Source organism: Sorex araneus, chromosome 3 (assembly GCF_027595985.1).
Source record: "Sorex araneus isolate mSorAra2 chromosome 3, mSorAra2.pri, whole genome shotgun sequence".
NCBI classification, from domain to species: domain Eukaryota; kingdom Metazoa; phylum Chordata; class Mammalia; order Eulipotyphla; family Soricidae; genus Sorex; species Sorex araneus.
The window spans coordinates 81,983,071-82,055,159 of record NC_073304.1 but is presented as its reverse complement, the minus strand read 5'-3'; positions in this window follow the sequence as shown (position 1 = coordinate 82,055,159).

Genomic DNA, 72,089 nt, shown 5'->3' with positions numbered 1-72,089 from the left:
AAGAAATCCTATTGACTGTCGTATGGAATAGAACAAGGAAGAGTTTAAACCTCTTAAACTTTTTCTCCAGAGAAAAGACAAACCCTTCCAAACCTCCTTCACACGTGAGAGAACTCTTGCCTGTCCTTCAGTTTCACCCCGTCACCCAATTTCTCAAATTCAAATTGCATGATTTTCTAAAAATATATCCTGCATTAAACACTGTAAAGTACAATAGCTATTTTTTCACACAGAAATGTCTGATTTTTTAAAAAGTTGTTTGTTTCAGCTTATAAACGTTCTTAAAAGGATCTTCTGGAGTTATTTTTAAAAGCTCATGGTATGTTGGATAATAAATATTGTTGCTTTGTCACTGGAACATTAGAAACAACATATCTGACAGGTTAATAGGAGTAAGAATTCCATTTAAATTTTTAATTAATTTTATTTTAGATAAATGTGATTTTTTAAATCTCAGTTCTAATGACAGAATCAAGCAAATTTCTGTGCCATTATAGATTCCATTTAGTTAATTATCTTGTGGGTTATTTGGAAAATAAAATCAAGAAAAAATTTTAAAAAAGATTAAATTTAGAGACAGTCCTTATAAATCTTCTCTAATGTAATATAGCATTATCAGTGCCCTATTCTCTACAGAATTACTTTTTCCAAAACAAATAATAAAGCTGAGCAGTCCTACTTTTTACAACTCTAGTGACTATCTAAACAAAATGAACAGATTTATAGGGCTATTTTTAGTGTGTGTCACTTGCATTACAGTTTACATTTGCTTTCGAACGTTGTTTGACATTCTTGGTAGAAAAATACAGGGAGAACACTCATTAAGAGTTTTAATAAAGAACAATTTCCATAGGGTAGTTTACTACAAAACCATAAGAATATATAAGAATACTCCTTTGGTCTTTGCTTTATGTCATCCTGCTTCATTTTTAGTTGCCTAAAAAGCAAAGCCCGGATCCAAAATGCAGAATTAAGATTCATTTATTAAAATGTTTAAGTGGCACTATAGTTTACTAATAACAAGAAAACTAAAAACGCATTTTTGAGTATAGGTATTTTCACAAAGCAAAAGGTAAGTGCTCCTATCTCTAAATGACTATTATTTTTCCATAAATTTATAGTAACATTAAAGTTAAAATTAAATTGCTGGTGAAGTATAGTACAATGTTGTGATTTTCTGCAAACCATTCTTCCATGAATAAAAATGCATGGAAAACCTTATGTAATGTTACGAAATATGTCATCACACGTAGATTTATGGGAAATACCATGTTATATTTCAAAATATAGATGCGAGGATTAAATATTTTCATTTTGTCTAAAGCAAGTTTCTCTTGCACTTTGTTCCATGTGAGAAAGGCCAGCAACTTTCATAGTGAAAGGGAACCCATTTCACTTGCATATACAAATAAGGAATGAAGAATTGTCCTCTTTTTGTTTATTCAAAGAAGATATTATATCAAGAGGAAAATATTAGAAAGATAAAACCAGATTCTGACTCAATCACTTTGTAATGTCCTTTCTTTTTTGTAAAGGGGAACACTTTGACAAGGTTAGATTGTGCAGGAAACCTACATATTGACACCCTGCTCACTGCCTTGTGTTGCTTTCTTATTAATCGTGTTCATGTAAAACTCCCTAGTAAGGAAATTCCTTAGCTGTAGACATCATTCAGCCAAGCCTTATAAATAGAGCTCAGATTCAAAGGTAAGAAAACAGACAAGAATTTTACAACAGCTACCCCTGATAAGATATGTTTTCAAAGCAGAAACATGTCTATAGTGTTGTGGCATGGAAATGTCCGATTAAACACTTGAGAAAACATGCTTTCCCCACACAGCAGCTTCTTTATTTGCATGGAATAATTCTTAAAACAACAATGAGAAAGTAACTTGGCACAACTGTTGGGAGTTTATTCAAGACTTGTGTACCACATTTAAACCTGGAAAAGACATTTCTCTATAAAATTAGGACTTCATAGTTTTCTCTCTAATGATCTTGAGTAGCATTGAAAAGTGAAAATGACACACTTGGACTCAGTAATATCTTTTGTAACTGCTGGAAGAAAAAAAAAAGTACAGATGAAGGCACTTCGGGAAGTTTTAAGCTGTTTGCTATAAGAGTCATCTAAGCAGGTTTTATAGCTGGAGGAGGGTTTTTAACTAGTTAAAGATGTCACTACACCTACTGTAATACCCCCTTATAAAAAATGCTTCAGATTACAAAATTATCACAGTTGTTGTTTTCAAGTGTGAAGTTTTTAACCACTGAATTTCTTTGGTTCTGTGGTGGGAAGGAATTGCATTTTTATAATAAATTTATCAATTACTAATCAATTTGGTGGTGTCTAATTTGGGTTCTCATACAGCATAGGGCCGGTTTCAATTTCTTTTAGCACTGGTTTATGTTAGCCTATTTAACATGTGAATTAAGCCCAAATATCTTTCAAAATTCAGTGCGGTACTTATTCCTGCCAAAATAATAAAAAGTAATTTACTGTTGTAATCTCGATTTATGGTTTAGAGAGTAAAAATATGATCTCCATAGGAATCCCTGTTGCCCCTTAAATTTCAGTTTGCTTTACAATGAATTTGTGTGCTGGTGAATGTGGGTACAAGTAACACTTAATATGTCGATTTAAAAGTAAGTTGCTTTTGATTTCACAATAATGTTTAAACAGGAAAAGAAAAAAAACCCCAAACCTCTTTAAAAAGCTTATTTGGCTCATTGTAACTTTAAGTAACTGAAAAAAAAAAGGATAAACCAAGTCATATGTTAAATATATTGCAAGTGGGGACAGATGAGGCATTTTTCAAAATTAAACTGCTGTGACAAGCAGTTGTAAAGCAGTCTGCTTTCAGTTTTTTTTTTTTTAGGGGGAGGGAGTGAGATGGTGGTCGAGATTAGGAATATTATAATTGAAAATGCAGAGCCACAGCAACTGAAATATTTTAAGATAACAAGATTTCTCTTCTCTCTTTCCATCTATATAAACACTATAAAAATAATTTTGGCAAGTTTTACTCTCCACGTTTGGGTAATTATTTTCAAAATTTGCAATATCATATCATAAGTGTTTTTGTTTGTTAAGCATTCTCTGAATTGTAGTTACTTGTATTAATAACAGTATAAAACCAAAATCCCTGTAAATACGATTTTTCTTCAATCTCATTATTGAAATGGAATATGAACATTAGCCAGAGTGGCAGTGTTTTGAAAAATAGTCTAAAAAATAGATGCCAGACAAATCAAGAAAAGACTATTATGATTACTTTATAATGATTAGGATTTCTTAGCTAAGAATAATTGTTATGAAGTAAATAGATGGTTGTAACTTAAAAAATTAGTCTACTATACCTCTTTAATGTGCTAAAAAGATTCAGTAAACCTAGAATTGTGAAAATCGTGATTAAAGAACTGCTCATGATCATAATAAAATCATATGACTAACTCTGAATTTAGAAGCTGATGATGCAGGAATAGACAATACTGTGAGTGACATTGAATCTCTTTTATCATTTGGAAAACATTTTTCTAAATCTTCTCACTCTACAAAGGTGCCTCACGTTTCAAGTAAAGTTTAGTTCATCCAAATTTTTTCAAGTACTTTCACTTTGCTTTTTAAGACAGATACTAAGGATATTTTCTCAGGCATTAATTCTTTTTACTTTCTTGAGGTTAGTAATTTATCATTTAGAGGTCCTGCAGGTTAGAGTGCATATAAAAATCAGTTTTGATTCCCAAGAACCATTTTTAGTGAATACAAGAGTAATCTCAATAATTTTATTATGGCGTTCATATCATGTAGGTATACTTTTAAATTAAGCACTGTTCCATAAATAAGCAAATAATAGAAGTTCACGGAGAAGCAGTTGATCTAAATCACGACAGTTACTCATTTATCTTTGTCCTAACTAGACAATAGGAAATGACACTCTGCCGTTGTTTTCGATGCATTAAGATTTCCTTCTTAAACAAATGCAATTGAGGGGGTTTGTTTTTCGACAGCCCAGCACACACTGCCAGTGGACAGAGTTTTGTCTTGTCTTCATCTAGAGGAGGATTAATCTTTGTGATGGTGCAAACAAAATGTATGTCTGGGGTCAAAGTGCAGACTGCCTTTTGGGATCTGCATTACATTAATGTCATTTTTGGGTTCCTGACGTTAATCAAAACCAACACCATAAAGCGTCACTTAGCTAATTTGTGTATTATTGTCAATGTTACCATTAATTATGCGTTTGTGAGGAAAAAGAGGATTAATGAGATGTCACAGGTAATTTACAATGATCAGGCTCCCCAGGACATTAAGAAAACACTAGCTGAGCAAGATTACCATGCAATCATAATAGTATGCAAGAACCAAAAGTCTTTTTGTTGAGAGACCACACTAATATTGTCCATCATTATCAAAATCCCTCTTTACTAAAGTAATTCCTAACTTTTAAATACCTTGCTCTAATGAAATATTTGCTTTGGCCTAAAATGTCAGGCACTGATGGATTCGTCCTGAGTCTTGTGTTGAAGTGTGTTTCTCTCCTAGTTCTGAGTGTACATTGTTTCCCTTGAAAGGTAGGTGAGTCACAGTGATGAACTCTACTGTGCTCCATGAACCTGGATTCACATGGAATATCTCCACGACACCATCTTAGGTGGTTTGAGTAGCTGCATTTAAACAAGGTTGATAAAAATATCTTTTCAATCACTTCCTTTTCTCCAATCTAGTCTTTATTCAGAGCCATGAAATAAATGGCTTTTGCTTTCTGTCATCACATTTCTGGAGTATGCCTAGTGGGGAAAGATCAATTGACTTAATATAAGAATTACTATCAGTACACCACACATGGAGGCAGAAGCACTGAAAAGTAAGCCTATGGCTTAGCAGTGCTTCTCTGGGGTCAGAGCAATAGTACAGTGGGTATGGCACTTGCCTTGCATTCGACCATCCCATGTTTGATCCCTGGCACGTATGGTCCCTGAAACCCTGAGCACTGCTGAGTGTGGCCCCCAAACAAACAAACAAACAACCCCCCCCCAAAAAAAAAAACAGTGTTTCTCTACTGGGAGTCATTTACCACTGCTGTGCAACCCAGGATATTCCTCAAGGGCACAGGTGAAAAATAATCACACAGTAGGGGGGAGTGTTACAATATAAGACTAGGAAGTACACTGGTAGGATAGGGCTGCCACTAGAAGGAAACAAGTTTGGAAGGAGATTATGGTTGGGAAAAGCTTGCAAAACACTGATCCAAAAGACAAGAAATAAGAGGAAGCTGAGCTCTGGTGTCCCTATACTGTATTAGGCCATATATTATCTGCTGAGATAACAGTCTAGAGCTCTCCATGGGAAATCACATAGGAGAGTGATTGGAGAACCAAGCTCACTAGGAATTCATCACCTTGAGATGTTCTGAGAACCACAGTTGAGAGAGGAATGTAGTTAGGATTTCAAAAGTAAATTTATAGAATTAGGGGGCAGAAAGATGGGACGTGCTGAGACTAACTTTGATCTATTTACTAACTGTTTGTTGATCCATTTATCAGGTGTTGGTTGATCCCTCATCATGCATTTGGCACCATGATAGGGATAGGAACGCACTGGGGTGGAGGCAGGGGAGGGGTGCAGATAAAATCAGACAAGATTCCAGAGAGTCAAGACATTGGTAGCTCAATCAGGTTTTATCTTGATTGAAATGACCACAGTATAGTGGAAAAGAGGCTAGATTGGAGGAAGTTCAGAGTAACATGGAAAACTAGATCAAATCAGTTGTTTGGGTGACCATTTGGTTTTGAAGAGCCTCCCAAGAAGTGTTCAGGAGATCTGGGTAGCACTCCTGTTGATCCTCAGACAACTGGTTCAGACAGCATAAATGTGAGGGCTCTAGGGGTGCTGGGTCAAACCAACACCATGCTGGTGATCCTTAGTTTCACTGAGCCCATACCTGTTGATGCTTGGGGTACTATGTGGAGCTGAGATTGAACCAGGTTTGGGAGCCTCTGCTGTATCCTGCGCTTACAATTATATTTGGATTTGAATTTTCATCTATGAATTTAGTTTTGCCTTAGTCTCTCTCTCTCTGTTTATTTATTTAATTATTTGTTTATTATTTTTACCTACTTTCCCATCTTGTTGGTTTTGAATTAAATCTCTGGTGCTCAATCCCAATCACAATCGTGCTCCAGAAAATCAAGTACCTCAAAATCAGCTTAACCAAGGAAGTAAAAGACCTCAACAAAGAAAACTATAAAACGCTACTCCATGAAATAAAAGAGGACATGAGGAAATGGAAACATATACCCTGCTCATGGATAGGGAGAATCAATGTTGTCAAAATGGCAATACTCCCCAAAGCATTATACAGATTTCAACGCGATTCCTTTAAGGATACCCATGCATTCTTCAAAGAAACGGATCAAGCAATCCTAAAATTCATATGGAACAACAAATACCCACAGATAGCTAAAACAATTCTTGGGAAAAAGACGATGGGAGGATCACCCTCCCCAACCTCAAACTTTATTACAAAGCAGTAACAATTAAAACAGCATGGTACTGGAACAAAGGCAGAGCCGCAGACCAATGGAACAGGGTGGAATATCCCTACACACAACCCCAAACGTATGATCATCTAATCTTTGATAAGGGAGCAAGAGATGTGAAGTGGAGCAAGGAAAGCCTCTTTAACAAATGGTGCTGGCACAACTGGACAACCACATGCAAAAGAATGGGCTTAGACCTTGACCTGACACCATGCACAAAAGTCAGATCAAAATGGATTAAAGACCTCAACATCAGACCACAAACCATAAGGTTCATTGAAGACAAGGTCGGCAAAACCCTCCACGATATTGAAGATAAAGGTATCTTCAAAGATGACACGTAACTAAGCAATCTAGTAGAAACATAGATCAACAAATAGGACTACATTAAACTAAAAAGCTTCTGCACCGCAAAAGATACAGTGACCAGAATACGAAGACTATCTACAAAGAATGGGAAAGGATATTTACACAATACCCATCAGAAAAGGGGTTGATATCAATGGTATATAAAGCACTGGTTGAACTCTACAAGAAGAAAACACCCAACCCCATCAGAAAATGGGGCAAAGAAATGAACAGAAACTTTCCCAAGGAAGAGATACGAATGGCCAAAAGGCACATGAAAAAGTGCTCTACATCACTAATCATCAGAGAGATGCAGATCAAAACAACCATGAGATACCACCTCACACCACAGAGACTAGCACACATCCAAAAGAACAAAAGCAACTGCTGTTGGGGAGGATGTGGGGAGAAAGGGACCCTTCTACACTGCTGGTGGGAATGCCGACTGGTTCAGCCCTTTTGGAAAACAATATGGACGATTCTCAAAAAATTAGATATTGAGCTCCCATTTGACCTAGCAATACCACTGCTGGGAATATATCCTAGAGAAGCAAAAAAGTATAGTCGAAATGACATCTGCACTTAAATGTTCATTGCAGCACTGTTTACAATAGCCAGAATCTGGAAAAAACCTGAGTGCCCTAGAACAGATGACTGGTTAAAGAAACTTTGGTACCTCTATACAATGGAATACTATGCAGCTGTTAGAAAAAAGGAGGTAATGAATTTTGCAGATAAGTGGATCGGAATAGAAAGTATCATGCTAAGTGATAAGTCAGAAAGAGAAAGACAGACATAGAAAGATTGCACTCATCCGTGGAATATAGAATAACAGAGTAGGAGACTAACACCTAAGAATAGAAGAATAGTAGAAATAAATACCAAGAGGTTGACTCCATGGCTTGGAAGCTGGCCTCACATTCTGGGGAGAGGGCAACTCAGAGAAGGGATCACCAAGTATAATGCGGTCGGAGGCCATGCGGGGGAAGGGTGATGCGGGCTGAATGTGGTCTAGAGACTGAACACAGTGGCCACTCAACACCTCTATTGCGAACCACAACACCTAATGAGAGAGAGAGAACAAAAGGAAATGCCCTGCCACAGTGGCAGGGTGGGGTCGGGGGAGATGGGATTGGGGAGGGTTAAAGGGATGCTGGGTTTACTGGTGGTGGAGAATGGGCACTGGTGATGGGATGGGTTCACGAACTTTGTATGAGGGAAACGTGGGCACAAAAATGTATAAATCTGTAACTATACCCTCACGGTGATTCACTAATTAAAAATAAATAAATTTAAAAAAAATAAAAATAAATAAATCCCTGGTGCTCATGGGTTACTTCCAACTCAGTACTTGGGGGACCATTATAGGCTTGGGGAATGAATCCAGAGCTCCCACATAAAAAGTATACAATTCAGCCTGGTGTGTCTTAGTCCTTTTAGTATTTTTTTATGTGAGAATAGTATGATACATATATGAGTTGCATTTTTGCTTTCATACATGTATGTGCAATTAGGTAGAAATCTCAACTCTCAGAGATCATGAAAAAGTTACTTAACCTTTCTATGTGTCATTATCTTCAATTGTGAAATAGGGTTAAAATACAGCAAATGTAATTATGAGGATTCTCACTATCACTGTCATCCTGTTGCTCATCGATTTGCTCGAGCGGGCACCAGTAACGTCTCAATTGTGAGACTTGTTGTTACTGTTTTTGGCATATCGAATACACCTCAGGGGGTTTACCAGACTCTACGGTGCAGGCGAGATACTCTTGGTAGTTTGCCGGGCTCTCTGAGAGGGATGGGGGAATTGAGCCTGGGTCGGCGGCATGCAAGGCAAATGCCCTACGAGCTGTACTATCGCTCCAACCATATGAAAATTGAATGAGCTATATATCACATACATAGCACAGGGTATTTCTTATAGAAAGGGTTTAAATGAAATTGTTCTTATTAACCTTATTTTCTATAAAAAATATTTGTGGAAATTAAATAAAGAATAGCAGACTGGGCCACACTCCAAACTAAGATTCTGAGCATTTAATGTGATCTCAATATATAGACTAAATAAAAATAGCAACAATAAAATTCAGTATTGTCATTTATTACTATTAATCATTAACATTAGTGTATGGAGTAAAGCTTCAAGAATTGTTTTATACCATGATACCATGAGTCAGTGAGCACATTTGTGGGATTATGAATTTAATTAGGCATTTATGTGCTTGATTGTAATATTTTGGGTAATACTATGTTATCATACTGTGAAATCTATGAAATAACGTTTCATAGCAATTATTATTTGTGTGATTGCCAGTGTGTGCATGTATAGATATATTTCCCTGAGGTGAGTGCAAAAGTTTGAGATGTCTAGTATTATATGAAAGCTGTATTTAAGAAAAATTGTCCAAGTACTAGAATAAGGTCAAACCACAAGTGAGCTGAACTTCACCATCTATTAACAAATGAAAATAAAACATTTATTACATTGTCCACTTTTGCTTTTTTATATTTATGGTATATTCCAAGGAGATTTCCCTGTTGGTTTAAAATTTCAGAAGCAGAGAAAAGAAAGCATGGGGAAGTTTAAATAAAAATGTTTTATTATTGATTTGGCTGTTGCTCAAGCTGACCATATAGATTGTGGAAATAGTAGAGTTTATTTTTTATTGGCTCTACAAAGTAATAGCTTAGCATAGCTATTAGTTTATCTGTAACTAACCTTTGAACTACTTTCTAAATTGGTTGTTTTCCAGAAAGCCGTATACCCTCTAGAATAAATGTTGAATGATTTTTAATAATGTTAAGTGTACGGAAGGAAAAGATGCTAAAGACAAGATGTGCTTTTCCTCTGGCTTATATACTTCATGAATTTAAATTTTTTTACTTTATCATCAGAGCTCTTGTAGTTATAAACCTTGGTTTTGCTCAAAGTAGAATTTTTGTTCATGAATAGTTTCATTTTGCTCTGAAACTATGGTCAATTGTACTTTATTTGCTTCCATGGCATAATCTAAGAAAAATGATTTGTAAAAACATTCTAGAAAAAAAGTTATCAAAAGGAACTACAGAGACAGTCTGGGGGTAAGGTGCTTGCCTTACACATAGTTGACCCTAGTTCAGTTTCCAGCACTGCCTGGTCTCTTGAACACAGACCACAGGACAGTGATCCTTGAGCAGAGAGCAGCTCCTGAGAACTGTTGGATGTGACTAGCCCTTTCCCCAAACAAAGCCAAAGCCAAAGCCAAAATAAAACAACAAAAAGTGAGACCTTATCCCTGGGAATTCTCATTATTGCTCTCTGTGTCTCTCTGTCTCTCTCTCTGTCTTTCTCGTTCTCTTTCTCTTTCTCTCTCTCTTCACATATACACATAGCCTAAAAAGTTATTCCAATCTACCATTTACTCTCTCTCCCACAATTTCTCTCACCATAATTTTCTTTTCCCCTATTAAGAAATGAATTATAAACAATATGTTAAAGTGATTTTTAAAATCACTTACATGAAGTCCATTAAAATTATTCAGTACACTAGTGATATGTATGTTTTGTGAAATTCTATGAATGCATTAAAGTTATCAGAAAGAATAGAAAGTGTTGCTCAAGTTACCATAAAAATTTCTCTTCAATATAATTATAAAACAAACTTAAGATTGAGTTGCTTCCATTTCACATTTAAAAAAATGAATTAAGGGGAACTAAGCAATAGTACAGTAGGTAAGGCACTTGCCTTGCGTGCAGCTGACCTGGGTTTGATACCCAGAATAATTCCCCAAATCCCGCCAGAAGTAATTCCTGAGAGCAGAGGCAGGAGTAATCCCTGAGCACTACTGGCTGTGGCCCCCAAACAAAACAATCTTTTTCTCTTTCTTTCTTCACCATCCCTTTCCTTCCTTCCTCCCTTCATCCCTTCCTTCCTCCCTCCCTTCCTTCCTTCCTTCCTTCCTTCCTTCCTTCCTTCCTTCCTTCCTTCCTTCCTTCCTTCCTTCCTTCCTTCCTTCCTTCCTTCCTTCCTCCCTTCCTCTCTCCCTCCCTCCCTCCCTCCCTCCCTCCCTCCCTCCCTCCCTCCCTCCCTCCCTCCCTCCCTCCCTCCCTCCCTCCCTCCCTTATTCCCTCCCTCCCTCGTTCTTTCCTTTTTTCCCCTGCTACATATGGCAATGCTCAGGGACCACTCCTGACTTTGTTCTCAAGAGGTTTGTGACAGCAACTGCATAAAAAGTAAGCATCTGAAGCTCGGTATTCTCCTTATGGACCAATATAAGAGCATTTCTATCATTTCCTCTGCTTGTTAAAAATTTTCTAACAACTTTTTGGATCAATGCTGACCTATATTGTCAATCAAGCATCACTATCTAATGTGTCTGTAGAGAATAAAGCTTCACGTGATTGATACTTACCAAAGAGGAAACCCCTCTTCATCAGGTCACCCAAACAGAAAGGTTGGGTTCTGAACCATGTTCAGAACTATGAAAAATAAAGCATCTTTGTTTTCTCTTTGAGGCTCATAATATTCATCTATGCATGAATGCTCCTATTTTAAATGAAATTTTATAACTTTGAGAGTCATTTATTTCAGCAATACATTAATATCCCTTAGAATTTCCCCTGTAACAGTGCAGGAGACACTTTCTGAGCCAACAGAGCAATCCAGTGGGAGATGGTGATGGTTAGGAAGTATTTCCAATGAATATAACTTGTTGCAAAATAACCAAAGAGATCCAGATCCAGATCTGGACTCTGCACCAGGCTTTTCACTCAGGAAACCCCAGAGGGGGCAGGTGAGAACCTTCCTGCCCCAAGGGATCCAGCCCTGGCAACTGACCCCCACTACCCAACCACCGCCATGCTCCAGGCCACTTTCTGGACCGCATGGCTGCACAACACATTATAAGACACTTCCTACCTATTTTTCCATAATTACCACACCATATTTGATGGAGTTCAGACAGTAGGCAACAAATAATAGAGAGTTTTATATATATATATGTATATATATATGTATATATATATATGTATATTTATATGTATGCCTCTTGGAGACCCGGGCAAGCTACTGAGAGTATTCCACCCATACAAGCCGAGCCTAGTAAGCTACTCGTGGTGTATTCGATATGCCAAAAACAGTAATTATAGGTCTCATTCCCCTGACCCTGAAAAAGCCTCCAATCATTGGGAAAGATGAGTAAGGAGAGGCTGCTAAAATCTCAGGGCTGGGAGGAATAGAGACGTTACTGGTGCCTGCTCAGAAACAACGGGATGACAGTGATTCAGTGATCACTCTCAGTGATTCAGCTGATTGCTAGGACTGCAAGTCTAGGTCATAGAGAAACTATACTGTGGAAAGAACAAGAAGTATTGAAGAGAATAACATCGAACTTAGTATGAGAATCAGGAGTATTTTCGGGAGTATGCCCACTTGTTCAGGATAAAAGTTCAGAAAAGTGCCAGAGGTTCTTTGATTTGGTGCTGATTATCATTGCATCACTGTATTACTGTCATCCTGCTGACCATTGATTTGCTTGAGTGGGCCTAGTAACGTCTCCATTGGTCCTAGCCCTGAGATTTTAGCAGTCTATCTTTACTTGTCCTTCCCAATGGTGCCGCATTAGAGGCTTTTCAGGGTCAGGGGAATGAGACTCATCATTGTTACTGTATTTGGCATATGAATATGCCATGGGGAGCTTGCCAAGCTCTCTCTCCCCCACCCCCACCCCCCATCCCGTGTAGGCAGTAAACTCTCTGTAGCTTGTATCAGATGTTCAGGAGCTTGGTTTTATAGTCTCTGGATGTTGGCCATTGATGGGATTACATGGTGCTGGGGACAGTTTCTGGCCCCAGCACCATGTAATCCCCAGCTACTGCCTAGCTACTGGAAAATGAGGAATCTGGGTGGAAGAGGCCCAGTCCCGATCCAAACGCCCTTGGAGATCTCAGCCCCGGGTGCCATACACCTGGGTTCCTCTGCCAGTTCCTTGATGCGTGAGGCTTGTCTGAACGTGTGGAGACCTTGAGAATGGCTGTGGCTGAGTTCTGGAAGTCTTCAACTGTGGGGCCTCTGCTTAGGGTGGGAGGGACCCGAGTGAAAACAGCCATGTGCCAGGGCAAGAGAATCTGTGTTGCTCTCTTCTGGGAGCTTGGTTTTATAGTCTCTGGATGTTGGCCCTTGATGAGATTACACAGGACCAGGGGCAGTTTCTTGGTGTGACTGATTGTAGAATATAGAAATAAATGGAGAAAATTTAAGACTGCTCTAAAAGGCTGTCACTGCACAGGGCTGAAGAAAATAATAGTAAATAGTGTCATATTTTGGTACAACCTCCAATATTATACTTTAAAAAATGTAAGGGGAGGGGCTGGAGTGATAGCACAGCGGGTAAGGTGTTTGCCTTGCACAAGGCCGACCCGGGTTCAAATCCCAGCATCCCATATGGTCCCCTGAGCACCGCCAGGGGTGATTCCTGAGTGCATGAGCCAGGAGTGACCCCTGTGCATTGCTGGGTGTGACCCAAAAAGCAAAAAAAAAAAAAGTAAGGGGGCTAGAGATATAGTATAGCAAACAGGCACTTGATTTGCATATGGCTGGCCAGTTTTGATCCCTGGAACTCTATGATCTTCTGGTTTGCCAGTAGTGACCTCTGAACACAGAGACAGGAGTAAACCCTGAGCACAGTTGTGTGGTTTCAAAACAACAACAAAAAGTATATGGGCTGAACAATTGCACAGGTCAAGGTGCTTGCTTTATATGCAGCAGACCCAGGTTTGGATACTGGTAACCGCATGTGGTCTTTGAACACAGAGTCAAGAGAAAGCCAAGAAAAATCAATGGGCATATTCAAAAAACTAAAATGCCCCCAAAAATTAGTGCCAGAGAGATGGTGCAGGGAGAGAGAGAGGGTGCTTACCTTGTATATAGCCCACCCCAGTTCCCCCATTTGGTCCCTCAAGTACTGGCAGGAGTGATTCCTGAGCACAGAGTCAGGGATCCCTGAGCACTGCTGAGTATGACGACCAAAATAGCCTCTCCCTACCCTCCCAGCCCCCAGGTCCCCACACAATTAGGTCTTCTTCAGTTTCTCTCCTTGCTGTCTCTCCTTTGTTGTAATAAGTAGTACTATTCACTGGAGTTCATCCACATTACTTACAGTGCTTACACACATGTACACGGGGGAGGGGTGTACACTCTTTTGGTTGTGATGCTTGTGTACATTCTGGTTGTGCTGCTTGCCAAGGATAGCCATCATGGTGATGGTACTTGGATATTTTCAGTCGCTCTATTCTTTTGGCCAGGCTTGCATTTTTCACACGTTAGTTGTGGTGTTCATCTTTTTGGTAGGTGGCATCACGAGTGCTTCCTCACATCCCACCATGTGGAACCATGCCCTGGGGTCACTCGTTCCTGAACCTTGTGTTGAGTGTGAGCTGAGGCATTATGGCCTTCTTATGAGGAACAGAAGTCTGTAGAACTGATGAGATGTTACTTCTGAATTATCATACTAAAAGTGATTGTCTTCTCGATGTCTCCGTCACATTCTCATTTTCTGAGCATTTTCCCATAGAGAACACATCCATCTGAGTATCTTTATTAGCAAAATAGGAAATAGGAAAAGGAAATAAGAAAAGAAAGAAAAGAAAAGAAAGGAAAATAAAAGAAAGGAAAAGAAAGAAAAGAAAAGAAAAGAAAGAAAAGAAAAGAAAGGAAAAAGAAAAGAAAAGAAAAGAAAAAAAAAGAAAAGAAAAGGAAAGGAAATAAGAAAAGGAACCAATATTTTTGGCTAAATTAAAGCAAAGTCCTGAGATCTTCCACCAGTAGCAGTGAACTCAAAATATTTTAGCTTTGATAAGCAATGCATATTGATACCTTGGTTGAAATAACCAAAAGAAATATTGAGCAACTGGACCAATCATGCTAAATCTGGAATCCTAACAACAGAACCAGTGAGATAATAAATTTGCCTGTTGTTTTAAGCAGCTAAGTATGGCAAAATAATTATTACACAGTCAGAAGTAGTACAGATTTGGGAATTTAGAAATGGGATAACTGTCATAAAAGGCAGAAGACTGAGTTTAGAAGGATTTTGAGGAATGTGTTAGAGAAAGGCTAAATTACCTTGAACATTTGAATCAATTTCATCTCATCTAACAAATGATATCTAACAAGAAGGCACTCACAGTAAGTTCACTAAGATTACGGTTGATAAAGTCCTCATCCAAAATGCTGAGATTAAGGTGCCCTAAGTATCCTGGATATCTAAACTAGAAAATACCTACCTATGATTCAACATTTGAATCTGGAGCTTGGCTGAAGTGATAGCATAGCAGGTAGGGCGTTTGCCTTGCATGCGGTCGACCCAGGCTTACTGTCCCTCTTGGAGAGGCCGGAAAGCTACCGAGAGTATTTCATCCACACGGCAGAGCCTGGCAAGCTACCCGTAGTGTATTCAATATGCCAAAAACAGTAACAACAAGTCTCACAGTGGAGATGTTACTGGTGCCGGATCGAGCAAAACGATGAGCAACGGGATGACAGATGACAGTGATACAGTGATACAGTGATGATTCAACATTTGGTATACTTTCATATATATACTTTCTCTCCTTTTCAAACATGTAATGTACACTACACACAGTAAATGGGCATGGTGATTTGACATGAGGCAGGATTATTTTCTGCAGCTTTTTATGAGGTTCTGAATCTTTCCATTAGCTTTTTTATAGATCTGGCTTGAATTTGTGCTGGTGAATAAATGATCACATTATCTTTTTTCTCTATTAGAGGCAATGCATGATTACCACACTTCAAAATCTTAAATTTACAAAGTAATTTTTATTGTAAATATATCCTTAGGTTGTGTGCAATCTTCTCACGAGTCTAAGTATCTGATCCAAGTGCAAAGGTAAATTTCTTTTTGCGAAGGCTTGAAGTAAATCCATTTAGTGTTTTTGCCTGACTTTAGTGGAAAGTAAATTTGTTAGCTTCCTGGAAGAATCCTTAATCATGAGTAAAGGAGAGACAGATACTTGTGCTTGAAGTGCCAAAAGACATTTGGGTTGAACTGAGTATAATATTATATTTTGTATATGATATCTTTTTGAAAGTAAACATAATTAAGCCTTTTAATGTATTATCAGGTAATGTATCTCTCCCTCAACATATCTAATCTAGCACTATTCAGTTCTTATTTAATAGTATTGGCTAAAAAGAAAATATAAGTCAAATCAATCTACATTTTAAAATTGTTTTATCTAAACTTGGATAAGGCATATTTATTTAACCTGACCTTTCCTTTTCCATGTCACTTGAGAAACAAGATCTTTATAAATATTTCAAATAAAGCCCTGTGGAGAATAGAGGTAAGTATGGGAAAATGATCATGATTCTACTGGCTTATAATTATTTAACAGGGTGTAAGTGTCTGTGTACTAACATGGTCCAGCCTCCTAGAATGAATCACATTTGCCTCTATCACTACCAAGAACTAATATATCATGTAATACATACATAGTTTTAAAATTACTTTTATAAATGAAACTTACATTCATGGCCAAATCTGACATGCATCTAATGCAGAGTGCCATTTAGATGCTTTCTTAGAAGAAATTCATTAGAGTCTTCCTTCAAGGCATACCACCACCAAGTTCTAAATTTCAAATATTCTTTTCAACTTTAAAGTCTTTGAAGAAGTAATATATTTCAACTCAATTAAGCCATCACTCTATAGGAGGAAACCAGTAGCTTGCTAGTTAGCAGTGTTTAATTAGTCTACCTGAATTATTGCTCTTCATTGATATGGATCTAAGACAATTTGATGATTAAGTTAAATATGTGCTTATAATCAACATATTGCATTTAGGTTACCACTAAGAGTGGAAACTTACCTCAAATTTAGGAATAGGATAATAAAAGAAGAAAAGGTGGTACCAAAAAGTGTAAGACAAAGTCTTAATGAGTTAATGACTTAAATAAATTTTGCCTTGACATGAAATTTGTTTCAAAGTTCCCTTTTTGTTAAATAGAAATAATTTATAAGTAGAAATTATGTAATAAACTTATGTGTTATGTAAGGCCCTATAATCTTAGTAACCTAACTTTGATAAAATTTATTTATTATTTCTGATAATATTTTTCAAATGTGCATTTGATAATTTCAGTTCTGGAATTGTTGCAACTTTCTTTTTGCCGGTCATACCCGGAAATGCACAGGAGTTAATCCTGGCTTTATACTCAGGAATTACTCTTGGCGGTGCTCAGGGGACCATATGAGATGCTGGGAATCCAACCAGGGTCCACCGCATGCAAGGCAACACCCTATCCGCTGTGCTATTGCTCCAGCCCCCGATTGTTGCAACTTTTAATTGGACACCAGGGACTTAAAACTAGATTATTTATATATATATTTATAATTAATTTACTTATAGTACAGCAGGTAGGGCATTTGCCTTGCAAGTGGCCGACCCGGGTTCAATTCCTCCATCCCACTTGAAGAGCCCTGCAAGCTATCGAGAGTATCTGCCCCCAATGGCAGAGCTTGGCAAGCAACCCGTGGCGTATTCGATATGCCAAAAACAGTAACAACAAGTCTCACAATGGAGACGTTAATGGTGCCCGCTCGAGCAAATCGATGAGCAACAGGATGACAGTGACAGTAATACAGTAATGATTCTCTTAATCAATTTAATTCATTCACTCACTAATTTGTACACTGAATTAGTGAAAATACTGCTCCTTACAAGAGTCAAAGCTAAGCAGTACTCTCTGTCTGGCTATGTGGTCCTGCTCAGGTCTTCAGCCTGGCTTCTACTTAACAGACTCAAGATCCAAAGTCCTGTTTTTGTTATCTTGCTCTGTTCTTTCTATCATTTTATCTCATCTAATTATACTTCTAAATATATATATATATATTTGATTTCATTTATCTTTAGCTTAAAAGAACTTTCACATAGGCTTTATGCAATTTCCTGTGACTTCTTAATTAACATCATTATTAAGTACATATACTTATATATACTTATATAAATGTTGTATTCAATACATATATATGTATATATGTATGTATGTATGTATACTTATATATAAGGATACATACATACATACATATATACATATATACGTATATAAGTATATAATGTATATATACTTATATATATACGTATATATAAGTATATATACATTATATGTGTGTATGTGTGGGCTGGAGCCATAGCACAGCGGGTAGGGTAGGGTGTTTGCCTTGCACATGCCCAACCCAGGTTTGATTCCTCCGCCCCTCTTGGAGAGCCTAGCAAGCCACTGAGAGTATCCTGCCCACATGGGCAGAGCCTGGAAAGCTCCCCGTGGTGTATTCAACATGTCAAAAATAGTAACAACAAGTCTCACATGGAGACGTTACTGGTGCCCACTAGAGCAAATCGATGAGCAACAGGATCACAGTGATACATTGTGAGCATTTTTATTTTTTTATTTTTTTAAATTCTTTTATTGAGTCACCATGTGGAAAGTTACAAAGCTTTCAGGTTTAAGTCTCAGTTATACAATGCTGTGAGCATTTTTAGTGCACATATATTTCTACTGATTATTTGAAATTTTATGTTTTTATACACACATGAATAACTTCATCCTTTTTTTTTTTCCTCTGCATCTTCCCACTTATTACTCCCCTCTCCTTTTCTTCTCATTTGAGAGAAAGTTATACTCTCTCTAGTGTTGTTTTAAGGGATCTACTTTCTTCTTTTGGTGGGTAGAGTGGTTGGGAAACACTGAGAAGTGCTCAGCACCCTTGGTGGTGCTTAGCGGGCCATATGAGGTGTCGGTGATCTAACAGGGGTCCATAGTACTGAGTCAGAGAAAGTTCTGAGTGTGCTGGGGTGACTCCAAAACAAACAAAGTATATTACTTCCTGAAATTAAAAAAGATAAGGTTTTAAGGCAGTTTTGTTTATATTCATACTTTTATAGAGTATGTAATTTTAGTTTTTATATTCTCTCCACCTCTCCTTATCTAATAGACAGGACTTTAACAGATTGCATGTAGGTCAAAATTTATATAATAAGTAATTTAAAAATCCCAAATGAACTACTGCTTAAAAATTGTGTGCTAAAAATTCCTTCTGGATTGTGTAAAGTTGCCCTTTAATTTTAATTTTCTGTGAATGTATTTCGTATATAATTGTTTTGAAATGAGATACTGCATCACATGAGATACACAAGTCTATTATTGGTAAATTATACTTCGAGAGAAACAACAACTTCTCTTAGAGAGTCATGTGCAACTTTGTGGCTAAAGTATATATGTTATGTTCAACTTCATGCCTTTTCCCAGCTTATAAATGTTATTTATTTATGGCATCTAAATTATCTCTTAGAATAAACACAAGAAAGAAGTCTTTAAAAATATTTATCAAGCTGTAATAAAAAACACTCCCCAATGTGCTGTCTATAAAAAAATAACCTTTTGAGGGGTAGCACCAGTTTTATTTTTATCAATTCAGCTTTTGCCAATACTAGTGACTGCAGTAGGAATTTACATAGAAAACTAACACACAACATAGCTCAAGAAAAATGTCTGAAACTATGAGATTATATATATTCCACTCCCTATTTATTCAGATAGATAAAACTATCTCTTTTTAAAGTTGTTCCCCAAATGTATTGCATTCAATATTCCAACACCAAACCCATCTTCCCATCACCATTTTCCATTTTTTTCAACTACCACTTAAGTCTGCCCCAATAGCAGGCCCTAAACAATTTATTTTTTATTGCGTATTATAAATAGTTCACTAAAAATGATCAAAAAGTTTCCTTAGAAAAAAGTGTGTGAAGATTGTTGATATTTATCCTGGAACCATAAGCCCTTGTATAAAAGATTATTAACATGTTATTACATGTTAAGTCTTGTGTGCTAGTATTTTGTTCATTGAGATTGGTTGTCTTCTACTTTACATCCCATCCAGTGTGATGTGCTACTCCTGGTACATCAGTGGTGTACAGTATAAGATGTCATGTGAATGCGGCAGCCCACTCCAGGAATTCTAAAATTTTGAATTGGGTGATAGAGCTGGAGTTAAATTTTTCACTGGATGGTGACTTTGGGGTCTGGAAGCATCTCTGAAGCTTGTTGATCTCTTCTGAGATGTATTTGAGTCTCTGGATTATGACTGGTTAATGAGTTTATGTGGTACTAGAGGCAGTTCATGGGCCTGACTGCCAGGCTCCTGGAAGAAGAGGAAGATGGGGGGAGGTCACTCATCCCTGACTTCGTGAGAACCTGGAGATTTAGGTCACAAATATCTGAGTATTTCAACAGATTCATTCTCATCATGAGGCTCATTCTGAGCCTGTGGAGCTGACTGTGAGCATGGCGACAATTGGGTTTTGGAGGTTTTCAGCTGCCAATACTGTCTGTGCAGGTGGTGAACTCACCCACCCCACTCCAGTGTGCCCTCAATGAGACTCAGCCTGGCACGGGATCTAGAGGCATCTATGCAGCTTGTTGATTTCTTGCAAGATTTATTTGTGAATTTCTAGATCATGGCCAATTAATGAGATTATATGGTGCCGTAGACAGTTCATGGGTGTGACTACCAAGCTCCTGGAAGAACAGGGGGTTAGGGCTAAAAATATCTTTTAATAAACTGTTTTTAGCAAAAAAAGACATGTTTATTTTGACACTATGAATCTGGATTTATATAGTTAGGTAAATAGAAATGTACAGATCAAATTGTGTTGCCTTTAGCAAAGAAGTGAAAAGCTACAGCTTGGTACTGACCATGTTGTTCAATAAATGCATTTATTATTTTGTGTTACTTAAAGTAAGAATTCAAATAGCACAGGAGTGGAAAATGGATTGCTACTACACTGGAACTGAAGATAACTTGGTAGGCCGAGCAACATAGCTAGGAGCTAAAGATGGCCATGAACAAGGGTACACTGGCAGCAATTGAGAAATGAATATGCTGGCTGATTTACTCCATAAAAGTAAAATAAACTCATAAGAGGGCAAAAATCAGGAGGAATATGAATTAAGCACCAAAGATGAGTGTAAAACTGTTTTATTTTGTCTTGTCTGTAAGATATTTCAACTGCCCTATGTATTTTTTGCACATATTTCTTTCTTGTCAATTTTTAATTTCTCATGTTACTCTTTTCTATATCATTTCTTGTCTTTGTCCTATGTTGTTTCTATTTTTTTCTTTCTGGTTGCCTCTCTGCATATCCTTTTTAGTTTTCCTCCCCTTATGCCAAGCATTGCATAGGTACATAAAGAATATTTTTAAAAATAAAGAAAAAAAAACAAAAAATGATGTACTGATGTTTCCCTTAGACTTCCTCAGTAAAGAATAATGAGAAAGCAAGCCATAATATGAAGTAAGAGAAAATATAAAAGGAACAATAACAGGAATTGTTATAATTTGAACTTCAAGTATATGGCAGAATAGGTGATTTAATTTCATAGCCGAACTTGCTCTTTCACAAAGCAAGTTTTCACACAACCAAGAAAACAGTATTTTAATGCTCTCTTCATTTCCCCATAGCTGTTGGAATCCTCATCATATTTTTCACCATGTTAATATTTTAAATTTTAATAAAATAGTTTTTTATATACTCATTATGATTATGGTGACTATTTTTTCCTGTGCCAGTAAGTAAAAAATGTAAAGGTACCCACTTCAAAAAAATTTTGTTTATAGTGAATCACTGTGAGGTACAGTTACGAACTTATGAATTTTGTGTTTGCATTTCAGTCATACAGTGATCGTTTACCCATCCCTCCACCAGTGCTTATTCCCTCAGCCAATGATCCCAGTATCCCTCTCACCAACACCCCAGGTACCCACTCTTAAGCTACCTTAAGGTAGCAAATATATATGATATCCTCTAGTCCAGTCAGGTTTCATTTCCATGATATATTTGGTATGGTATCTCTCCTCTTCCACTGACTCATTTCTTCCTTAGTCTTTGATTAGCTTAGAGATATTTCCCTCTGTGAAATCTTATTTGACTCCTCACTCATATTACAAAGGTTAGGTGTTTCTCGTTCCAAAGCATTTCTTTTTTAAAAAATGCTTCTTTAAAGCCAACATTGTTCCTGAATTTTAATTAGTTTCCCAAGTTCTTCATAGGTCACATTGAATAGGCCATCTTTTCCTTAGTTGTATTTCAATACAGACTCTTGCATTTGGAATCAAATAAACTTTCTTTACCTTTCTTTCTGCACTAGAAACTTTTCAGTGTTATCACAGTCTAGGTTTCAAGTGCCCATTACAAACAAATCTGAGTGTTGGATGAACCTGATAAGATGGATGTTATCCAAAGAAATCAAATGCGATCTTCTTTCCATGAGATGGGGCAGGTGGTGTCTCAGAGGCCTGGTCTGGATAATGATTTGGAATTTGGAGCCAAAGGAGGCGGAGGCAATTAGCAGAGGCAAATTTTAGGGGTTTCCAAGGTCAGTACACAAGGTAAACAGTCTGGGAACAGTTGCCAAAGCCAAATGGAACAAAACAAGGAAGGCAAACCAATTCTCAAAGCAAAGAGTGTAGAAAGCAAGAACAGATGATTCCTGAAATGCTTTAGAGCAATAGAATAAAGACAAGTACAGAGAAATCTGGATTTCAGACGACATCCTGTCTGTGGATAGCAGGTGTGGCAGTGGTTGAGACAGGCAGTTACTGGGACTCACATTAAATTGATCCCCCGAAGCAACAGTAACTACAGAATAGTTCATGAATTCTGTTGTGTAAGGTACTTTCCTGAATTTAATGAAAAGTATTAAAGAAAATAACACATCTACTCAGAGAGTTTATTTTCAAATGGATTGGAAAGATATGAATTGAAATTTGAAAAAAGTGAAAAACATATGTTAGACCTAAATTAAGTAGTAGGGAAAAAATGGGCATATTTTTGCCTGGTTAGAAAAAGAGGCAAATATAAGAGGAGGAATGAGACCAATACAGGGAGAAAGTTTTTCTAAAACCTTCCCCCAAACATTATATAATTTAAAGCTTCCTAATTTTATGTAGTATCACCGCCAAGTTTGATTTTTGCAAGTGGACACACAAAATAACAGTTCACAAAACTTTTTTATTAGAAGAAGACTGACAGTAAATTAATCCAAAATCTCTGTACAGTTACTGTAGGATAAAGTAGTTGAAGGACTTGTCCAGATCACACAACATTTCAACATTTTTCTTTGTTGGAATTGAAAGAAAAATACTACTTATTAACAGGCATTCACAGAAAATGATTGGTCATGTAAATCTATAGTAACCAGAGTTAAATCACTTTTTGTTAAACATTTGTATATCTTTATTAAATTGCACACAAGTTTAATAAATTCATTAAATGTTGTTCAACAGCTGAAGACTTTCAGACTGATATACTTGTCCAAACTGATGCATGAAAATTTATACAACTCACCAGCCATGTGATGGTTGAGTGATGTATACACTAACATAGTATGAAAATGTGCTTTTAGGAGACTATATTATTCTGGCTCCTCCTTAGAATGTAGTATATGTAGTATATGAATATGGTTTTTACAAATATTATATATTTCTAATGTAACATTGGTGTGTACCCTGCTAGCCATCTCCTGCACATCTTTTAGACCAAGTTATTAGATTTTCTTTATTAACATGAAATGTTAATTTTTATCCTATTGTCTCTTTTTATTTATGTGTATTATTGGGACAATTATAAACATAAACTTTGATCTCCTTATGAATGTATAGTGATTTTGATTTTATAACAATTCTATTTATAACTTTTTGGATAATGATCTTAAAGGACAAATAGCACATTTCCTTAATTTATATGAGAAAGCTCAGACACAAAAAGGTCAGAGTGTATTAAAGATGAAAAACAAAAACTGCAACTATGCATTATATACAAGATTTTCCCACTAGTTCCCCTTTTCATAAAACAAGTATTCAATTTACAAAGTTCAATAAAGATATAAGTTTTTATAGATCCAATTTAAATTATATAAATACTATGCAGATTAAACAAGGTGTTAAAGGAAGAGTTTCTTAAGATTATGAGTATATCTCCCAATTCAAAATAATCTTGGTATTAAAGATTTTATTACTTTCAGTAGTTTTCTTAGGCAACACTTCAATATTCCAAAACATATGGTGTTTACAATTTCACCCACAGGCTATTTTTCCAAAATGACTTCACTGATGGGCAATCACAGGATTTTTTAGAATACATTTTCATTTCTTAATTTTATTTCTTCCTCTCCATTTTTGATTCTTAGCTGTTTGCTGCTATGAAATCATTCATTCACCAACATGAGTTAATATGTTTATTAGGTTGTTGAGTTGCAAGTGTTGTCTGTTTTATTTAATCTATGTTAAGTGAAAGTGAGTTCTTTTACTTAAACATGAGAATATATAAATGTATATACAGATACTATGCATTTATATATAGTTTTTGTTCTCTCTAGATCACATAAATTTATGATCATATAAATTAATTCAAGAGTACGAACCAATTTTACTCAGTATAAAAAGCTTGGTACAATATGTTCACTATGATAGCTGCCCCATCAACAGAGAAGTTTAAATTAATACACTTGTCTCATTTTCACACACTTTGAGCAGCAAGACAAAATCACCCTTGAATCCAGAATATTTTTTTCTGTGAGTAGATGTAAAATGTTTGCTTTACTGACAATTGTGGAGCAGTAATTTCTAGCTTGTGAGCACAATCTATATCTCAGATATTTGAAATAGATCATAGATTTAGATATTCTGCTATCTCTGCAAATTTGAGAATGTTAGAAGATAAGTCACATGGATTGAAGCCATTTGTCTACATTATATGGATATGAAGTGCTGGATCAGAATTTGAACTTACATTTGTCTTGCTCCAAAGGTTTAATATAAAGCATTAGAAATGACAAGCTTTACAAAAAAGAAGCTTATAAGGGTATTGTAATGACTTATCATGCAGATGGTTGATAATGTGTACTGAATTATATTAATAATTATAGTGTTATCTTACCCTACTTACACATATATAAAGGTGGTATATTATGTTCAATTGAATACATGTGGCATGCCCAATCACCAACAGAGTAGAAGGCAATAGAGTGTATTGTTTTTGGTTCTAGAGTCCATCAGATGTATGTTGGGGCTTACAATGTCATATTCTTAGTAAAAGTCATAGACAAGTATTTTTTTTAATTAATTTATTTATTTTTAATTAGTGAATCACCGTGAGGGTACAGTTACAGATTTATACATTTTTGTGCTCATGTTTCCCCCATACAAAGCTCGAGAACCCATCACTTCACCAGTGCCCATTCTCCACCACCAGTAAACCCAGCGTCCCTCCCAACCTCCCCAGTCCTGTCTCCTCCCACCCCACACTGCCACTATGGCAGGGTATTCCCTTTTGTTCTCACTCTCTGATTAGGTGTTGTGGTTTGCAATAAAGGTGTTGAGCGGCCATTGTGTTCAGTCTCTAGTCTACATTCGGCACGCATCACCCCTCCCCCGCACGACCTCCGACCACATTTTACTTGGTTACCAGCCTCCAAGCCATGGAGTCAACCTCCTGGTACTTATTTCTACTATTCTTGGGTGTTAGACTCTTAGTCTATTATTCTATATTCCACAGATGAGTGCAATCTTTCTATGTCTGTCTCTCTCTTTCTGACTCATTTCACTTAGCATGATACTTTCCATGCTGATCCACTTATATGCAAAGTTCATGACCTCATTTTTTCTAACAGCTGCATAGTATTCCATTGTATAGATGTACCAAAGTTTCTTCAACCAGTCATCTGTTCTAGGGCACTCGGGTTTTTTCCAGATTCTGGCTATTGTAAACAGTGCTGCAATGAACATTTAAGTGCAGATGTCATTTCGACTATACTTTTTTGCTTCTCTAGGATATATTCCCAGCAGTGGTATTGCTGGGTCAAATGGGAGCTCAATTTCTAATTTTTTGAGAATCGTCCATATTGTTTTCCAAAAGGGCTGAACTAGTCGGCATTCCCACCAGCAGTGTAGAAGGGTCCCTTTCTCTCCACATCATCTCCAACATTGGTTGCTTTTGTTCTTTTGGATGTGTGCTACATAGACAAGTATTTTCAAATTATAAATTAAATTTTTAATTTTTAATTTTTCTCATTGGTGAAATAGGACTAATAATAGCACACAATATTTATGATTTTTTAACTGAATCAAAATAATGCTGCTATCAAAGTCTGGTATCAAAATTGATTATTATATTATAATCACTCAATAGTGTGGTGTTATTATTACAAAAGTTGAAGATGGAAATATTTATACATTGATTCTGTTACCTCATCATAACTAAGAAGTTATTGATCTAAAATAGTCGTGAAAATTATAAAAGCCTGCCAAATTATCATAGAAAATAATAGAACAAGTTTTAAGAGTTAGAATATCATAAAGGGAAAGTAATACAGCATAGTCTTATTCTGTGTACCTTATCCAAATGGTTGAAGCAGTACACTACTGCTTTTTTGCCTAGTGACCTGGCACAATAGAAAATTGCTTGATATCCTAAGGTGGTTGAAAGGAAATGCATGCTTAATGAAAGTCTCTGTGCTAAAATTTACAGTATTGTTCCCCTTTACACTGAGGAACTTGAGTTTTAGAGAGACTTAATAACCTGCCAAAACTTTATAGGTAGCCTTGCCATAATTTACTTTGTTTTAACCTACCTTAAGCCTATGTTCTTTCCATGACTTCATAACTGTAGGGAACTCTAACATTCTTATTGAAGGCTACCTGTGTCTTTCAACCCAAGACAATTTCCAGAAGAGTTCTTAAGATTAAGCAACACATGCTGGTGAGTTAAGCCTCAAGGATGAAACCTTGGCAAATGCTGAACAAGAATTATCGGATTAATCATTCAGTTTTCTCACCTGATATGAAACTGTTTTGACTGGTACCAGCCTCTCAGAGAGTCCCAGACTCATGGGACCATATTTGTGCACAGAAGTAGGCATCACACTTGTCCATCTTCACTAGTTTTCCTTCTCTTCCCGTTTTTCTTCTGTTTCTCTCACTGTACTTCCTAATTCATTTCTTCAACGAAATACTTACACACAAATTATGGTTTCTTTACAGGGAATCTAAACTGAGACCCAATCTATAAAACAGTTGAAAATGGTTTGATTCTAAGAGACATTCCACATACCCTATGTTCTAATTCCCCAGAGGCTACACTAAACCACTGATGAACTGGTTATGCTCCAAAATCTGCTGAATAGCTCTCTGGAATGGATGATTCCTGAGGCTGAATCAATTTAAATGATATATTTCTGTGGGCTTTAATTATTCATGTCAATTAGAACTTATTCTAGGTAATAGGGAGAGAACTCCATGGTGAACACAGTGGTGGGAAACTAGAACTTAATCAGTGAGAGCACTTTCAGAATTTCCTATTTTATATCAGTTGCATTTTTTTCCAATTAAAAATAGATATATTCCCTTAGAAAAATCAATTAAAATTTTTAGGTCTCATCTGAAAAATACATTTGCTTTTTAATAAAAAAAGTAACCAAAACTTGGCCAGATGGAATTACTTTCAGTTCCAAGTATATGCTTTAAGCATTTTTCAGAATATCCAACTTTAAAAATTTTAATATACTTTTTATATTTACTTTTTCTAATTTTAGCATCAATCTGTATTCATTGTAGAAAAATTTGGATCCAGTACAAAATGTTAAAGTAGAATACAAAAATAATGTTTTCCTTCTATTCTTAGATTACTTTTTGTGTAATCTATCTGTATCTATCTATCTGTACATATAGATAAGTAGATGATTGATATTAATCAACCTGAACATTTAAATATGTGTGCATATCTACTCAAACATAGGGGCCATCCCATCAACGGCCAACATCCAGAGACTATAAAACCAAGCTCCTGGAAGAGAGCGATGCAGTCTCTTGCCTCCGTGCCTGGGTATCTTCACTGGGGCCCCTCGGAGGGATCAGGTTACGTTTCCTTTCCTCCCTCCCCCAGCAGAACCTCGACAGTTGAGGACCTCCGGGACCCAGCCACGGCCATGCTCAGGCCACTCTCCACACGTTTGGATGAGCCTCACGCATGGGGAAGCTGGTAGAGGAATCCAGGTGTGAAGGACCCGGGGCTGAGATCTCCAAGGCTGCTTAGATCGGGACTGGGCCTTTTCCATTTAGATCCCCCATTTTTCAGTAGCTAGACAGTCACACCCAGAGACTGACCTTGGTGCCATGTAATCCCATCAATGGCCAACATCCAGAGACTATAAAACCGAGCTCCAGCAATAGAGCGACACAGAGTCTCTTGTCCCCACGCCTGGCTGTCTTCACTGGGGCCCCTTGGAGGGGAAGGGTTGAGTTTCTCTCCCCCTCCCAGCATCCTGAGCAGAACCTCGACAGTTGAGAACCTCCGAAACCCAGCCACAGCCATGCTCAGACACCTAATAGCCTAGTTCTCCCTGGTAGAGGCCCTGACAAGCTACCTAGAGTCTGTTGCCCACTAGGGAGAGCCTGACAAGCTCCTCGTGGCGTATTCATATATCCAAAAATACAGTAACAGATATATACATACCTCTTGGAGAGCCCAGCAAGGTACCGAGAGTATCCTGCCCACACGCAGAGCCTGGCAAACTACCTGTGGCGTATTCGATAAGCCAAAAACAGTAATGATAGGTCTCATTCCCCTGATCCTGTAAGAGCCTCTAATCTCTGGGAAAGACGAGTAAGGAGAGGCTGCTAAAATCTCAGGGGTGAGTGTAATAGACACATTACTGGTGCCCACTTGAGTAAATTGACAAAGAATGGAATGACAGTGATACAGTGATACAGTCATTTGAAAAGCTAAACATTGTTTCATAATACTTCCCATATTAATGCTGTAATCATCCTATCCCATAATTTATTTGATCCTTTTCCTATCATTTGGGCGTGTGTGTGGTGCATGTGGGGATCAAATCCAGGGCGTCACATACAGGGCAAGTGCTCTACCACTGAGCCGCATTCCCGGCCTTTTTTCCCTCTATTTTTGAACATTTTTTTCCCTATGTGATCACTATATATTTTTAAAAAACTTGCATAAACATTTGCTTGGATTTATGATTGGGAATTATTGTGTAAGCATAAACTTTCTGGTTCCAAAGGTATGAGTAACTTTGAGTCTTTGAATACATTTATCTTCCAGAGAACCAGAATGTTCCAAATTAAAACATATGAGAGTAGATTACTTTTTAAAATCGTTTTAATGGCTTTGAAAAATGTTATAAAGCCAACACCATAATTAACTTTAGTTTTAGACCTATGCCCAATACTTCTAAGAACTATTTTCAGATGCTGTGAACACTGAACAGAGTTATCTTGTCTTTGTCTTTGTTGTTGATGTAGACCACTATTGAAATTTAATGTTATTTTCTGGAGAGGACCCAATTAGGTTGCACATCATAAAAGCATCCTCAGCTGGTATTATTAGGCTTAGGAGTTTCTTTTTTACACTACTTTGTTCATTTTCAGCATAGGCTAAAATAGGCTAAGGCATCACTTGTTCTTCATGACATGCAAGAAAGTTGATAAAAAAGAACATTTGATCTTTGCTTTTGGCAAAAAAAGAAGGAAAGAGGGAGAGAGAGAGAGGGAGAAGAAGAGGGAGAGAGAGAGACAGAGAGAGAGAATAATAGTTTTTTCAACAGCAGGTGGCTGAACATAAACCACAAATACAGAGTTAAATTTCCTTCACCCTGTAGAAAAAATTCTGATATCTCATTTGGATGTTTTCTTTTTTTATTACAATATTATGCAAGGAAAATGGTACTTAAAAAGCCATAATCCATTGCTAAAGGCATTAGTTTCCTTTTACAGTTCAGGTGCAAATGCAATATGCTATGAAAGACATGTTACATTCTTTAATGCTTCTAATAAATAGGGTAGGTTTGTGGTCCACGTGAATTTTGAATCCTCAAAATTTTCAACTAGGAATTTTGGTGAAGATAGAGATTTAAAACCACAGCAAGAACTCAAAGAACAGTTATCACAGCGCATTATTATAGGAGACTTTTCCTACATGAGAATAAACTTACTAAATGATACTCTTCTTTCAGTTAAGTATTTTAGGAACAGTTTAAGTGCATGAAAAAAATATTATGTGGTATCAGAAAGCATTTCAGTGTTCAGCTGAGAAATTTAATAGCTACCTTTTCAGAGGCACTCACGGAGTTTCAGCAACTGGGTTAGAACCTGTAAGCACATGTCATGTGGTTAGGCATACTTTGCAGGCCCCAAGTACAATCCTCTCAACCTCAGTATTTTGTTTCTCCACCCTCCTTTGCTCTGTCTGCTCTGTTTATGTATGTGGGAGAGGTCTGTTGAGTGTGGCTGATCTCTCCCAGCTGTGGCCTCTCCACTCACCCTAATTTCTTTCTCCATAGCTCATTTGGACCCAAGCAGTGGTGAAATTGCTGACTGGCGAGTGCATCCTGCCACAAAAGCCATAGGCAAGACATGGCCACAACCAAAAGAGCATGAAGGATGGAAAACACCATCTGGACCATGCAATTTAAATAACATAAAACTTGTTGTTTTTTTTTTATTTAAGAAAAATCAGGCATGCAGCCTTTTGTTGTTTTCTGCTGTGGCCAGAAACCACTTTGGTTGCAGTCCTCTGTTAGTGAAAGAAAAGGTCCAAAGGGACTTGCCTGCTTTTCAAGTTTTATACACAACTTTTGAACCTATGTTTTTGTGCGTCCTTTTCCAGTTCCAATGATAGAAAGTGGCTCCCAACTGAACATCTGTCATCGATCAACCCAAGAGTGTGCTCACTAGACTCCCTGGGAATTTGTTTCCAGTTATTGGTAGACAAGGAGAGTTTGTTTTCTATTTATAGGCAATCCATAACGAAAGAACGAGCAGGGGATTCCAGACAGCCTTTTATTTATGTATTTAGGAAAAACAGAAACAAAAATACACCCTTCTAAATCTAAGCTAGATTAGGTTATTCTTTGCCACTTTACTCAGCAGTGAAGCTCTACAGGTTCATGTTGGTATGTTTTTTTATTTTTATTTTTGGGTCACACCCGGTGAAGCACAGGGGTTACTCCTGACTCTGCACTCAGGAAGTACCCCTAGGGACTGGAGCGATAGCACAGCTGGTAGGGCGTTTGCCTTGCACGCGGCCTACCCGGGTTCTAATCCCAGCATCCCATATGGTCCCCTGAGCACCGCCAGGAGTGATTCCTGAGTGCAGAGCCAGGAGTAACCCCTGTGCATTGCCGGGTGTGACCCCCCCCAAAAAAAAAGGAAGTACCCCTGGTGGTGCTCAGGGGATCATATGGGATTCTGGGAATTGAACCCGGGTCGGCTTCATGCAAGGCAAATGCCCTCTGTGCTATTGCTCCAGCCCCTGACATTGGTATGTTTTGATAGTATTTTGTAACAGTGATCTTTTGATTTTGTTTTAATTCATCTCCAAACTTACCTTTCTATAACCATGAGGGCAAATAAATAATGGGTTTCTCAGTAAGTTGGATTTATATCAAATTATTTTCCTCTCTGTATAGGGAGACAAATGTTTTGCCATATAGTTAGGACAAGACTGAGATAAAGGTAAGACATCCACCTCCATCACTAACTAGCTGTGTGATCTTGCATATGTTATTTAATCTCTTTCACCTGAGTATTTTTATCTATGAAAGGAGAATTGAGATCCTTTCCATTCTGAAAACCCAAATGTCTTCCTGAATCTTTGGAATGGAAGTTGAAGAAAAAGCAAATATAAATAGCTTCCACTAGGTACTGGCAGCACAGACAAATGTTCCACATATATCATACATTACTTGCATCAAAGGGAATAGGTACTGTACAGTAAAGTCTCAGGCTATAAAATCAATACCCAAAAATCCATGGCCTTTATATATGCAAACAATGAGACAGAGGAAAGGGACATGAAAAAAGCAATCCCGTTCACAATCGTGTCCCAGAAAATCAAATATCTTGGAATCAGCTTAACTAAAGAAGTAAAGGACCTCTACAAAGAAAACTATGAAACGCTACTCCATGAAATAAAAGACATGAGGAAATGGAAACATATCCCTTGCTCATGGATAGGGAGAATCGACATTGTCAAAATGGCAATACTCCCAAAAGCATTATACAGATTTAACGCAATCCCTATAAGGATACCCATGACATTCTTCAAAGAAATGGATCAAGCAATCCTGAAATTCATATGGAACAATAAATGACCACGGATAGCTAAAACAATTCTTGGGAAAAAGACGATGGGAGGCATCACCCTCCCCAACCTTAAACTTTACTACAAAGCGGTAACAATTAAAACAGCATGGTACTGGAACAAAGGCAGAGCCGCAGACCAATGAACAGAGTGGAATATCCCTACACACAACCCAAATGTATGATCATCTAATCTTTGATAAGGGTGCAAGAAATTGAAGTGGAGCAAGGAAAGTCTCTTCAACAAATGGTGCTGGCATAACTGGACAACCACATGCAAAAGAATGGGCTTAGACCTTGACCTGACACCATGAACAAAAATCAGATCAAAATGGATTAAAGACCTCAACATCAGACCACAATCCATAAGGTACATTGAAGACAATGTTGGCAAAACCCTCCACGATATTGAAGATAAAGGTATTTTTCAAAGAGGACACGGAACTAAGCAATCAAGTAGAAACAGAGATAAACAAATGGAACTATATTAAACTAAAAAGCTTCTGCACCACAAAAGACACAGTGACCAGAATTCAAAGGCAATCTTCAGAATGGGAAAGGATATTCACCAAATACCCATCCGATAAAGGGTTGATATCAAGGGTATATAAGCACTGGTTGAACTCTACAAGAAGAAAACATCCAACCCCATCAGAAAATGGGGCGAAGAAATGAACAGAAACTTTTCCTAGGAAGGGATATGAATGGCCAAAAGGCACATGAAAAAATGCTCTGCATCACTAATCATCAGGGAGATGCAGATCAAAACAACCATGAGATACTACCTCACACCACAGAGAATGGCACACATCCAAAAGAACAAAAGCAACCGCTGTTGGAGAGGATGTGGAGAGAAGGGGACCCTTCTACACTGCTGGTGGGAATGCCGACTGGTCCAGCTTCTTTGGAAAACAATATGGATGATTCTCAAAAAATTAGAAATTGAGCTCCCATTTGATCCAGCAATATCACTTCTGGGAATATATCCTGGAAAAACAAAAGAGTATAGTCTAAATGACATCTGCACTTATATGTTCATTGCAGCACTGTCTACAATATCCAGAATCTGGAAAAAACCCGAGTGCCCGAGAACAGATGACTGATTAAAGAAGCGTTGGTACATCTATATAATGGAATACTATGCAGCAGTTAGAAAGGATGAAGTCATGAACTTTGCATATAAGTGGATAAACATGGAAAGTATCATGCTAAGTGAAATGAGCCAGAAAGAGAGGGACAGACATAGAAAGATTGCACTCATCTGAGGAATATAGAACAACAGAGTAGAAAACTAATACCCAAGAATAGTAGTATATAATACCAGGAGGTTGGCTCAATTGCTTGGAAGCTGGCCTCACACACTGGGGGAAAGTCATCTCAGATAGAGAGGGGGAACACCAAGTAATATGTGATTGGAGATCCTGCGAGGGAAGGGAGATATGTGCTGAAAGTAGACTAGAGACTGAACAGGATGACCACTCAATACCCCTATTTGGAACCACAACACCCAAAATGAAAGAGAGATATCAAATTGGCATGCCCCGCTACAGAGGTGGGGTGTGGTGCGAGGGATGGGACTGGGGGGTGGGAGGGATACTGGGTTCATGGGTGGTGGAGAATGGACACTGGTGGAGGGATGGGTTCTTAAACTGCATGAGGGAAAAACAAGCACGAAAATGTATGAATCTGTAACTGTACCCTCACTGTGACTCACTAATTAAAAAATAAATAAATTTAAAAAAACCAAAGGGAATAGGTACTATTATTATGTCTAATATAGTGGTAATAAAATGGATACTTAGAACAGTCAAGGCATCTCCAGTACTATAAAAGATAGACCTGAAATAAAAGTTTAGATGTCTCTCTCTCTCTTTCTCTCTCTCTTTCTCCCCCCTACCCTCTTTATCTCTCTCTCTCTTTGTAAACCAACATGGGGCTCTTTGTAATTGTTCAGCATTTATTATGAACATAGATGTTTCTGTACTTTGTCACATTTAAATCTTCAAAATAACAGTGCACAACTGTAATCATCATTACTATTGTGGAGAAAAAAAAGAATTGCACTTTAAAACAATGGAAAAATATACCATTAATGAGAGATATAGAATGAGGGATTAAGGACTAATTCCGTGGACAGTTAAATTCTACAAACTAGGTGCTTCTTTTATATAACTTGATGGTAGGACATACCTAACTTTGTTGGAAAATTCAGTAAGTACTTTGTTTAAATTACTATTATTATTGTTATTGTTATTTTGCTTTTGCTTTTTTGGGTCACATCTAGCGATGCTCCGAGGTCACTTCTGGCTCTATACTCAGGAATTACCCCCTGGTGGTGCTTGGGAGGCCATATGGGATGCTAAGAATTGAACCCGGATGGGTCGCATGCAAAGCAATCGCCCTACTTGCTGTGCTATTGGTCCAGCCCCCGTATTTTGTTTATTTTTAAATCTGGGTTTCCTTTTGACTTGGTACATTCAAATTGATTAAGCCAAATGCTAGGCGTCATGAACAACATAGATTTCATAATATTTGGAGAAAGCAACAGAACAAGTTTAGGTTAAACTCTAGACCCCAAATAAAATCTGAGCGGACCTCATTAGAAATCTTCACTAATTGTATTGGAAATCACAGAATGTCAAGCAATTAGAAAAAATGAAAACAATAATGGAAAACTTGATGGACTGAAGGTTTTGAGATGTGACTTTGGGTGATAAATAAGATCACTAAGATCAGTTGTATGCGATTCAGTTGTATAAGATAGTCTTTAGAAAAACAAAATAATTTTTCAAACATTATCCCTGAAAAAGAGTCGCAATTCCTCTGTCCCTCTTGGAGAGCCCGGCAAGCTACCAAGAGTATCTTGCCCGCACAGCAGAGTCTGGCAAACTATCTGTGGTGTATTCAATATGCCAAAAACAGTAACAAGTCTCACAATGGAGACGTTACTGGTGCCTGCTCGAGCAAATCGATGAACAATGGGATGACAGTGCTACAGAGCTACCTTATATGCAGAATATCATAAAATATCTTTATTTACATTTTTAATGCAGATTGATATTAAATGGGTAATTCACATAGGAATCTTATCAACTGATATCAGAAAGATGACAGGAGTTGGCATGATTATTATTATCATTTTGAATATGGCTACTTTGCCAATATATGTAGTAGCAGTTAAATAGCACAGCCCTGGTTTATTAGACTTATTTGCTTTTAGGGCAGAGAGGGTATGGGTCTTACCCAGTAGTACTGGGACTTACTCCAAACTCTGTTCTCAGGGATCACTCCTGGCAATGCTCAGGGCTGGGGACCACATGTGGTGCCCAGGATCAAATCCAGGTAGGCAGCATGCAAGACAACTGTCTTACCTGCTGCATGAGCTCTCCAACCATTATTAGAATTATTTGGGAAATATTAAAATGCATATTCCTGGATTTCTCTCTAGTTTTATGGAATAAGAAAGTCTTCTCAAGGTAGCATTTATATGTTTTTTTCATTGCTTCTCAGATGATTCTGACTGGCAACTAGATTTGGGCAATCACTGAGCTAGGCTGGAATCTGGCCATTCACTTAGCAGTTTATTGAATGAAGTCTATAAAAAGAATAGTGATGGGAGTTTGGCTGTTTTTAGAAGAACTTTCATTTCCTATAAAAGACATGAAATCATCAGAAAACTCACTTTGATGTCATGGCAATATTGAAGACTGAGTCACAGAAATCTCTGAAATCCACTTGATTTCTAATTTTACTTTGCTTAAAAGTATAATTCTCATTCATTCTTTTTTGGTCTTTTGGATATATAAAGAATATAACAATGTAGTCACCATTTTATGTTTTCTGTGGTTAGAGGTAATTGAAACAAAGATCTTCTGGATTTTAGCCTGAATGCATGGGAGACTCTTTTTGTGAAGGAATGGGTCAGAGTGTACATAAGGAAAATTAAATATTAGTTTTTATAAATTCTCTTGAGAAATATGTTTTAGGAATGTGTTCACTATATATTAGGATATTTTATTTCTTTTTAAATCATATCATATATTTGGCAAACTCCAATTTAACAAAATGCCTTAGTTGTAAAGGACAAATATTTTAATATTATTAAATTTCCTAAGATTTTCAATATGATTTTCCATTGATGTGTTGAGGGTTTACAAAATATTTTCTGAGCTGCTACTAACTATATTTACATGTGAAGGTTTAGTTTTTTGTTTTTGAAATTTTGGGAAGGGCAAGCATTGTATTTGGGTCAGCGTGTGCAAAAGAAAGACTAGGAATTTCCTGTGGATTACAAAAGAATGAGTAAAGTTTTAGCTTAATGAAAAAAGAGACTAATGTTGCAGATGTGCATGGTAAAATCAGTTTCTGGGAAAAACCTTAAATCAAAGATGAAAAATTTTGTACATTGTTAACATAATAGCGTAGTTCATTTCTTCATAAAATAATTTTTTTCTATACCTAGGAATGATTAGGGTAGTTTCTTATTGATTAAATTAGTCAGTCAAGAAATTACTGAAGGCAGAGCTAAAAAAAATGGTTCTTTCACCTTATTTCTTGTGAACAATTTGCTTTGTTGCTGTGTAGTTTTCTAATAGCTTCAAGGTCCAAGATCAGTCTGTAATTTATGTGTGAGAAACATGAATTCATTTTTAAGGCAAAGAGAAAATGAGAATGTTATGGGTCTATTCCATTGATTTCAGCAAAATAAACATACATGCGGTGCAAAATGCTGCCAAAGGATGAGGGCTAATGGCTGTGGGTCTGTTAGCTTTTAATCATTTAAATTCCATCAGGGGAAAGTTCACTGGAAGGAATATTAAAATTCAAACTGAAATTGTCATTGAAAACCAAGTTCTTGGGGGACAGCAGAGATTGTGCTTTAAGTTGAGGATAAAGTAACATTCATTTCAGATTCAACTAGATCTTATGCTTTCCAGGAGGACACTTGCAACAGAGCTTTTCTTTGCATGGATTGCATTTTGTTGCCAGGGCTTCTATCTGCTCCCTCTCAGTTTGCATGGCCATCACAGTCCTGCCTTGGGCATCCTTCTCTGTGCATGTGGGAGAAATGCTGTCTCTAGTCTGTGTCCAGCTTTCTAACCAGTCACAAATGGCATCACTGCAGGGCTCTGAGGCGACAGGAGCTTTTACTCTGCTTAGAGCAATTCTCTCTTTTCTACTCTCCAGCAAAATGACCCACAGATTGCATTCACCTTTAGCTTGGGTAAATTGTGTCCCTTTATATTAAAGAGTAGTCTTACCCTGAGTTTAATCAAAATGCCGTTTTGCTATGAGTCAGTTCTCTCTCTGTTCTAGGGTCACATATCCATCCAGCAATACATAGACTTTTTTTTTTTACAAAATATTGGCCACTGGTCTATAGAGAGAATTATTCTAGAGACTGCTGTTAATGTAAGGAAAAAATCATTTTAGCCACTGATATAATAACTTATTTATACACAATAACTAAAAATCATATTTACAAATAGGAGGACAATGTAGAAGTGAAATATTTCTTCCAAGAGACTTTATGATCTGTTTTATAATGAAATGCTATGTGGAAAAACATGGAATTAATACAATTTGGGATTATTTGGACTATTTGGGAAGTAGATTTTTATTTCTGCTCTGATTTGGATGATCAGGCACCATCTAATCTAATTGTACAAAAACTAGCCACAAGTGAGTGATTAGTTCACTCAACTGAGTGAACACCCTTTGGATGTATTCAAAGTCCCTGGTGAGGATACAGTAGAAAATCTAATATCTCAGTACAATCAAGTCAGTTAGTTCGTAGGAATGGCAGAATTAACAAGGGTAGATGTGTAATCACAAGGTGGCTAGGGAAAAGTTTGCAGCTCTCTCTCTGCTTTCGACTCGGGCCACTCCCCAACCCAGGACAGCCAATGCCAGGGGCAGACAAAGGAGAAAATGAGGCCACCAGGCTGGCTGGTGATCAGTTGCCGTTTATTCCATTCTCCTCATGTGCCTCTGCCAGTCTCACTGAGCCCCTCATTCTAATCTCACACTGCCCCTCACTCCCGTCTCCTGTCTCTCCTGCTCATCTCTCCACACTTCATTTTGCAGCCTGGTCTCTCTCTAGTGCATTTCGGGTAACCACCACACCCCATCCCATACCACAATCAATATTTGAAAACCCTTCTTCCACTCAAGGGCAAAATACCACTTGGGGGGTTTTCTCCTCTCCTTAGTCCAATAACTTAATTAACATCTTAACTCTACTTCTTAATATTAGTTATTTTGTATGGACACAGTAAGCCTGTAGGGTGGCTCTCCTGGGGACATCTTGCCATAGATCCCAGACTACAGTGTTCAGGCCAGATAAATCTTTCCTAACTCTAGCAGGGTCCAATTCAGCTGTTACTTTTTGGATCATGACAGAATTTGTCCATGATCATGCTCTTAACTTATAGTTAAGTATTAAGGCGCTTTGGCCTGGCCTGTTTCAATGCCAGGGTAGCTCATAGCTTGCCCTGCGTCCATCCAGTCCCTTGTCAGGACCCTGATTTTGGGGTGCTAGGAAGTACAGGCAACTGAGGCTTAAGTCGAGAGAAAAGATGCCCAGAAATGAATATCATTTGGGGTCAATTAACTCCTAAGTTACAAAAGCATAGCATTAACTGTCTTCCTGTTTTTATACAAAAATGACATTCCTCTGAATTAACTATGCAAAGGACTTAAGTAGAAGGGAAAAGCAATATTTATAAGTTAACAGAGTCTGATTATGAGATAAAGGTGATTGACCCATTGGGGAAGCAGAGCACAAAGAAAGAGGTTACAAATAAACACAGAACAGTAGGAGTACCTGTGATGGGAGTAATTCAATAAACTTAAGCTCCCTATGGCAAGGCAGAAAGGAGAAACCTATGTTATCCTATAGGTAGATACAAATCTCAGATTTTGGCCTGAGCACCTCTTATTGAGTCAATACACACATTAATAATCTTCCAAAATGCTATTACTGCAGTGCTTCTCAATCATATTTTCTGGGGATTGCTAGTTCAAACAAAATAATTAGAATTTCACATGTAGATATAAGCATAGATGAAACACATAGTGCTCTGTGGAGTTAAGTATTTATTAAAAAGCAAAAAGACAAAGGACCTTGATTTGTCTCTCACTTAGAATTCCTCTCAGAAGGAATTCAGGTAGGAGAGCATGCGAATGTCTTAATTTATTCTAGGACACATGGTTTTGTTTTTAGTTTTACTTTTTGTATAAGGGGAAGAACTGGAGGGAATTAGTATGTACATGTGTGTGCAAATATGTGTATATTTAATGTGATTAAGTGTACTAAGAAATGAGTCATACTATGCTAACTATACAAGAAAAAAATGAGTCTGAAAAGTGAATGAATCTTAGTGAGAAGAAAGGGTTTTTAAAAACTATAAATGATTACCATAGAAATAAAGAAAGAACACTAAGATGGTTTGTGGTCTGTGAAAAATTTAGAAATAGATAAAGCATTAGGGAATCCTACTTCTTTAATGGAAACAAAAATGAAGCAGGTGGATATTGTGGCCAAAGCTTCAAGACTATATTCTCCATTTTCAGCATTTTGATTTCCTTATTTTTAGTGTAGCAAAATGTTGTGGTTAATGCTTGAGTGTTAGCATTAATATTTAATGAAAGCTATATATTTACCTTATAAATATGTGATTTTAAAAGACATGAGTATGCTTTGGGACAATTTTATCACATGGGAAGCATATAGTATCTTTGTATATGATATGTCTGATTATTATATAATGAGAAAAGAATTCACTGGAAACTTACATTCCTCTAGTCCTTCACTAAACAGACCTTTGGCTTAGTATAGCCTCTGCTACAGTAGAAGTCTACCTAGGATCTTGGCCATACTTTACTTGGACTGTTCAATTGAACAAAAATGCATTTTAAAAAATATTTACTTCTAATTGGAAATATTTGTAAAGAGTTTGTCTTTCTGAAAGGATAGCACTGTAGCACTGTTCTCCAGCTGTTTATCAATTTGCTCGAGTGGGCACCAGTAACGTCTCCATTGTGAGACTTGTTACTGTTTTTGGCATATCACATACGCCACGGGGAGCTTGCCAGGCTCTGCCGTGCGGGTGGGATACTCTCGGTAGCTTGCTGGGCTCTCTGAGAGGGATGGAGGAATTGATCCCAGGTTGGCCGTGTGCAAGGCAAAAGTCCTACCAGATGTGCTACGGACAGTCATGAAGATTACCTGCACTCAGAAAAGAAGGTGGTGTTTGGGCTGGAGAGATAGTATAGCAGGCAGGGTGTTTGCCTTGCTGGCAGCTAATCTGGGTTTGATCCTGGGACTCTGCATGGTCCCCTTGAGCTCTTCCAGGAGTAATCCATAAATACAGACAGGAGTAAGCCCTTAGTACTGCCAAGTGTGGCCCCAAGACCAATCAACTAAGCAAACAAACAACTAGTTGCTAACTAAGTCTTCTGCTCTGTTTCTTCACGTTTGCTATGTACATAAAGCACAACACAGGTATGATATACCCACGGTAATCATGGCTTTCCCAGTACACACAATACTGATGGATATTTGAGAAGTGAAAGGTTACCTGAATCTGCCACCAGGTAATGAGTATCTCTTCTTCCAAAGCTACTTTTGACATCTTAATATTATTATTTAAAAACCAGACTTAAAATAATTATGGTATACATACAATGCATCTGACTTTTGGGGGCAAAGTAGGGGGTCAAGTATAAGCAAAGCATTTCTCTTTGAAGAACAGATACATATAAAATATGTCTAGGCCTCAGAAAGTAAGGCAGGCAAAATAAAAATCCTCCAAAGATGTACATATGCTAATTCTCATAACTTGTGGCTACACAACTTTACATTGTCAAGGTGAATTTAGGTTGCGAATGGAACTATGGATACAGGTAAAGTAAAATAAAGGTAAAGTTTAATAAGTAAAATAAAGGTAAAGGTATCAGTTGCATTTTTGTTGCTGCTATTTTTTTGTTTGGGGACCATACCAGTGGTGCTCAGGACTTACTCCTGGCTCAGGGAGTGCTCTTGGCAGGGATCAGGGGATTTTATTTGGTTCCAGGGATTGAACCCAAGATGGCTGCATGCAAGGCAAGCAACCTGTCTACTGTACTCCCTCTCGAGTCTCTTAAAATCATGAATTATTCAAACCGGTATAATATATTCAAACATACTTAAGAGTGGAAGAAGAAAAAAGTAGACCAGCATCAGAGTTGATACAATAAGAGAAAAACTCAGTCCATTGTTGGTTTTGAAGATGGAGGGATGACAAATCCAGTAGTGCTGGCAGCCTCTGAACTGAAAAAGACAAAGAAACAGATTGTCCCCTGAGGAGATGGATTCTACCCGGAGCCTCCAGAAAGGAGCACAGCCCTGCCAACCCAGATTTTATATCAGTGAGCCTCATTTTTGACTTCTGACCTGTAAAACTACAATATAATAAATCCATGTTGTTTTATGCAGATTGAGGTAATTTGTTATGAGAACAATAAAAACGATACAGACGGTGTTAACCCCATATCCAGATCTGACTTTGCCAATTAATTTCTGTCAGGTGAGGCATTAGGAAATTGTGATTTAGCTAAGGGTAAAGACACTAGTGTTCATCTTCATTTCTCCCTTCCCTTAATAGCTAGAACAATATTTTCTCAAAGACATTGTTGAGAGTTGTTGAATGTATCTCTGTATATATTTTCATATAATTTGTTCCTCTTTTGGTACAGGCTCCTAAGATTGAGCATGTTCAGTTTCTGGAAATATCTACACCAAATAGTAGATAAGGGCTAATCAGTTTCTCAAAAATGCATTTTAATTAATTTATTTATTTTGGCTTTTTGAGCTGCACATTGCAGTGTTCAGTACTCCTGGCTTGGTGCTCCTAGGCTGACTCAGGGACCTTAATGGATGCTGGGGATTAAAGCTGGGTCTGCAGCATGCAAGGCAAGTGCCCTACCCATTGTACCATAAATTTATTTATTTATTTATTTGTTTGTTTGTTTGTTTGTTTTGAACCACACTGAATGATGCTCAGGGGAAACTCCTAGTTCTGCACTCAGGAATCACTCCTGGTAGGCTCCAGGGGCCATTTTTGGATGCCAGAAATCAAACCTGAGGCGGCTGCATGCTGGACAAGTGCCTTCCTTACCCACTGGACTATCTCTCCAACCCCCCACTTTCTGCATTTTTATTTTAAACAATTTTGTTTCATTTGGTCTACTTTTAAAAATGAATGTTATTTAGCTTTATTAATGTAAGGCTGGCTGGCTAATTTGGTAAGTGCAAAAATCAATTTCTAGACCAGCCAGTTCTTCTTTTGTTGTTAGCTATATAAATGTAGTGAGAAAGTGAGTGAAGGGAGGGAGAAAGCCAGAGAGAAAGAGATGCTTTCCAGAAGATTAGTCAATTAATATCCTAACCCGAGTCAATATTAGTTGAAAAAGGCTCAATTCGGCAGCGGTTATGGAATACCTTTGTCAAAGAGCTTATGTTTGTTCTGACTGAAAGTGATTTAGGTAACCCAAGTGGGATGACAGAGTCAGATAAGGTTGAGATTTGACTGAGTTTTCATGACCAATAACCTTTCCAATTTAATAAAGTAAATAGTGCTTCTATGTTTGTTTAATGTATTGACATTATCTATACCAGAATGTATTATTTTTGAAGGAAACATTGATGATTTTTCTGACATCTTGGTAAGGAAAACCTGTGATATAACAACATTTTATCTTCTGGAATTAAATATACCAAGTGCACAGACTGAAAACTTGCTAGGATTAACCTATGTTGCAGATGATAGTCCTGTCTTGCTGCTGTTCATATATGATAACCATGTCACAATACAGAATTTATGGGTGGAATCAACATAAAACTATATTAATATATCTATTTCTAAGCTATAAGGCAATATAAAAGCAGGACTTCTTATTTTTATATTTATTTATTTATTTATTTATTTTTAAATTAGTGAATCACCATGAGTTACAGTTACAAACTTATGAACTTATGCATTTTGTTTATATCCCTCCACCAGTGCCCAGTCCCCTCCCTCAATGTTCCCAGTATCCCACCCACGCTCCCACCCTATCCCCCCACCCGCCCCACCCAACCTCTGTGGCAGGGCATTCCCTTTTGTTCTCTCTCTCCTTTTGGGTGTTGTGATTTGCAACAGAGGCACTGCGTGGCCATTGTGTTTGGTCTATATTCTATTTTCAGCGTGCATCTTCCATCCCATGCGGGTCCTCAAACCACACTTTACCTGGTGTTACCTTCTCTATGCGAGCAAAAGCAGAACTTTTTAAAAGACTTTAAGTGATCAACTCATTATGTGCATGTAAAAATATCGATATATATTCTTCTTATGAGTTTAGCATTTTCTGTAGCACTGTCCTCCCAGTGTTCATCGATTTGCTTGAGCAGGCACCAGTAACGTCTCCATTGTAAGACTTGTTGTTACTGTTTTTTGGCATATCGAATACACCACGGGTAGCTTGCCAGGCTCTGCCTTTTGGGCGGGATACTCTCAGTAGCTTGCCGGGCTCTCCGAGAGGAACAGAGAAATCAAATCCGGGTTGGCCACATGCAAGGCAAACGCCCTACCCGCTGTGCTACTGAGTTTTATTAATAATAATATCAAACCTTTAGAACTACATGCATAAAATAGTTTTTTAACTTTTAAAATTCATATTTTAGGAAATGTGTCAAGATTATAAGGATTGATGATTTGGAATATATATATATATTTTTTACAGTGTTTACAGTAACATGAATTAGAATTTAAAGATAAGAAAAATGAACATGTATTCTTTTCACATAATTTAGTATTTCTTTTTAGCCAAATATACACAGCTAGGAATGCTGATTCTCTGGTTGATGAATCAGACAATGTACTGCAATAATATGTGACTTACTGGCTCCTTTTAAATATTGGTGAAATCTGATTCTCCTCTTTAGAAAAGTATAACAGCACTCAAGAGAAATAAAGTTTTGCATATTGTATACTATCTTACCTAGAAAATTCAAGAGCCCCTGGGGCTCATTCATTTGTCTCACAAGGTGAAGAACCTGGATCTCTTTTGCACAGAGTACCCACATATAAAAAACTTGAAGTTTGTTTTTCAAGAGAATTTAGTAATCTGAAATGTCTGTATTATAAGGAAGAAATTATTTTAGATACACAATAATTTTAAATTTTAGCCATTAAAATTTAGATGAATTTAGGTAATAATGTTTGTTCAAAGATTATAGAGAGCAGAAACTTTCATATGGGACCAGATTGTGTTAGGGTTGTTTTTTTTCTTTTTTCAGGAGTAAACGAAATCAGATGAAACCTCAAACTATACAATTTCTATAAACTATAAAGATTCTAATTTCCCTAACCAGATTTATGAGCTGATTTTGAAGTAGGTGTGAAAAAAACAAGAGCAGTATTCAGTGGTATCTCAAACCTTCAAAGTTACATGTTTAGGAGATCTGATTACAGATTCCAGAAGTGTGGAAGGGAAAGTCTAAAGCATAGGACTTGAAAGTACTAGGCAATATATTAAGAGAATGATTTGACAGAGTGTTGGCATAGGGAATGAATAACCAATGGATACTACGACTAACTTGATATTAAACTTGATTTTGGAGGTAGGGAATTTTCACGTATTTTTATTAGTATGGGGTTAAGGGAGCAGGCTGTGTTGAGCTTACAAATAGCAACACAATTACAAATATGGTAGACAGTAAGAACAATATAACCTGGGTCTAAAGCATGGTGGGTTCTTTTGGAAAGGTCCACATGTTTTTCTATAGGGACTATTTAAATAAAGTCATCTCTACTGTTCAGAGGTCTCTAAACTCTTTTTATTTGATTGTTTATTTGTTTTTTTGGCCACATCCAGTGATGTTCAGTGTTACTCATGGGTCTGCACTCAGGAATTACTCCTGGTGGTACTCAGGAAACCTTATGAGGTGCTAGGGGGTTGAATTTAGATTGGCAGTGTACAAGGCACATACCCTACCTCCTGTACTATCTCTCCAGCCCTTCCAAACTCTTTTGATCAAATGTTTCATTTTCAGAAAAAAAAAAAATCTCTCAGAACCTCCCTGTAAAATCCATGTTGCTAAAGTGAACAAAATGACCCTGCTGAATAGATGGTTCCAGCATGCCCCAGGGCTTGGTTTGGAAAGCATTGCTAGAGGCAAATTTTGCCCTAATCTGATGTCACACACTGGAATGCTTCCAGATAAATCTTCTTTCCCTAGTTAACATTATTAGTAGTGTAACCAAGACAAAATGAGCTGGAATTCACAGTAAAAATCTGATGTCCCTTGATGAACACCTGTGAAAAAGATTTTTATGAATTCCCAACAGTCTTCCTCATACTTTAAATTTTAAGACTTGGTGGAGTTTCTTTGCTTCTGGTATCAATCCAAATGTGAAACTTGTGCCTGTGTTTTTGCTTTGCATGCATGCAGAAAACAAATACATATATACACTAACTGTTCCCTCAAATGTATCTTTCACACAATGTTTTGCAAAATAGAACTGACTTTAATAATATTTTGGGGATATGAAGATTTTATATATTTTAGCAATTCAAGTGAAAGTGAAATATTCAGAAGTCTTATGTGATGAGAACAAACATTGGCTACATCTAGTTTTGTCCCTCCAGGAACTAAGAAAATGACAGGAGCAGGAAGCTCATAGAAAGACCTTTTAATACCCACACATAGACATTCTGTCACCCACTTGCCAACACCTATACTGAGACCACCCGGAGGTAGCATCTTTTTTGAATTTGTACAGAAGCTTCTTAGCAGCAGCTCTGCTTGTCTTTAAGGACATTTGTCCCTTGCCTAATGTCATCTTGTCTGTTCTGAAGGGCTCCAAAGGTAAATATTTGGAATTTGAATCCTGGCTCTGCCACATACTAGTCGTTTGATAGTGGGTAAGTCATCTAATCTATTTGTATGCTTTTTCTCATCTGTACATTAATAAGAATTGTTTTATCTCCTTGTATGTCACTTTTGTCATCCGAAAAATAGGATTAATAAAGTTTCTACATACTTATTGAATTATTATGAGAACTAAATACTATAGTATAAGCATGAAAAGTGCTTAGAAACTATGCCTAGCATACACTAATCAGTAAAAGCTAGTTGTCAGAATTCATTAAAATTTAAATGACAAGATTTTATTCAAGTTCTAAAACTTCTAGTAGTCTCATCTTATTGATGGAACAAAGTTCCAACAACTTAAACTGACTTTTAAAGTTTGTTCACCAATACCCTCTTTGACATTTGATGATATCTTCACTTAATTAAAAATTTTAATTTTTCTACTTATTTATTTTAATTTGATTTAGGCAGATCTCCTAAGCAGTGCTTAGGAGGCCTAGGTGCCCCTTCAAGAAATTTACTGGCCAACAGGCAGTGGTTCAATGTGAGGAACTGACCGGGAACCAAACATTTATCAAACCCAGGGTTGGCCACATATGAGGCTGTGTTTTAACTACTATAATCTCTCTGGCCTTCAGCACAATAGTTCATTCTTGGTCAGACTCTTCCATAACTCAAGCCTCCTATCTTGTTGCTGAACTTACCTGGTAGTACAGTTTACATTTTGCATTCTCAAATATATTTAATGAATGCATGTAAAGTGTCAAAAATAAATATTTCCTTCTCCAGCAATGAATCACTGTATTACTGTCATCTCATTGTTCATCGATTTGCTCGAGCGGGCAAAAGTAATGTCTCCATTGTGAGACTTGTTACTATTTTTGGCATATCGAATATGCCACCGGTAGCTTGCCAGGCTCTGCCATGCAGGCAAGATACTCTAGGTAGCTTGCCATGCTCCCTGAGAGGGGTGGAGGAATCAAACCCGGGTTGGCCGTGTGCAAGGCAAACGCCCTACCCACTGTGCTATCGCTCCAGCCCCCAGCAATGAATAAAAGAATGAAAAAGGGAGCGAAATCCAAGTGTTCTTTGACTGGTAGTAAATGAGAATCTAAGCAATAGGTATTTATTGAGATTTTTATTTATGTCTTTTGAATGCAGCTACCCACCACAGTGTATCTGTTTGTAAGCAAAACTTACAAGGCAAGTACCTGCCCCTGCTCCTTTTTTCTAACACTTCACTTTAATTAAGGTATTCATGTCTCTGCAGAAATACCTTATTTTGAGCAAGAATCAAAGCCTAAAATATATGATCTTGCACAGAATGACATTTTAGGAAGAGAGTAGTATGTCATTTCCTCCCCCACACTGTCTTCGAACACCATAGTTTGGACTGTTGCTTAGTTTTCAGGAAAGTGAGCATATTTTGAATGTTAATTAATGAATGGCAAAAATAAAAGATAAAAGAGGAAGGGCATCCTGACCTCTAGTGTTTATTTTTCTGCTCATCTTCCCTGGTAGTGGTCATGCTGGTACTTCACACAATTTAATTGGTCTTTTTTTCCCCATCCTTATGACCTAGTTCTTTCTGCTTCTTGACTATCACTTTGGTGAGAAAGAGAGAGGCTAAATGCCATTGATTTTCTTCTTTCATTTTGGTGATTATTTTCACGCCCAGAGGAAAAAGTTATCTAAGAAGCAATCCCAAAAGCTGCTAACAATCTGGCAAGGCACTCAAGAGAGATGATGAAGCTAGGGAGAAGGTTTTACTTGCCTGTGGGTAAATGAAATGGTTGGCTTCTGTGACCTTCTGCATCTGAAGCTGGCTTCCAAAGTGTCACACAGCTAAGCAAGAAGATCTCTGTGTTCTGACTGGCGGAGACACTGAGAATGGCTCTCCACCACACTAGAAGACCTACTTTCCATTTATGTTCTGTCATTAAGTCTCTTAGCTGCACTGCATCTTAGTTTCTCATCTGAAAAATAAAGGATCATTTTATGAATATTTATTAAACATTTATTTATTAAACTAAGAATTGTTTACAGTGCTGGAAAAATTGTTAGCATAGTTGACAAGCTTCCTACTCAGTGTACAGGGATGAAGTATGTATGCAGGGACTGGACTTGGTCTTTTGACCCAGCATCAATCCAGAAGAAATTTCTAGTTCCTTATATTAGCTGTGGAAAGAAGACTGCAGAAGGGTGATAGAAAATGACTGGCAAGGATTAAGGAAGGTGTCTTTGAAGCTAGCACTTAAGCAATAGCTGAATGGTGAGAATTTATCAAGATGTAGGGCAGCAGATCCCAGAAAGATAGATGCAGGGGGAGGGGTAGGTTGGGGACCTAGGGGTATTGGGGAAATTGGTGGTGGAAAATATACATTGGTGGAGGGGGGGTCATTGTATGACTGAAACTCAAACATGAAAGTTTCATAACTATATCTCATGGTTATTGAATGAAAAAAGATGCAGTTGGTATAAATAAAGGCTCTATGAAAAAATTATTATCTTTGAGATATATTACAATGTCAGTGGAGGGAATAAAGAAAGGTTGTCAAGAAGGGACTGAAGAGATGAATAAGGACCACAGAAAGTCTTTTAACTATTGCAAGGATTTGATCATCATCTAGAGACATAATACAGTGAGTAAGGTCTTTGCCTTGCATGCAGCCAACCTGGGTTTGATCCCTGGCATCCCATATAGTGTCCTGAACACCACCAAAAGTTATTCTTGAGCGCAAAGCCAGGAGTAACTCTTGAGCATCACAGAATGTGACTTAAAAACAAAATCAAATAATAAAAAAATGAAATATGACACTTAAATTTATTAGATGCCCCCATTATAAAAAAGTAAAAAGATTAGATAAACTTGGTTGAGTAATGTTTTATTTAGTGCAACAGATACAAATATTATCATGTCAGCATGTTATCAATCTTCCCTTTTAGGATTAAGTCTTTGAAATTCCATGTGTATTTTACATTTATAGCACATTTAGATTTAGAAGTCATTTTCTGTAAAAAATAATCTACTGTGAACTTTTATAAAAGTTATCACTTGGGGCCAGTTTTTGTAACATAGATAGCTATTAGACATCTAATAGCCTAGTTCTCCCTCTTGGAGAACTTGACAAGCTATCAAGAGTCTATTGTCCACTTTGGAGAGCCTGGCAAGCTCCCTGTGGTGTATTCATATCCCAAATACAGTAATAGGTGTATACATACCTCTCAGAGAGCCTGGCAAGATACCGAGAGTATCCCGCCCGCATGGCAGAGCCTGTCAAGTTACCCGTGGTGTATTTGATATGCCAAAAACAGTAACAATAGGTCTCATTCCCCTGACCCTGAAAGAGTCTTCAATTGTTGGGAAAGACGAGTAAGGGGAGGCTGCTAAAATCTCAGGACTGAGTGTAATTGAGATGTTACTGGTGCCCGCTCGAGTAAATCAACGAACAACGGGATAACAGTGATACAGTGATACCAGTTTTAAAATATTTTGGTTAATTGAAATTAAACAGTATTAAAAATCAAATTCTTTAGTTATGCTAGATGTATTTTAAGTGTTCAACAGACACGCATAGCAATTGGCTGCCATATTGGATAGTTCAGCGTTGAGCAAGGAATGACAGTATTTGAATTTGATTTATTCTAACAGGATTATGGGTTACCATGAGAGTCAGTAGCTGTAGCAGAGAAAGCAAGGTCAGCAAACTTTTCCTGTGAAAGGCAAAACAATCAAAAGTAACTAAATAGAAAAAACCTTTTAGGCTTTGTGGCCCATTGGTCCTTGTCTTAATTCATTCTGCCACTGTAAAGCAAGAGCAGTCATAGGCAGTTCATAATGAATATAGTAGTTTTCTAATCAGGCTTTACTGTTTTGCAGTGGAATTTTAACTTTCTATACAATTTTAAAATTATGAAATATTATTTTATTTTTGGCAAGCATTTATAATATAAAATTATTCTTAGCTTGAAGAATATATAAAAAGAGGTAGTAAGTGAAATTGTGAGTTGACATTCATTGACCCTGGCATCAGGGTTCTTGGGCAGTAATGCTGGTAGAGAGGACGGTATTGGGAACTGAGGTACAGCAGTGTGAAGATTGTAGATCCCATAGTAGAGCTGGCTGGACTTGTGGACAGACTTGGTGGGAGGATGAGGAAAGGACAAAGGTCAAGAATGAAGGTACTAAGTTTTATTTTGAGCTTGACCAGATGGTTTCTAGAGTTCTATTCAGTTCAGTGCATTTGTGATCTATGATTTTTAAGTGGAATCTTTTTTTTTGACCAGAATTTGGAATGACAGTCTCCCTTCTCCTTGAGCGAACGCATTCCGATGTCTGGAAATTGTAAGCCTGGGGATTTTCTCTGCTAAAGGAGTGTTACATATTTTAGCTCTTCATTGACAGCCTCATTATAAGTCATGAATTTCACAGATCTTAACACAAACTTTTGTATGTATGTTTCATTTCGGTACCGCTAGGATTCCATTTAACCAAATTACATCTTCTTGTTTCAAGGAAAGTTTTAGGAGAATGCTTGATCATTTAGGGGTTTTTTAATTTTGGTTTTTCCCTTTTAATTTTACTTATCTCCTCATAAGTAAGCCAAGATTTCATGGATTGATACATAGATTGATGTTCTTAGCTTTTTGTTCATAAATCTGTATACACACGTACTTTTGTCTCAGTCCATGACATATTTCTAAAGAAACTCATAAATTGTAGACTTAAAAAAGTTAAAATTAGGCCTGAGTGTGGTCTACTGCCCAAAGGTAACTATTTGAAAAGGTTTCAAGTTGTCCAAAACCAACTTGTATGGTTAAAAGCCACACAGTTAGATGCTGTTAATAGAATATCTGTAATGATTATTTGGGCATTTGGTTGCCTATTAAGTTTCTGTGGCAACTAATCAGTGTGTTTCTTTGGGATGAAGAAAGGCCCAGAATTCAGCACCTACAATACCAGAGACGTGTGTGGAAGAATGCGTTGCTCCACATCAAACAAACCGCACCTCTTCTTTCTCCAGATTTTAATAATTCCCCACCCCTCCCAAATTGTCATTGGTGCTGATTGCAAGAATAAAGACTACTTACTTCAGTAAAAGGATCATAAAGTCAATCATGTGGATAAAATTACTGAGCCTTTCAACCAGCTGGTCTCGATTTGGCTCCACTTTGGTTCATTAGTTTATGGGGTGAATTCGCTCCATATTTAAGGAAAGCAAAAACGGCATCAAAACTGGTTTGTAATTAGTTGCAGCTTTTTAGAAAGAAATGCATTTGCAAATCGAGAGAGAATATGCAATGTCAGATTCTGATTTCTGATTATGTTATGATCTATCTGAAGTGTAAGTTTTAAAAAATGTATTTATATTAACACTGGTATAGGTTAAGCACATTTTCAGACCTTTACCACCATTTTACACATTTCAGGAGTTTTTATTGCAAAACTTCAAAATGTTTTAAATAAAGCATTATTGGTTGGCCAGAAATGTACCTTGCTGAACAATGGATGAGTCGTTTGGATGCCTGACCATATAATCTTGGCACCTGTCTCATTGTTTGGCAGTCAGGTGATTAGATAAACTTGTATGATTGTAAGTTGATGTTGAGATGATTATACATCACAAAAGCATTGTGGTTTCATGCTTTGTTAGTGGCACAATGGCTAATGTTAATGATTTAGGCATTTAATGGACCTCCAAATAGATACATTGTTCTCTTGATTTGGAAACCTTTTATAAAGAGACATTAACAAGTCAAGCATTTCTGGAACTGTGCCTTTATGCATCTAACTCTTAGGAACTAGAATCAATGTAAAGGGAAAGAACACAGATAAGTTCATATGGAAAGGAACCCAGTAGAATGGAGTACTAATATTGACTCAGTGCAAAAGAATAGATCTGTTGAACCACGAGAATAAGTGTCATAAATATGTTTCCTTGTGTCAAGATTCAAATTAGTTCTCAGGGAATACAGTCACCAAAGGCAAAACAAGAGTTACTTGGAGAGCTTGTGGGTCACATCTCATCTCCAATGTTTCTTCAAACCATGCACAACCAAGCTTGCAAGAAATTGTCCATGAACTGAAAGTTCAAGAAATAGCCACTTGTAAATAGACCATTAGAAAAATGAATTTGTTTCAAATTAGGTAGTTCCAATTTCCTCTTTTGACATTAGGAGACCTAGTTCTAGAGAAATGAAAATGGGGAAGCAACTTTCTCATAATTACCTATTTATTTAGTCAGTTGGGGGTAATTAACTGAACATTTTACAAAATGGCTTTAGTATGTGTCTTAAGTAGTCCTCAAAAAATCTTACAAGGTCTTGAACAGGAGATATTATCTTTAAAATATTACAGGTAATTCAGGGTGGTAAAGTAATTTATCCAAGACTACAGAGCTAGAAAGTATTGATCCCCGACTTGGCTTTTTGGACCCAGTGAACTTTCCATTATTCTAAATTGTCTCCAGATTTAAATTCCCTTTTTCTCCTCATATAGTAGCCAAGCATAATGAAGACCTAACATTTGACGAAAGAAAGGAATGAAGAAAATAGTTCACTTGTGCCTAATTCCACACATGATGGCTTTCTCAATTAAAGGAGGTGTGTGGAATATCACCAGAACAGATTGAAGTAGAAGTAAAAAACAAAAAAGAACAACCTAGAACTCTGGTAATGAAACTTCGTGGATGAGTCAGTCTTGACATTCTCAGAACCTATTTTTCCTCTTTTAAAATTTTTTATCATTTCCCCTTCATACTCCCTTCACAATTAATGCAAGCTCAAATGAAGTAGAAATGAATTTTGCCTAAGAAAAATGATTCAGGACCCTAAGAAATGTATCACATCAGAAATGAAATTTTAATGACTTTTAAGTCATATAAATGACATGTAATAAAACATTGTAATTACCTGTTATTTACATGTGTGTTCTAAGAATTATTTAAAAATAATTGGGAGAAGGATTAACAATTTTAATCACTTTATGAAATATTCATGAGCATTTATAAAAACCACAACTATTTCTATCATGAATTAAGAATTAATATCTTTTCACAGAAATTAAGGGCAAAAAACCCAATTAGACCATTCAATGTGAGTTTCTGGAATTAGTCTCCCTGAAGAAATAGCTACCACACATTGTTTTGAGCTGTCATAGCTATCCATAATTACATAAGCAATTCTCTTCTGCTTTTAATAAGGAAACCGATTCTTCCTTCATAGTTCACTGGACAGAACAACAATAACAAGAATATCTTTACAATGGACAACATTTATGTTTTTCAAAACATAGATTCCGATATCAAAGGCAGGAAATCCAGTTATTATTTTTTAGTCACTGTTATAGGTCATGTAAGATCTCTCTAGGTTAAAGAGCACCTAGAATATTAGGGTAAACATTAACATTCTCTCTAAAATGCAAGTGAATAAGGATAAAGATGAAATGGCTGAGGTTAGTAATTGACAAGAGGAGCACTCACCATGTGTACAGAATGGTGGTTCTGAATGTCTACTTAAGACTTAATTGTTACTCCACCCAACCTGCATAATGAAAAATTCCCTCAATTCCATATGGGTAGGAGACAGATAACCATTGTAATGAGGTACTAAAGTAAGTAAATAAGATAATTACATTTTACTAAGTTATAAATGAATGGAGCAACAGCACAGCGGGTAGGGCGTTTGCGGTGGACTCGGGTTTGATTCCTTCATCCCTCTCAGAGAGCCTGGCAAGCTACTGAGAGGATCCTGCCTACACGGCAGAGCCTGGCAAGCTACCCGTGGCATATACAATATGCCAAAAACAGTAACAACAAGTCTCACAAATGGCGATATTATTGGTGCCTGCTGGAGCAAATCGGTGAACAAGGTGATGACTGTAACAGTGACAGTGATTAAGGAGGTATTACTCAACAAGCTGGGGTGATGGGTAATAGATGGAAAGGGGGTAGCAAGAGAGAAATTTTCTAAAATATCAAAGAATTGGAAGAATGGAATTTAGGTACCAGGGGTTCTTAGTTTGCTTTCTCAGTGTATTTCCAGACGTATTGAGGAAGATGGCATTGTGATGTTACTGATGAAAAGTTTGGTGGTTGTTTCTGAGGATACTTTAGTTAAGTATTATTTTTTCAAATGTACTGTTTACTTTACCAGCGAAATGGTATGTCGGATTTCAGAAGGGAGAACATTGGGGATGACATATCCATCCTGCGGAATTTGGTATGTGGGCAGGTGGACATGGCTGTCAAAGAGATCCGAGTAGAAGTCCTGAATAATTTTCTCCATTGCCTTTCTCGAGGATGTGATAGATCCACTGGGATGTCGGAGGATAGTCATCTTGGGCTTGTAGTTGGTGAAGGACAGGCGAGCATTGCGAATACTTTTCCCGGCTTCTGCTGCACTGGCCAACACTGCTGCTCTTCTCTCTTTGAGGTCTTCCTTTATCGAATCTTTGCACAGCTTTGTGAGCTCGGACATTAGCTTGTGGTTGCCTGAGGATCGTGCCAAACCACATTGACGAATGAGCTCGAGAGTTTCTGAAGACAGGAGTCTGTTTGTGGCTTTCTCACTCTCGGCATTTTTCGCACAGACATGGAGGTGCTGAACTAGTCAATCGTATTCCTCATCGATGTTGTCAAGGACGGCATCTTCCCCTGTTGCTGCAATAGTGCCAAAGAGCTCCCAGTTGGTGGTCATTCTGGGAGTTGTCTTCTTAGACTTAAATTTTGCAAACTTTTCTCCCTGGTCTGTGAAGTAGAATTTCGCACGAAGGAGACGGTGTTCCGATCCCGTTTGGAATTTTAGGACAACAGCGACATTGGTCAAGCAAAACCTTTGATTGAATATGATGTGGTCAATTTCATTGTGGAACTGTCCACCGGGAGACTCCCATGTCCAGCGTTTAGATTCGGCCTTCTGGAACTGTGACTTACCATGGATGGTCTTGGTCAACATGATGAATTCAGACAGTCTCTCACCTTGATCGTTCCATTCTAGGCCATGTGTCCCAATGTGGAGTTCTTCGGGCGACCTTCTCGGACCTATCTTGGCATTAAAATCACCAACAATGATCTTGTAGAAGATGTGGTCTTCTTTATAGAACTTCTCCAGTTCCAGGTAGAACCTCTCAATTTCTTCTTCATCGTAGTTGGAAGTTGGCGCGTAGACGATGAAGATAGAAACTGCAGGCAGTAAGCCACATCTATTCAAGCGTAATCGTCCAATTCGGGTTGTTAGGCATTCGAATGAATCAATGCTCATGGCCAAGTTCGTGTTGACAAGGACACCAATGCCACCAACGCCTCTGTTGTCGCATGTTCTGAGGAACAATTCTTCTCCAGTGTCGAAAATGGTGTCATGTGATTGATGTCTCCTCATTTTGGTCAGACCAATGATGTCGTACTTGATCTTCTGCGCTTGCACCATCAGGTCCTCGATGGATGCTTCTGATGCCAGTGTTCGTGCATTGAAAGTACAGACAGTCATTTTAGTCTTTCTTCGTTTTGGTAGTCTAGTTCGTCCCCGAGATTTTTTTCAGCCTCTCTTTGCTCATCTTTCTTAACGCTGCCGTATTGGGGGCTCTTTCAGTGACAGGTGAATGAGGCAAATTGTTGTTACTGTTGTTGGGATATGGAATACGTGACGGGTAGCTTGCTAGGCTCTGCCGTGCGGGCGAGATACTCTCAGTAGCTTGCCGGGCTCTCCGAGAGGGACAGAGGCTTTTAGGGCGGCCTCCAATTGCCCTTAGTAAAGACGCGAACAGCACCTGGTCCAAACAAGGTCAGACCTGAACACCTGAAGAATCTGCTGCCAGTACTCATCAATACACTGGCCCGACTCTTCATACGTTACCTGTCTGAATGCAGGATTCTGTTGCAGTGGAAAACCAGTAGGACCGTTCTGTTGCACAAGAAGGGAGATATCAATGACATTGACAACTATCACCCAATCTGCCTGCTGTCTGTCGTCTACAAGTTGTTCACTCGTGTCATCCTGAATAGAATAGGCAGAACACTAGACGAGGGACAACCATGCAAGCAAGCTGGGTTCCGAAGGGGATTCAGCACGATAGACCATATCCACACAGTGACCAAAGTCATTGAAGTTTCGTGAGAGTTCAAGCTGCCGCTCTGTCTAACGTTCATTGACTTAAAGAAGGCCTTCGATTCTGTTGAGACTGAGGTGGTCATCAAAGCCCTGGCCAAACAGGGCGTTCAAACTCAGTATATCAAAATCCTCTGCGAGCTGTATTGTGGATTCACCACCAGGATCTCACCATTCTACACGGAAGTGATCATTGATGTAAAGAGAGGGGTGCGGCAGGGTGATACCATTTCACCGAAACTCTTCAGGGCCGCCCTTGAGAACATTATGCGACTACTGGAATGGAAAGGAATGGGAGTGAAGATAGATGGTCGGCAATTACACCATCTCCGCTTTGCTGATGACATCATTCTCATAACACCAAACATTAGCCAAGCGGCACAGATGCTGGCTGACTTCGACCACGAGTGTGGAAAGATCGGATTGCAGCTGAATCTCAACAAGACAATGTTCATGAAAAATGAACTGGTCCCTGAAGCTCCATTTGCTCTCAATGGAACGATCATCTCTGAGTGCAGCAACTATGTGTACCTGGGTCGAGAAATCAACATGAGGAACAACTTGGTGCCAGAACTGCGCAGGCGGAAGAGAGCAGCGTGGAAAGCATTCAAGAGCGTCGAAGAGGTGGTTAAGAGAACAAAGAACCTCCGACACCGGGCACATCTTTTCGATTCCACCATTCTTCCTGCACTAACATATGCCTCAGAGACCTGGGCCCTACGCAAACAGAATGAGAATGCTATTAGGGTATCCCAAAGAGGAATCGAAAGAGCTATGCTGGGAATATATGTCTCACTCAAGGTGAGAGAAGGAATCCGAAGTTATGACTTCCACCAACGGTCAAAAATCAGGGATGCTGTCTCATTTGCCAAGGCATCAAAAATCAGATGGGCCGGTCATGTAATGCGATTCAGAGACAACCACTGGACTAGAGCTGTTACCGACTGGATTCCACGGGATGTCAGAAGACTTCATGGCCACCCACCAACTAGATGGTCAGATTTCTTCGTCAAATCTCTGCATGAACGATTTGAGGCTCTTCCTGTTCCTAGAGCGGGCAGGTATCATTGGGCTGCACTAGATCTCGACAGGGACGAATGGAGACGTTACTGGCACCTGCTCTAGCAAATTGAAGATCAACGGGACTACAAGTAATACAAGTGATACTGTTTACTAGCTTAGGGAGAATTAATAACTTAAGATTCCCGCCATTCTTGGGTAACCTGGGAAATTAGATTTCCTATTATTTAGGGTGAAGGACTGTGGGAATCACTTAGGGCACACAGTTAAATACTAGGGTGGTGAGTATTGCATTGGCTAGTGGCTTGTACTATTGTTTATCAGCACTTTTATGGATAGAGTAGCTTAATTTTGCTGTAGGATGGAAGAATGGGAAATGGAAACTCTCTAGCAGGAGCTTTATCTTGAAGGCACACTAATTTCATCCCTCAACACATTGAAAATGTGGGTTTAATACATCTAAAATATTAATCATTTTGTGTGTTCAAATCATGATAGATGGTTTGATTATATATTTAAATTAAGTTTAGCCTATTTCCTGAAGATGAAAAGATTGTCCATAGGACATTTGGAAACTAGCAAAATATAAAAAACTGAAGGTAAAATCATCCAAAAGTTTTCCTACTCAGAAAAAAAAATAACCTAATTAATTTTTGGTATACTTCTATTCTACTTTCTATGCACTAAAACAAGTCAAACTTTTTTTTTGCTTTTTTGGGTCACACCCAGCGATGCTCAGGGGTTACTCCTGGCTTTGCACTCAGGAATTACTCCTGGCAGTGCTTGGGGGACCATATGGGATACCGGGGATCGAACCCGGGTTGGCCGGGTGCAAGGCAAACGCCCTACCCGCTCTGCTATCTTTCCGGCCCCAACAAGTCAAGCTTTTAATAAGCAGGACCATATAATAAAATTCCACACAATATAGAAAGTCATAGAATAGTAAAGAAAGAGCTTTTTTTATTCTCAGAGATAAGTACTTGGCTTTAATTTTCACAGTTACCATTTTTTCAATTATTCAGAGCTAACATAAATATGTAATCAACATTTTTATAATTTAATCAACCTTAAAAATATGATCATTTACTTTGTCTCTATTGTTGATTTCTGTTAATTTGTGTCTTAATTATAACTTTCAATGCTATGTGGTTCTATTGTTTAACTAACTTAGGCATAGTTTAAGGAGATAAGGTTTTGTTGCTTCTTTATTATGTTATTATTTTGACCTTTTCAAAGTTTATATTTATAACCTATTATCTAACTATAGTAACTATAGCTAATACTTTTGCTGTTTATAGAAACTGATTCTGGGAATTTTAGATTAGTATAACTGTCTGTTATAGAAGAAAAGATGATATATATAAGATTAATATGTCATATATAAGATTAATTTAAGTGTCTTTGTAATATTATGAATATGTGAATATTATTCATTGTAAAATTAAATAGTGTAAGTGCATGCACAGAAAAAATATAATAAACTTAAAGTCCCTAAAACCACTATAAAAGAAAATATTCTTATCATAATAGTAAATGAAAGGATGGCAGATTCTCTTAAAATTCTTTTTGAACTTTCTTACATTCTCTTGTTCATACTCAATTGCTAAAGTTTCCTTTTGTCTTAGACCACCTTCTAGCTTGTATTCTTTTTTAACTTCCCTGAAGACACTGTCACTGTCACTGTCATCCCATTGCTCATCGATTTGCTCGAGCAGGCACCAGTAACGTCTCCATTGTGAGACTTGTTACTGTTTTTGGCATATCAAATATGTCACGGGTACCTTGCCAGGTTCTGTTGTGCAGGCGAGATACTCTCAGTAGCTTGCTGGGCTCTCTGAGAGGGGGGCGAAGAATCGAACTCAAATTAGCAGCATTCAAGGCAAACACCCTTCCCACTGTCCTATCACTCCAGCCTGTAACCTCACTAAATGATTTTTATGGGAGTGGTTTAAGTGCTAAGTTTCAGATTCCTTGACTAACTGATATATTTTGGTTTACTTTTACAAAATTTATGATGGTTTGAAATTATTCCTTCTTAAATCATTAGAGGAAAAATTCATTGTTTCATGCTATTATTATATCCTTGTCCTTTCTTTATATTTTATTTTTATAAAGTTGTTCACACTGTTTGATTACATTTTTTTTTCTTTTTGGGTCACACCCGGCGATGCACAGGGGTCACTCCTGGCTCATGCACTCAGGAATCACCCCTGGTGGTGCTCAGGGGACCATATGGGATGCTGGGATTCGAACCCGGGTCGGCCGCGTGCAAGGCAAACGCCCCACCCGCTGTGCTATCGCTCCAGCCCCTGTTTGATTACATTTAATATTTAAAAAACAACACCATTACACCTTCCCACAACCATATCTCTATCCTGAACCCCAAACCGTGTCCCCAAAGCATTACCGAAATAATTTATTTTGCATTGCTTGTTATGAATAATCTGCTAAAAATGATCCCCAAAAAAGGTTACTCAGAGGAAAGTGTGTGAAGATTATTATACTTTACCCAGGAGTCATTAATCCCTTCTATAAGAGATTACTAGCGTGTGGTTAAAGGTTGAGCCTTGTGTGCTTACATGTTCATTGCAGCACTATTCACAATAGCCAAAATCTGTAAACAACCCAAACGCCCGTGAACAGATGATTGGTTAAAGAAACAATGGAATACTATGCAGCTGCTAGGAGAGTTAAAGTCATTAAATTTGCTTATAAGTGGATAGACATGGAGAGTATCATGCTATGTGAAATGAGTCAGAAAGAGAGGGACGGATATAGAAGGACTGCACTCATTTGTGGAGTATAAAATAACATAACACAAGACCAGCACGCAAGGACAGTAGACAGAAGGGTCAAGAATATTGGGCCATAGTTGGAAGCCTGCCTCATGAGCAGGCGGGGAGAGGGCAGCTGAAATAAAGAAGGGATCACTAAGAAAATGATGGTTGGAGGAATCAGTCGGGATGGAAGATGTGTGCTGAAAGTAGATACATAATCAAACATGATAACCTCTCAGTATCTGCATTGCAAACCATAATGCCCCAAAGTAGAGAGAGAGTATGGGGAATATTGTCTGCCATGGAGGCAGTAGGAGGGTGGGAATGGTGGGGGTATACTGCGAATATTGGTGATGGAGAATGTGCACTGGTGGAGGGATGGATGTTTGATCATTGTGTGATTGTAACTCAAACATGAAAGCTTGTAATGATATCTCACTGTGAATCAATCACATTAAAATATATAGATAGATATAGATATATATGTAACTGTATCTACATATCTGTATAAATATATTTCCCCAAAGATTGGTTGCCTTCTACTTTAAACCCAATCAAATGTGGTATACTACTCTTGATATATTGGTGGTGTAAAGTACGAGATGTCCAAGAATAGGTTCACTCATGGATGAGGCCCTTCTGAGTGTGTGGAGAAACAGTCATGAGCATGGCGGCAGTTGAGTTCTGGAGGCCAGGCTGTCAGGGCTGGGTCCCTTGGGGCAAGGAGGAGTCTCACCTACCCACCTCTGGAGAACCCTCAATGAAACAGCTTGGTGCGGGCTCTGGAGGCATGTCCAGAGACTCAATAATAAGTCTCTCAGAAGACAGCACAGAATAATACTCCACAGACATGCCTCCGGACCCTGGCCAGGCTGTTTCATTGTCCTTCTTTGACTTTCAATCTCTTGCTCAGTACCCACATCTTGAAACATTTGACTCAGATCCTAGCCTCAAGTTCTTTTTGTTCATAGTTGTAGGGAATTCTGTTAATTCTGTGCTCCTGAGCATCAGTTTCATTGCTGATACTTTTCTTTCTATTATTTAACTTGGACCACGGAAATTAATTGGAATTCTTAAAAAGTATTTCTTCCTTCTCCAGAGAGCAGGATTTTTTGTTGTTGTTTGTTTGTTTGTTTTGGACAGGGTCTATGAGAAGGTGGCACCTCCAGGGTGCTTAGGGCTTATTACATGCTCTCTGTTCAGGGATTACTTTTGGAGTTGCTAAGGGATCATACAGGAGGTGAACTTGGGCTGGTTGTGTGCAAGGAAAATGGCTTGTACAGGTACTATCTTTATAGCCCAGATCAGAATTTTTGTTTGTAAGTTTTATCCTTTTCTTTTGTGAAAATTTCTCCAAAAGACCATTGACCTCTGATTATCAGTTCATATTAGTAAATACTAGATGAATTAAATAGACTAAAATTAATTTACTTGACTATAAATTGTACTTACATATGTATATACACACTTTAATACTATATTATTTGGTTATAGTCTCTTTAGTAAAATCTAGGGGGAAAGAGTAGAGAAGACTGGGAGATACAAAGAGTGGGCAGAAATCTAAAGGAAATGATATCAGGAGATACAGATTGCAAGAACGGGAGCCAACTTGGAACTACACCAAGGACAATTTACAAACAAGGAAACAAGCAGATTAAGTGGTTTGTCAAAATCAGCAATTATAGCTTTTCTTTTGTATCAGTAATCATATTTATAAATGAAGCACTTTTTTTTTTACTTTACATTGATATGCCTGGCATGTAAATTAGTTTTTCTAAAAGTTACTGAGGGAACACTGAGGTAGAACAGTTCACTCAACTGGCCACTGCATTTCTCAGATATAAGCTCAGAATTTAGAGTCTCTGTTTTGTTTTAATGATAATTTTAGCTTATTGACTAGCTTTTGTTTTTGTTTTGTTTTGTTTGGGAAGAGTCAAAGCCAGTGATTTTCACGAATTATTCTTGCGTCTGTGACACTTAGAAGATCACACACTTAGGAGATCACTCCTGGTGGTATTCCTGATGTCAGGGATGAAAACAGAGGTTGACCTCATGCAAGGCAAGTGCCTAAATCACTGTTATGTTCTTCCCAACTCGGCATTTTTAAAATACATTTTCTCTTAGGGATGGACAGAGTCTGACACATCACAACCTACCTCACAAGTTGTAATTAAAACATAAAAAAAATAAGTTATGGAAAAGAACTCAGTTTTACAAGAATATATTATAAGGTGATTTGGGGCCATACCCTTAGAGTAAGAAACTAAACATTTCCTTTAAAAATTCTGTGAATGTTTTTCTTAACAAAGGACAGCAAAAAGGAAATACGGTATCTCAAATGCTTTTTGCACAGGATAGGGGCTGTTGATTTGACTCATAGCTCATCCATGCATTAATAAAATTAATTTTGCCTGAATTTCTTAACCATGCTGCTGGTTCCTTGCCTATAAAATGTCTAACAATACCATATAGAGCTGTCTAAGAATTGGAATATAGAAATTCATTGAATAATAAAGCTCATTCTTATTTGAATAGTCACCGAGGCAGTCACCAAATGTTTATTGAGTTTATTTTAAGACTAGCACTTAATCCGTTAATTGAAATTCATAATCATCAGAGTTATGGAATACTGAATCATTTGGGAGTATAATGCAGTCTATAAAATATATGTACCATTCTGCAAAGTTTGGAAGTTTAATCATTATTCTGAAATTGGTGCATGATGAACAAAGACCAATGAAATGCAATGAGTAATGGTTTTTGATTAGTATTAATTTAACAAATTAACAAATTAGGTTTTTAAAGATATTTAAAATTTTATTTGTCAATTACACCTCAATCAAGAATTTAAAAAATAGAAATCTAGGAAATATTATTTAACACAAATAATCTGCCTTTACATGATTTATTTTATCCTTTTTTGCCTCCAATATTTATCAGGCTCTGTGATTTATCATACTGTTAATAATAGAGCTTTAGGCATTCAATATCCCAACTTCACCCCCATCTCCAATGTGAGCTTCTCTACACCAATATCCCAAATCTCCTCCTGGGTCCACAGCTTGCCACCTTAGAAAACTAATTTTTAAAAATGTAATTATCATACCTTAGGTCACATGTTTGCAATTGTGTTGATGCTTGAGGTTTTATTTAGATAAATTTATGGGGTTTTGAATCACACCTGTCTGTGTTGAGGTCTTACTTCTGTCTGTGTGCTCAGGGATCATTCCTGGCAGTACTTAGGGATGGAACTAGGTTCATCCATGTGGCAAGACAAATCCTTTACCCATTATACTATCCTCTTGATTCTTATGCTTTAGAGGACACAGTTACCCACTACTCTTAGTTTTGGAGTCTTGGTTAGTACCCATAAGCTGAAGAAATTAGTGCTAAGTGCTGCAGGCTCTGAGGAAAGGTGTCAGTTGTTGGATAACATTGAGTTGTCTTTGCTCCTCACACAGGGAGCTTTGGTTTATTGAGTTACTTACTCCCACAACAGTACCCATGAGGCACAATCAATTCCATCAAGCACTAATAATCTGGTATTGCTTTCTCTTTCTTTTATGTCATTTGCATGGTTTGTTTAGCAGTGTCCTTTTTGTATAGATACAGGAAGATAGTTGATGCTATGCTTTTATAACATGGGAGTTAATTAACTCCAAATAATATTTACTCCTGGGCATCCATCATATTTACCTGACTTAAGCCTCAGTTGCCCTTACTTCCTAACAACCCCAAAAGGAGGATCCTGACAAAGGGGTTGGATGGACCAGGGCGTGCTGTAAGCTATGCTGGTATCGGAAAGGGACAAGCTAACTGCCATAAAAAGTATCATAAGCTAAAAGCATGGTCATGGACAAACTCTGTCGTGACTCCAAAAGTAGTAACTGAATAAAGACTCTTCTGAGGTTAGGAAAGAATAACCTGGCCTGAGGGACTGTAGTCTGGGATGTACAGCGAGATGTCCCCAGGTGGAGCCAACCTTTAGGCTAAATATATTTCTTATTTATTCATACAAAATGACTAGAAATACTATAAGAAGTAAATTTACTATGATCGTTTAAATGGATTACTAGCTGAGGAAAGGAGAAAGCAATATACCCTAGATGGAGTCCCTTGATCGGATCTCCTAGAAATCTAGAGTGCTGAACCCTCAGATGAGATTTTGTCCTTGAATTAATTCATACAACTTCCCCTGAAGGAGTGGCTTTACATCTGTTTGTTGTTATGACAATGTTTAACATCATTTATGTGTACCCCATCCTTCATGATTTCTATATAACTATGCTCTAAGGGGTAAGAAGAGTAGCAGGAGAGAGGACTTTAAGGTCTACAAGAAGATTGGGATGATGGAACTATGATGATTGAGACTATGACCAAAACTATGACTAAAATTTTGCTGTAAGGGAAGAGATCGGGCTACTCTGGGGAGGAGAGAAATAAACTGTCTATCAACCAGTCTAGGGTCCTGTTTCTCTGTTTCCCAGTTCTTCATCCATCCGTCACCATGGGCTGGCCAAAGAAACTGTTCTCAGTCACCAAACGCTCGAGTCCCTCGTGCCCTCACACCTTTCTTTTGAAACTCACAGTCAGTGATTTATGTACAAGTTGTTCTATAGTGTAGGAAAGAGAATTCTACAGATATTAGAAGAAGGAAAGTCAGTATATGCTTCTTAACATCTTAATCTATGAATTCTATATAATTCACTTAAGATACAGTTCATCAGAATAATGTGTGCTGTTCATTTGGCTTTTAATATATTCCTAGAGTTGATAAAACATAACAGAAATTATCTTTAAATCTCAAACAATTTCATACTTTTATAACATTTTTAGAAATAGTTTAAGCTTCACAAGACATTGCAAATACATTTCACTCATAAAATAGTTCTTATAACAATCTCCTTTCCCCCCAAAACATTTTTAACCTCTTAGACATCTCTCCCCATACTCACCTGCCTAATCCTTCCAAGCCTAGAAAACCAATAATCTACTACCTGCCTTTGTGGATTTGCCTATTAGTATGACAGGCTGATAAAATTTTCGTACTACCTACCTTCTTTCACTTAGTATAATGTTTTCAAGTGTCATCAAGTTTGTAGTTTATATCAGTATCTCATTTACTTTTATAGCCATGTAATTACATTATGTAGATGTACAATATTTTTCTTATGCATTTGCTAGTTGATAAACCTTGGGGTTAGTTTAATTTGAGCTTCTAGGATAAATGATGCTATGAACGTTCATATCCAATTTTATTGCATAAAGATATGCTTTAATTTTTTTGAGACTTATACTTAGGCATGGAGTTGCTGGTTAGTAGGGCAACTTCATGTTTAACCTTGTGAGTTAATGCCAGTGTTCTATTTTAAACTGACCATTTTAAACTCCTGCCAGCAATATATGAGGGTTCCAGTTGTTCTGTGTCCTTGCCAATTTTTCTATTATCTGTACTGTGGGTGATAGCCTTTCTTGTTGGCATGGAGGGTGTGTCATGGTTTGCACTTGCCTTTATAATGTGACTAATGGTGTCAGGCACCAATAATTCCTGGTTTCCCATACTATCTTCCAGCTCATGGGAGACTTTAGAGAATGATAACAGATGTTGGAAATATTTTTAGGGGGGAGGGGGAGGAAGGGAGAGAGAGAGAAAAAGAGAGGGAGAGGGGGAGAGGGAGAGAGAGAAGGGGGAGGGAGAGAGAGAAGGGGGAGTTAGAGAGGGAGAGAGAAGGGGGAAGGAGAGTAGGAGAGATAAGAAGAGGGAGAGGGAGAGGAAAGGAGGGAGGGAGGGAGGGAGGGAGGGAAAGGAAGAGAAAGAGGTATTTATTATTTCTCTGAGATCTTGAGAACCTTCAGAAACCTTCAAGTACTGACTTGTTTTCGAATAGGAGCCAAACCTGGAAATAGATTTGCAGTGGCTATGGCTTTTAGGATTTGATGAGACTTGGGACTGAGTTTTCTTAAAGGGTCACTTGGAGTTTGTATGCTGGATAACTAGCAGCATGTAGAAAGAATCCTACAGGTGAATACTAGCTGCTAGAATTTGATGGTTTAAATCTTTGTGTGTTCCCCTGTTCATAAGTGGAACTTCCAATATCCAGCATAGTAGTATTAGGAGGTAGGGTTTGGGGGAAGTGGTTAGTTTATGAGTACTCTGCCTTCATAAAATTAATGATGTTAAAGAAGAGATCCAAAATAGTCCCATTGCTCCTTTCTCCATATGAAGATATGAGAGATCTGGAATCCAGGTTTGGGATACCTTCCTCTGACCATGCTGATGGGTCTTGAACTTTCCAATTTAGCAACTGTCAGAAATGAATTCTGTAATGTGTAAGTCACTCAGTAAATGGCACTTGTTTATAGCAGCTGGAATGGATGGAGCATTTCATCTAAAGAAATTAAAATAAATAATTTTGAACCATTTTGAATTTTTAGAGGCAAATCCCCAAATTATCACTTAGATAAAGGCTCAGACAACTTATTACTAAGGTCACTACTGTAAGAACTGTTTATTGAGAAAGATACTTCAGGGAAATTGAAAAGGAATAAAAGCTATCAGGTAGTCAAAAATAAAAGGAAACACTAGTAACTGAGTATGAATAAAAGGAAGTCAAGAAAGCTAAAACACACTGCTATTTCTTTATGTATTGTGTTAAGAATCTTTTCTTTCACAAGGTTTATAGGCTTACATTTATATTTTTCTTCTGTGCATTTACCTATATAACATAATTTTCAATGAATAATATTTGCATGTCAGTAATATTATAAAGGTAGATTTATTAAAGAAAAATTAATTTTTCCCAAACTTTAATTAGACCACTTGATTTATAATATTGTTGATAAATGAGTTTCATCATACAACATTCTAATCCCACAGCTTCCCCCAGAGTGTCTGAATCACTGTTCCTAGGTAATTAAAAAAATTCTTTTTTTTTTTTTTTGCTTTTTAGGTCACACCTGGCAATGCACAGGGGTCACTCCTGGCTCTGCAATCAGGAATTACTCCTAGCAGTGCTCAGGGGACCATATGAGATGATGGGAATAGAACCTGGGTTGGCCGAGTGCAAGGCAAACGCCCTACCCGCTGTGCTATCGCTCCAGCACCAATAATTAAAAAAATTCTTATGTGCACTATTGTCTTAGTTATAGTAAACTATAATTCCATTGTAGAATGTACATATTATAAACCTTAGGAAGGTCAAAATAATATTGAACTCAGAAATCATACTTGATCACCTTTTCTTAGATACTGCCTAATGTCAGTAAACCACACAACATTTAAATAGGGCCCAGTTAAATTGTGAGCAGAAATCAGAAGAGGAGTTTGACATGTGTTAACTATTTGTACCAGTACTCAGGTTCGAGTCTGGGATCTCTAAAGAGCCCCTAATAGCACGAGATAAAAAGTCTATAGAAAAGAGCCATGTTACCTAAGCACTTATCAAGAAAATCTTTCTCCTTTCCATCCATCTGATGTTCAAGCTGCTCCCCACCCCCATTTTCTCATTTCTGATAATCATGTAAGTCAGACTTACGTTGAAGTAGGCAGGAGAGAAATCTTTGAAGTGATTCAAGTTTTGACTTGGATTGAATTGGATATTTTTACACCTGAAAACAATACTTTTCTAATATCCAAAAGTGACCACAAAAACCACAGAGAACTTCCTGAGATATTTCCCAAGAGAATGGAAAGGAGATCTAACAAGGAACTTCTTAAAATAGTAACAGAGTAGAGGAAAACTAATTCTTGAATAAACCTTATCAGTTTGAGTCTGTTCTATATATATATATATATGCATATATGTGTGTATATATATATACACACACACACACATATATATATAAAACACACAGATGTTTCCACACATTCTCTCAGCGTTGCATTCTTTATCTTTTGGTGAATTATCTATAAGAATTATCTTGATCTACATTTCATGAAAACGAAGTGGAATGGAATTTTCAATTTTGGAACATAGGGCAATGATTGGAGTCAAGGAATAGTTTCATCTATGACTGGCAATTCCTAACTATGGTTTGGGACTGTCAGGCTTTTAAGATTATCAATGACTAATAACTTTTAGTTCACATTACCTAATTAAAGATCTTCATTCTCTCGAGAGATTGCAGCTCTTTTAATAACAGCTAATTTGATAAATGAAAATATTTAGTAAGCAAAATGACTCTATAAAGTAATAGGATATTCAGAAACTATTTTCCAAATTCATATATTAAAACAAACAGCACGTTCATTGTCGAAGCCAATTGTTTCTGTAGCAGACTCCTAGGTGCTGGATTGGAGTGACAATATGGGTCAGTCTCCGAGAGCCTGAGCTCCTGCATTTTGGTCATGTCAGACTCAAGATCAAGAGAAAGCTCATGTGTTAAAAAGCTTCGCATAACATCTTTGAGACTCAGAGCACGGAGGCCCTTTACACAAACAAGAACAAATCCTTTTCAGTGCTTTTAGACCTTAACAAACACGGGGTGATGTATAAAACTTCCCTCCTCCCACCGTACAGCGAGCCCCCACCTTGAAACCCCCTGAACTCTTTTCAGCATTTCTTAAATCTGCCCCATTGAACAATCTGCATTCATTGTAACAAATACAGTCTCATTGAATTAGATTCTGAAGAGACTTTAGAGTGAGAGAAAAGAGGACTGATCCTGTATTCTCTGTAGTTTAAACAAGGTATAGAGCCCAGCAAATGTGAAATCTTGGGAGAGCTAAATTCATTGGAAAGGGTTGGGTGAGAAGGGGTGAAAATTGGATGATCTTACATACTGGGTAAGAAATCAACTTGTGGGTGTGTCAGGAATAGAAAAGTTGCTTTAATGTTGGTGCCTTAATTGTATGACATTTGTAATGGTGCATATTTTTATTTTCCAATCACAATGTCATACATTTTCTTTTCATTTGGTTGTAAGGTAGGGCTCAGAATCAGAATCATCAAAATTATAAAGTGGGAGAGGAAAAATATGCCAGTAGCTATTTGCAGATGTAATAAGGATTTGATTAATCTGCATATTTATAGTTTGTATTAGCTTACTGGTCATCACAGTCTGATAAAACCTGCAATATTACTTGGGTTCACACAATTCATTGCCTTGTATCATTATGATTATCTATGGTCCTCTTATTACTCACCCATTGCTTCAGTTGTATCAGGAGTAAAAATAATAAGCCATAAGCTTCCCTGCTGCTTAACCTAACAACAAATCATTCCCAATTTCAAAACCAATGTCAATTACACAAAGCAAATTAGGATCACGCTGACAGATTTCTTCTTCTTCCACCAGGCAGCTGACCTCTCTCCCCTGATGCTGTCGACCCACGCAAGTGTTACATTTAGGAGCTTGTTTTTGATTTGGGGGAATTACAAATCCCTAATAGCATAACAAGCAAAGTATAGAGTTAGACTTAGAATGTGTAAGCACACAAATTAGCTTGCCAAATAAAAAGAATAAAAAATCTTGAAAATAGCACTTATCATCAGTCTCCCATTCAGAAATAATGAAGGAAGATGGTTTATACAGATTCAGTAATAAGACACGACATAAATGTAAATATAGCATGTTATGACCTTTCTTCTGGTGAACAATAAGCATTTTGTTCATTATTCAGAGCCTCTTTGTTTGCAATGAATGTGGTGATGAATCCAAGTTATGACATCAATTAAATCACAAGTTTATATTATTTTCAAACAGACAAAATGCAGATATTTTAAGGCAGGTAGCAAAAATGATGAGTTACTATCTAGTCTTGATCTCAAAATGAGTTATACATATTCAAAAAAGGAACATTAAGGATGCTCTACAAAGCCAGGATCATATATTACTTTTACACTGAACAAAGATAACATTTGTAGAATCCCATTAGCAATAAATCTTTTAGGTTTTTTTTTCACTTAAATTCTTATGATCCCAAAGGGAAGAACAGATAATCAGTAAATAGAACTATGATATGTGTCAGGAATTTGCTTGAATTAGAGCTGAACTAACCTGACAGAGAGATTGGGGGGAAATTATGTTTGGTATTCAGATGAATATATTTGAATTTTTTTAAAGGTATCACTAAAATGGAGAGAAAAATACCTTGTCATATTTGGAAAACACAAGATGTACAATATGTAATTACCAATGATCTTAAGTAAATATTCTTAAGAAAACTATTCATAGACTAGAGAACAGTTTTAAAGAGTATTGATTTTTAGAAGTATTACATAATAAAATACAAATACACAGTGATCTCAAGATCAGAGAGAAAATCAGAGTAAAAGTGTTTTATAAATTTTCACTTCTTACACAATTAATGATTATAGTATGAAAGAAAAATGTAAGAGAAGGTTAAAAACATTCTGGAATATTTGTATAAAATAAATCTAGTAATGTTTGGTCATCACTGACACATTAGAACATTGTAGTGCCTGGCACTACATTTGATTAATTCTGGAGCTTCCATGAATTAATTAATTTTTTCTGAACTGGGGAGATAACTCAAATAGCTGGAGTTCATGCCCTACATGTATGAGTCCCTGAGTTTTATTTCTCATACCTCATAATTTTACCCCCAGCAATGTTGGGTGTAGTCCTTGGTCCCCTGAGAACTGCTTGGGATCTACCCCACCACTAGTAATATTAGAGTAAATTGATATACATTCTTCTACTGTAAATTACAAGTTGGGCTGGAGTGATAGCCCAGTGGGTAGGCATTTGCCTTGCATGCTGTCGACCCAGGTTCGATTCCTCCGCCTCTCTCGGAGAGCCTGGCAAGCTATCAAGAGTATCCCAGCCACACGGCAGAGCCTGGCAAGCTACCAGTGGCATATTTGATATGCCAAAAACAGTAACAACAAGTCTCACAATGGAGACATTACTGGTGCCCGCTTGAGCAAATTGATGAGCAATCAGATGACAGTGACAGTGACAAAATCCCCAAATTGCAAGTTAGTCTTTCCCACATCATATTTACCTGGAAGGGAGGGATTCTTCAAAGGAGGAATTTCATCAATTTAAAATATCCTATTAATAAGAGACTGTCTAAATTAAAGGGAATATCTAATGAGTCTACTTAAGGTCTCTTTGTGGAACTCTACTTGCTTCCTTTTTCAAAAGTGCATTGTTGGGCCAAACACATAGTACAGTGGGTAAGGCACTTATATTGCATGCAGCCTACCTGGGTTTGATCCCTGTCACCCCATATGGTCCCCTGAAGACCACCAGGAAAGCATAAAGCCAGGAATAAGCCCTGGCCACAGCCAGCTGTGGCCTCCAAACCAAATCAAACCAAGTGCATGGCTCATTATGTTGAATTGCAGAATGCCATGGTAGAATCCCAGACAATCCGGGAAGCCATAGGCAGAAAAGGGAAAGAGGCAGCCTGAATACCGTGGTACTCAAATAAAGAATTAGTCCTCTCTCTGATCAGTGTGTGGTCAATTCCAAAAAAGCTTTGCTTGGGACCTTATTGAGAAACATAAAATAGAAATGGATATGTATCATTTTTCAAACAAACATGAATTTCAATAAAGTGTTAATTTAAGTTTAGAATAAATGAAGAACTAGCTAGATATTATATTTCTGAATAATCTTCCAAAATATAATTTTAAAATACTCAATTTTCATATTCAACTTTATGTGAAAGTGCATAAAATAATCAAATTTGAAAAATCATTCAACTGCTTTATTATAAGTTCTTCATTGTGATTTTGCTAATCATTTGACTTTCTAGTTGTCCTTTTTAAATTACATTTTTATATCCCTCCTCGTTAGATGTTATGCATTGATAGTCCCACAGCTTTCTACTTATGAGTTAAATAGGTCTCCAAAATTACTTATGAAATTCTGAGTTTTTAAAATATTTTTTAGTGCAACTTTAATTTACACAAAGGTTGTAGACAGTAAATTTTTAGCAGGATTGTAACTGACCAATATATGATTTAAAGGATTAAAATAGGGAAATATGTACTAGATTCACTGCAGAATGGAGTTTGAGTGGAAATTAATTTTAGAAATGATCATAGCATATTTTAGACCGTGGCAATTTTTAATTTCATGTGTGGGATTTTTGAACTGTTTAGGCTCATAAAATTAATTTCTCAAGTGAGGAAACTGATACCTAATATCTGAAAAATATGCTTTGAAAGTGGACTTTAAGTATTTTGCATATGTCGATTTCTACC